Genomic DNA, 69,594 nt, shown 5'->3' on the forward strand with positions numbered 1-69,594 from the left:
TTTTATCCCTAGTGGCAACATCACATCCACAACCTTAGAGGTTGCTGTCACTCCCCCAGATTTAATGGAGACATGAACCCACTATCGAGCATAAGTACCCCCTCTTGGAGTTACAAGCAATGACTTGGCCAGAGCCTCTACTAGCAACGGAGAGCATGCAAGATCATAAACAACACATAGATAGATTGATAATCAACATAGCATAGTATTCATTATTCATCGGATCCCAACAAACGCACATGTAGCTTTACAGATAGATGATCTTGATCATGATAGGCAGCTCACAAGATCAGACAATGATAGCACAATGGGGAGAAGACAACCATCTAGCTACTGCTATGGACCCATAGTCCAGGGGTGAACTACTCACACATCAATCCGGAGGCGACCATGGCGGTGTAGAGTCCTCCGGGAGATGATTCCCCTCTCCGGCAGGGTGCCGGAGGCGATCTCCTGAATCCCCCAAGATGGTATTGGCGGCAGCGGCGTCTCTGTAAGGTTTTCCGTATCGTGGCTCTCGGTACTGGGGGTTTCGCGACGAAGGCTATAAGTAGGCGGAAGGGCGGAGTCGGGAGGCTCACGGGGGCCCCACACGCCAGGGCCGCGTGGACCCCCCCTGGGCCGCGCCACCCTAGTGTGGCGGCGCCCCGTGGCCCCACTTCGTCTCCCCCTAGGTCTTCTGGAAGCTTCGTGGAAAAATAGGCCCCTGGGCGTTGATTTCATCCAATTCCGAGAATATTTCCTTACTAGGATTTCTGAAACCAAAAACAACAGAAAACAGCAACTGGCTCTTCGGCATCTCGTTAATAGGTTAGTGCCGGAAAATGCATAAATATGACATATAATGTGTATAAAACATGTGAGTATCATCATAAAAGTAGCATGGAACATAAGAAATTATAGATACGTTTGAGACGTATCAGCTGCCAAGGACACCTGCACCCCGGGTCAGTGCAGGGTCGCCTGGAAGCTCGTCTACCGGCCAAGAGAGCTAGGCGGCCTTGGGGTGATGGACCTGCAGCGCTTTAACAATGCCCTGCACCTACGGTGGATTTGGCAAGCGAAGACTGGGTGATCAAACCTTGGAAGGGGCTGCTGGAGCAGGCATCCAATACTGACCAGGCGATGTTCGCCTCCATGACCGAAGTCACCATTGGGAATGGCATGGCGACAAGCTTCTGGTCCAATAGCTGGGCCGGGGAACCATTAAGGAAATAGTGTCCCTTGCTTTTCGAGGTCTGAAGGCGAAAGAATAGGACCGTGGCGGATGCAATAAATGACGACCACTGGCTCATGGACCTGCGTGGGAGGATCTCCCTCGACCTGTTGCAGGAGTTCGTCGCACTTCGTCAGGTGGTGCGAGGGTGCAGCATTGACCCACATATTGATGACACCTTCCGGTGGAAGTCCACATCGGGAGTTTACTCTGCGTCCTCCGCATATGCCCTGCAATTCGACGGGACCCTGCAGTCCTCACTCCGTCATATATGGTCGGCATGGGCACCTCCGAAGTGCAAGTTCTTCATGTGGCTATTGTTGCAGCGTCGGGTCTTCACAGCTGATAGGCTGCTACGCTTTGGGATGCCCAACCAGTACTTTTGCCCTCTTTGCCGGAGGAACCTGTCAACACCCGGATTTTTAAGTCCAGATGCCTATTATGCCGTACATCGCAATCCCAGGAATAATGTTTTTGCGAGACATAATAGTAAGTAGCATAGAGTCATCATTTATTACAACACATATTGTCTTACAACCATAGATCACATGATCCAATATTACACGAATATATTGTTCAACATCACAAATAGTAGCGGAAGCGAAGTAGTAGTGGACGATATATTCCACAGGCAACGCTTGACGTTAGAAGACGATCCTAGTTATCGTAGACGTCCTGTTGTCCGTCATCCTGATACTGGTGCTCTCCTTCATAGTCTGGCATTTGAATAGCCAGGGCAAAGCCATGAGTACTTTTAAAGTACTCGCAAACTAACTCAAAGATAACTACTCATTAAGTGTAAGAGGGTGCTAAGCTCTAGGTTTATTTGCATAAAGCCAAGTTTTAGTCTCATAAATCTTTGGTAAAAAGCCTAATTCATGTGCTAGACTAACTCAAGTGGGAACATTAGTGTCATTCCCACAACTCATTATGGTTCACCAATATATCACCTTTCAAATCACCATTCATTTCTAGGATCAAAACATTTTAATGATAACGGAGATAGTATGGCCTTTCCAATTGTCCGTAACCGTGGACACGGCTATTCGAATAGGTTTAACACTCTGCAGAGGTTGTACTCTTGTGCCACAACTTTTGATTACATCCGTCGAGGATAACCCCGAATCATCGTAACACAGTACGCGGATCATCAACCGTAACCTTTCACTTATATATGCTAGTATGAGCACCTCTCCCCATGAGCTTGGCCTCCCGGTGGAAACCGCAGTCAACCCGGGAACTGCACAGGGCTTGGGCCGTACATTCACCTCATTTCAACATCAATCCACACTTGACGGAGGCAGCCGCAGCGTAACCCCTATGATGTTTGTTCAGAGGGAACCCATACTAAAATACACAAGTTTCTAGTTAAGCCCTACCCATAATCAGGTATTGTGGGGGTACTTGTATAATTGGAAGGGTATCGCATTCAAACCCAATTATCCATTTTATCAAAAATCACCATCTTCTCTTGTTCAAATCCACCTCCACTTTACTTTCTTTCAAAGTCATTTCACTTCACCATGTTCCCATCTAGAGTAGTCAATTTTAATTGATTAGCACTAGCAACTATATGAGGGGTGCTATCTAGCTTTGAGTTGTGCTAATCTATTCCAAGTATTGTTCTACTCTAGACCAAGTGAATCATAAATCAAAAAGTACTTTGAAATAAATAAGCAAAAGTAAATGTAAGTAAAAACATGGGATAGGTAATACATAAAAGTAAAGTGTGATGGTGCCTTTGCTCTTGTAGAGCTAAGCACTTGTGTTTAGCAAGGGTTAGCTTGCCTTGAGCTGGGTAGTTATCGAAGTTCTCTTCTTCTTCCTGAGAGTAGCCCTCCTCCTCTTGGTATTCCTCGTTACTAGCGTCTATATACGAATACGAGGTATAAATACTAAACCAAGCTCACATACTAAACTAGAAGCACTCAAAGGGTTCACACACTAGTCTTAGTAGCAATCAAACATGGCATGGTGGATTATTAGATTTGTCTTTATTTGAAAGAAAATAATTTCCTCTCATTATTCTTATTTCTTAAATTTGGTAAGTAGATCCTTAGAGGAAATCATTTCTTTTCAATACCTCTTATTAAGATTTAATCTCTGCATATAATAATAAGGTATGAAATATAGGTTGACCCAAAGTCAACATTTCATATCTATTATATGTGAGTACAATTTAATTGAAGTGCTATACTTCACAAGGTTTTAATACTTAACATTTAAATGAATTAAAATCTCTAAGTAATAAATCTCAAGGGTTCATTAGCCTAAGTCATTCCCCCTGGTTATTAGTACTTAGGATCAAAATTTAAATGAGAGGTAGCTCTCATATTAGGGTTGAGTTTGAATTCCTCTTTAAAAAATGTTCTAGAAATGACTACATAGCCATTTTATTTGATCTAGTCCATGATCATACAAACAACAGGGCTATGTTATTGCATAATCAATTAGAGGACATCATTTGTGATTTATTAGAATTGGAATTACTTCAAAATCTATTCTGGTTGAATTTTAAATAAAGTTTGAATGTTCAAAAGTCCCTGCCTTGTCTTTTTTGTCAAATTAAATCTACAATGAAATTGGAGATGGGGCCAGTGGCATTGGATAGATAAATTCATGGGCTTTCCAACGGTATAAAGTTTGCTAAATTTGGTTTGGCAGAATTCAAACTATTCAAAATTTACTAAACCTTCAGCAGAGCAAATTTGAATAAAGATTAAATCCAGATTTGAATTCATGGGCTAGGCGGGAAAAGGTATTGGGCCGAAACGAAATTCCGCAGCACTTCGCAGCCCAACACGCGGCTGGCGCGCTCGGGCCGCGCTGACAGGGTGGGGGCCACCTGTCGGCGCCTCTTAACTCAGCGAAGCGGTACGCGAAAGAATAGCCGTAGGATTAGAACAGAGATCTACGGCTGGGGAGCGTCGTCGTCCCCGGCGGGATTCCGACGAGGTCACGGCGGCAGTAGGGGGTCGGAGAGCCTACCAGGCCGATGCAGGACTCAGGCAGTATGCGCGGTGAAGGTGTAGTAGATGGGGAAGAGCTTGGGAGCAGCGGCGGGGCTCGGGGTGGCGCCAATCGTCGACGGTGAGCTGCGTCCCCCGGCGGCTCCGATCTTGAAATTGCTCCTCCTCCGGCGGCAATCGATCAAGCTATGGTGGTGAGGAAGATCAGTGGTGAGAGGGGAGTCGATTGGTGTGTGGAGAGCTTGCTGGGAGGGCCTCTATTTATAGTGGCGAGGGGTGCCGCGGGGTGCTGCAAGGGCGCGGCCATGGCGTGGCGTTTCCGGCGAGCGAAAGGGCAAGCGAAGGACGGCTATGGCTAGCCGGTGTACTGGAGATGCTCAACCTGTATCGAGACAGAGAAAAGAGTGATGGGAGAGCTCGAGCGCGTGCAATGTCTGTCACTGGGCGCGCGGCATCATTTCGTCTCGGGCGACGGCGACGGTGCAGGGCGGGCACGGGCGTTCGTCTAGCTTGTAGAGGGTGCAGAGGCGATGCTCGACGCGGTGATAGGGATGCAGGGCGAGGAGGGTAGCGGTCGAGTGCGTGGCGTCCTTGCGCGTCCAGGGCGTGATCACCACGCCGGCTGGCACGTCCTGGCACGTTTTGGACGCGGGCATTCTGGGCAGTGCTGTGCAATGGCGATCGATCCAGTGGTACGGGCGTGATCCTTATGCATCAGGGATGCTCGCAGACATGGAGAAACGACGAGGGAGTGGCCAGGGAGATGGGTGCCAAAGGTGGCCGGCATGGCATTGTTTAGCATGTTTTAGGGTATCTCCTCCACTTTAATCAGTCATGCAAGTACTGGGCTAGAGGCAGGGGGTGTAGGGGAGGCTGATGATCACTTTGCAAAAGTGGTTTAGGGTCAAAACTGCTGGATAATAGCATGTAACCACAATTCTAGAAGCTGCCTGCCACCTGTTCGACCAAATGGCCGCAAGAAACTTTCTTTCGAATTTTGAAAATCTTTTTGGTGATTCTCATTTATATAATTATTGTGATGTATTGGTGGTGGTGGCACTCAATTTGGAATTGATTTGCAACATTTCAAAATTTGGGGTGATCTTCTTCTCTCTCTCGGGTTCCCTCTTTGCCCTCCTATTCTGGTCAACCTAGTCAACTTTAGGTAGGGTGGTCAACATCAAAGTTACTCCCCTTGACATGGTCTTTGATGACCTGGCTTTAGTTGACCTTGCTTAGTTTAAGATTTGAGAAATACAGAGGGGTAAAGTGGTGAAGAAAATAAATTTGGGTTATGTGACCATTATCACATGTATGATGAAATCTTGATTTCTTTTGATTTGATTCTTGATCCAAGGATGCAAAAGGGTTAGTTTATCACATTGAAGCATTTTAGAAGCAATGGGGCAAGCAAACTTGGCCTTGGTTGAGGATTGGTTATTTTACATAGAGTGTATGTGAGTGAGAGTTGGGTTTTTTTCCATTTTCTCAATTTCCCCTCAAATTAGGGTTTGGTGATCTTGCTTAGGGTTCACATAACAATACTTAGTCATACTAACACTCATCATGGCAATTGCACAAAAGAAAATCACTCAAATGCATATATCTATATGTGGCACTATATGCATAGAAAAAGTTTTTGTTAATTGCAAATTTTGACTTTGGGGAATTTCTCTTTCTTGTTTATTATTGTTGAAACTTGGGATGTTACAAACCCTTCCCCCTTACAAAAGATCTCGTCCCGAGATCTGAGAAAACTAGGTACTAAAGAGATCTGGGTACTCAGTCCTCATAAAGCCTTCTCTCTCCCAAGTGGCTTCTTCTTCGGTGTGGTTACTCCATTGGATCTTCAGGAACTTGATACTTCGAGTACGGGTAGTTCTGAAAGCTTCTTCCAGGATGCGAATAGGTACTTCGCGGTATGTCAGATCTGAGTTGATATCCACAGCTCGATGGTCGATGTTCTTGAAAACTTCGGTCTTCTCAGGTACCTCTAAACACTTCCGGAGTAGCGAGATGTGAAACACATTGTGCACCGCTGACATTTCTTCCGGTAACTCCAGCTGATAGGATACTTCTCCTCTGCGACTTAGGACCTTGAAAGGTCCGACATATCGGGGTGCGAGCTTTCCTCTAAGCTGGAATCTCTGCATTCCTTTAAGGGGGGACACTTTGAGATATACGAAATCTCCGATCTCGAAGGTCATCTCTCGGTGTCTCTTGTCGGCGTAGCTCTTCTGTCTTGATTGGGCTGTCCTGAGATACTCGCGGATCTTGTGAACCTTCTCTTCGGCTTCTCGGAGAATATCTGGTCCAAAGATTTGACTCTCTCCTACTTCCGACCAATTCAAAGGGGTACGGCACTTCCTTCCATACAGTGCTTCGAAGGGGGCCATCTGCAAGCTGGCTTGGTAGCTGTTGTTGTACGAGAATTCTGCGTACGGCAAGCAGTCTTCCCACTTAGATCCATACTCTAGCACACATGCTCTCAACATATCTTCTAATATTTGGTTGACTCTTTCTGTCTGTCCATCTGTCTGCGGGTGATAGGCTGTGCTGAAATTCAGGCGAGTTCCGAGTCCTTCATGTACTTTCTGCCAGAATCGGGAGGTGAATTGGGATCCTCTGTCGGATACTATCGACTTCGGGGTTCCGTGCAGGCTGACTATCCTTGAGATATATAGCTCTGCGAGTCTCGGTCCTTGATAGGTGGTCTTGACGGGGATGAAGTGGGCGACTTTGGTCAGTCTGTCGACCACTACCCAGATGGAATCATTTCCTTTACTAGACTTGGGCAGTCCGGTGATGAAGTCCATTCCTACGGAATCCCACTTCCATTCGGGAATCTGTAAGGGTTGCAACAGTCCTGCGGGGCGTTGGTGTTCTGCTTTGACTCTTTGACAGATGTCACACTTGGCGATGTAGCTTCCAATTTCTCTCTTCATTCCATGCCACCAGAATTGCTCCTTCAAATCCTGGTACATCTTGGTTCCTCCGGGGTGAATGGAGTATAGGGTGTCGTGAGCCTCTTTCAGGATAACTTGCTTTAATTCTGAGTCTGACGGTACGCAAAGGCGCTTGTTATACCATAGCACTCCTTCTTCATCTATGGTGAATCCTGGTGCTTTTCCGGCGGCAATTTGGTTCTTGATTCCGTCAATGCTAGCATTTCCTTTCTGAGCTTCTTTGATCTGACTAATCAGGGTGGGTTGGAGTTCAATGCTGGCGAGGTATCCTTCGCTAACCAGTTCAAGTCTAAACTGTTCAAACTCTTCAAACAGGCTGGGTTGCTCAATTGCTAACATGGAGTTTAACTGACATGGCAGTCTACTCAGAGCATCCGCTACCACATTGGCCTTGCCGGGGTGATAGTGGATTTCCATGTCGTAATCCTTGATTAACTCTATCCGTCTGCGCTGTCTCATATTCAGCTCCTTCTGCGTGAAGATATACTTCAGGCTCTTGTGATCCGAGTAAACCTCGCATCGATTACCCATGAGGTAATGACGCCATACTTTCAGCGCTAACACCACCGCTGCTAGCTCTAAGTCATGGGTTGGGTAGTTCTGTTCATGCGGCTTCAGCTGTCTTGATAGGTAAGATATCACTTTGCCTTCTTGCATCAGCACACATCCAAGACCAATCTTGGAGGCGTCACAGTACACATCGAAGGGCTTGGTAATATCCGGCATCACCAATATTGGGGCTGTTGTCAATCTTAACTTGAGCTGTTGAAAGCTCTCTTCACACTTGTCGGTCCATTCGAACTTCCGGTCCTTCTTCAACAATTGGGTCATCGGTCTTGCTATACTCGAGAATCCTTCAACGAATCGGCGGTAGTATCCCGCCAATCCGAGAAAAGCACGGACTTCGGTCTGAGTGGTTGGGGCTTTCCATTCTTCAACAGTCTTGATTTTTGCGGGGTCAACGACAATTCCTCCGGCTGACAAGATATGACCCAAGAATCCTACTTCTTTCAACCAGAACTCACACTTGCTGAACTTGGCATACAACTGATGTTCCCGAAGGGTATCTAGGACCACTTCCAAATGTTGCTCATGTTCTTCCTCGGACTTGGAGTATATGAGGATGTCGTCGATGAAAACAACGACGAACTTGTCCAGGAAGTTCATAAAGATCTTATTCATGAGATTCATGAAGTAAGCGGGGGCATTGGTCAATCCAAATGACATGACATTGTACTCATACAATCCATATCTGGTGGTAAAGGCAGTTTTGGGGATATCGGTGGCACGAATCTTCAACTGATGGTATCCTGTCCGCAGATCAATTTTCGAGAATACTCGGGCTCCGGTCAGCTGGTCAAACAGATCTTCTATCTTGGGCAATGGATACTTGTTCTTGATGGTGACATCGTTAAGCTTACGATAGTCCGTAACCAAACGAGTGGCACCGTCCTTTTTATCCACAAACAAAACTGGCGATCTCCAGGGTGACGCACTGGGTTGAATCAGACCTTTGAATAGCATATCATCCAGTTGCTTCTTCAGTTCCACTAACTCTGCCGGGTTCATGCTGTAGGCTCTCTGGGCTATAGGTCCAGTTCCGGGGATTAACTCGATGATAAACTCGATATCCCGATCTGGGGGCATACCGGGTAGATCATCCGGGAACACATCAGGATATCGACAAACGACCCTGATCTGATCCAAGGTGGGTTTGGCTAGGCTTTGGTTACAGGTAAATTTTCGGGGCATCTTTTCAGATATGTGTTCGACTATTATTCCGGTGCTACTAGTCATGGTGATGGCCTTCTTGGCACAATCAATCAGTCCATTATGTTTCGCCATCCAGTCCATTCCCAGGACTACTTCCATGCCTTTGGCTCCCAGAACAATCAAATTTGCATAGAAATCTATTTCATGTATTCTGATTGGCACATCTTTGCAAATTTTTCTAGCTTTAGTGGTTGATCCAGGTATTTGAACTATCATGACATGCTTCAAACTGATGGGTTGAATCTTACTAGTGCATGCAAAATCTTCGGTAATGAATGAATGCGATGCTCCAGAATCAAACAGCACTCTTGCGGGTATTGAGTTAACAGAGAACATACCCAGCACAACGTCTGGGGCTTCCTGAGCTTCTTCTGCATTCATGTGGTAGAGGCGGCCGTTGCGGTTGTTCGGGTTGTTGGGGGCGAACTTCTTGTTGGTGGTGACACGACGCTGCTGCTGCGCAGGGCCTGAGGTGTTGGCGGCAGTCTTGGCGAGCTTCTTGGGGCACTCATAGGAAAAGTGCCCAGCTACTCCGCACTCGTAGCAGTTGTAGGTGGACTTGTCCTTGGGGGTGATGGGAACCGCGTTGCTCCCAGTCCTTGGAGCAGTGTTGGAGTTATTGTTGGGGGCGCGAGGTGGAGCGCGGTGGAAGTTGCTGTTGTTGTTGTTGTAGTTGTTGTTGTTGTGTCCTCCTGACCTGGGGTTTCCTCCACTCTGGTTCTGATAACTCGGACGTGGATTCTGCATCGGGGGCTTGTTGTTTCTTGGGGCGAACCCTCCACCTGAGTTGGGGCGATACTTGTGATTGTTGCTGGGCCCACTCTGGTTCATCATACGGCGCTTGCGGTTCTCATTGGCTTGGTGTATTTTCCCCTCCATCTGAATGGCGGAGTCCACGAGTGCTTCTAAGTCAGCAAATGGGATGTTGATCAGTACAGTCTGTATCTCATCATGCAGTCCATTCAGAAACCTCTCCTTCCTCTTCTCGACGGTGTCCGTCTCATCCGGGGCGTACCTTGACAATGTGAGGAACTTGTCGCGGTATTCTACCACGGTCATTCTGCCTTGCTTCAGTTCCCTGAACTCATCCCTCATCTTCTTAATCAAACCCGGGGGCACATGATACTTGCTAAACTTGAGTTTGAAGTCTTCCCAAGTCATCAGGTTCCCCGCATGTAAGGCGCGGGTACTTGTCCACCAGGCACGTGCAGGTCCAGCCAGATAGTGGGTGGCGAACAACACCTTCTCGTTGTCCTCCACTCCGGCAACCTCGAGATTGTTCTCCATAGTCTGGAGCCAATCATCAGCGTCGAGGGGTTCCTCTGTCTTGTTGAACACAGGTGGGTTAGTGTTCTGGAAGTTTTTCAGCTTTGACCCTGGGTGGTCGTGGTTTCCGTGGCCTTGATTTCCCTGAGCAAGTTGTTGAAGTGCAGCTAGGTTGGCTTGCCGTTCAGCTCTCTCAACTTCTCTATCAGCCAACATCTGTTGCAGCATCTGCAGCATTGCCTCCTGAGTCATGTTGCGAGTTGGGGGTGCCATCTGAACAGTGATAGGGATCATGAGATAAGAGGGAAATGTCTATGGCTCATTTTGGGATAACATACAACTTAAACTTGATTCATAATAATAATAATATTACACACACAGAGACATAGTCATGGAGGTAGCACATATTACAAGCCAAATATTCAGGAGGGTTTTAAGAACCCTTTCAACAAACTACGATACATGGGGCGGGTACAAAGGACCGATACATAACACGGGGCGCAAGTGCTCAGACGGGACTACTCGCCATCGACGTTGATAGGATAGACATTGTCTACCCCGGCATCGAGGTGCTCGTGGCCATCCTCGTAAGGGTGGAACTCCAGGTCGTCGTCTTCCTCCTCCTCGTAGTCGTCGTCGTTGCTGACGTAGGAGTAGCCGTCCCCCTGGATGTTCTCCCCTTCACCTTCGCCTTCCAGCTCCTGGATCTGCTCGGCTTGTGCAGCGATGGTCGCCTTCAGGGTGGCGATCCTGGCCTTCAGGCGGTTGATGGCGTGATCCTTCTTCTGGTTGGCACGGCGGAGTGCCCTGCGTTCTCCGGCGATGACCTTGATGGTCTCCGCCTGCTGCGCCAACTGGATGTGAGTGTGGTTGGCGTATTCGCGGGAGTTGTCGAGGTCGATGCGGGTCTCACTCAGCATGAAGTCAAGATGATCAACATGGTGGCGAAGCTGCGGGTGTGACGGCAGGTTCATTGGCACTCCGAGTGAGTTGTGCCTTGCATAGTGCACAAAGCGACTGTCGGTGAAGTCCATGAAGTTTTGCCCGCACAGACGTGCGAGTCCTTCCTGAAGTCCCCTTGCGAGACCATCCGCCCAGTTGTTCTCCCTGAAGGAGAACTGGATCCTTGCGCTCATTGGGAGCGTGAACCTTCCACGAAGGTCCACCATGATCACCCACTGAGGTTGACCACCGGGTTGGTCATTCAGCATTCCGCCAAAGACTTCCGGTGGTGGGCGCCCGAGGAACTCGGAGAGGGAGAAGAGGTCCCTCTCGAAGATGATCTCTCCACCGTTCCCCAGCTGATAGAACTCAGTCTGGAGAAAGGGCTGCGCGTCCACGACGTGATCCATCTGTAGAGAGATGAGATGATTAAGTTAGATAAGTGCAAGTGTTCCAAATTTTTAATTCTCTTAGAAGAAGGGCATGAATTTAAAGTTTGTAAAAGACTCTTCAAGGTAAGGAGGTGAATAAGATTTTCATAACTAGTCAACTCATGAAATTGAAACTAAGTTTTTGAGCGTCCATTCTAACTAGGGTCTCCTAAGGTCAAACAATGGCTCTGATACCAACTTGTCAACACCCGGATTTTTAAGTCCAGATGCCTATTATGCCGTACATCGCAATCCCAGGAATAATGTTTTTGCGAGACATAATAGTAAGTAGCATAGAGTCATCATTTATTACAACACATATTGTCTTACAACCATAGATCACATGATCCAATATTACACGAATATATTGTTCAACATCACAAATAGTAGCGGAAGCGAAGTAGTAGTGGACGATATATTCCACAGGCAACGCTTGACGTTAGAAGACGATCCTAGTTATCGTAGACGTCCTGTTGTCCGTCATCCTGATACTGGTGCTCTCCTTCATAGTCTGGCATTTGAATAGCCAGGGCAAAGCCATGAGTACTTTTAAAGTACTCGCAAACTAACTCAAAGATAACTACTCATTAAGTGTAAGAGGGTGCTAAGCTCTAGGTTTATTTGCATAAAGCCAAGTTTTAGTCTCATAAATCTTTGGTAAAAAGCCTAATTCATGTGCTAGACTAACTCAAGTGGGAACATTAGTGTCATTCCCACAACTCATTATGGTTCACCAATATATCACCTTTCAAATCACCATTCATTTCTAGGATCAAAACATTTTAATGATAACGGAGATAGTATGGCCTTTCCAATTGTCCGTAACCGTGGACACGGCTATTCGAATAGGTTTAACACTCTGCAGAGGTTGTACTCTTGTGCCACAACTTTTGATTACATCCGTCGAGGATAACCCCGAATCATCGTAACACAGTACGCGGATCATCAACCGTAACCTTTCACTTATATATGCTAGTATGAGCACCTCTCCCCATGAGCTTGGCCTCCCGGTGGAAACCGCAGTCAACCCGGGAACTGCACAGGGCTTGGGCCGTACATTCACCTCATTTCAACATCAATCCACACTTGACGGAGGCAGCCGCAGCGTAACCCCTATGATGTTTGTTCAGAGGGAACCCATACTAAAATACACAAGTTTCTAGTTAAGCCCTACCCATAATCAGGTATTGTGGGGGTACTTGTATAATTGGAAGGGTATCGCATTCAAACCCAATTATCCATTTTATCAAAAATCACCATCTTCTCTTGTTCAAATCCACCTCCACTTTACTTTCTTTCAAAGTCATTTCACTTCACCATGTTCCCATCTAGAGTAGTCAATTTTAATTGATTAGCACTAGCAACTATATGAGGGGTGCTATCTAGCTTTGAGTTGTGCTAATCTATTCCAAGTATTGTTCTACTCTAGACCAAGTGAATCATAAATCAAAAAGTACTTTGAAATAAATAAGCAAAAGTAAATGTAAGTAAAAACATGGGATAGGTAATACATAAAAGTAAAGTGTGATGGTGCCTTTGCTCTTGTAGAGCTAAGCACTTGTGTTTAGCAAGGGTTAGCTTGCCTTGAGCTGGGTAGTTATCGAAGTTCTCTTCTTCTTCCTGAGAGTAGCCCTCCTCCTCTTGGTATTCCTCGTTACTAGCGTCTATATACGAATACGAGGTATAAATACTAAACCAAGCTCACATACTAAACTAGAAGCACTCAAAGGGTTCACACACTAGTCTTAGTAGCAATCAAACATGGCATGGTGGATTATTAGATTTGTCTTTATTTGAAAGAAAATAATTTCCTCTCATTATTCTTATTTCTTAAATTTGGTAAGTAGATCCTTAGAGGAAATCATTTCTTTTCAATACCTCTTATTAAGATTTAATCTCTGCATATAATAATAAGGTATGAAATATAGGTTGACCCAAAGTCAACATTTCATATCTATTATATGTGAGTACAATTTAATTGAAGTGCTATACTTCACAAGGTTTTAATACTTAACATTTAAATGAATTAAAATCTCTAAGTAATAAATCTCAAGGGTTCATTAGCCTAAGTCATTCCCCCTGGTTATTAGTACTTAGGATCAAAATTTAAATGAGAGGTAGCTCTCATATTAGGGTTGAGTTTGAATTCCTCTTTAAAAAATGTTCTAGAAATGACTACATAGCCATTTTATTTGATCTAGTCCATGATCATACAAACAACAGGGCTATGTTATTGCATAATCAATTAGAGGACATCATTTGTGATTTATTAGAATTGGAATTACTTCAAAATCTATTCTGGTTGAATTTTAAATAAAGTTTGAATGTTCAAAAGTCCCTGCCTTGTATTTTTTGTCAAATTAAATCTACAATGAAATTGGAGATGGGGCCAGTGGCATTGGATAGATAAATTCATGGGCTTTCCAACGGTATAAAGTTTGCTAAATTTGGTTTGGCAGAATTCAAACTATTCAAAATTTACTAAACCTTCAGCAGAGCAAATTTGAATAAAGATTAAATCCAGATTTGAATTCATGGGCTAGGCGGGAAAAGGTATTGGGCCGAAACGAAATTCCGCAGCACTTCGCAGCCCAACACGCGGCTGGCGCGCTCGGGCCGCGCTGACAGGGTGGGGGCCACCTGTCGGCGCCTCTTAACTCAGCGAAGCGGTACGCGAAAGAATAGCCGTAGGATTAGAACAGAGATCTACGGCTGGGGAGCGTCGTCGTCCCCGGCGGGATTCCGACGAGGTCACGGCGGCAGTAGGGGGTCGGAGAGCCTACCAGGCCGATGCAGGACTCAGGCAGTATGCGCGGTGAAGGTGTAGTAGATGGGGAAGAGCTTGGGAGCAGCGGCGGGGCTCGGGGTGGCGCCAATCGTCGACGGTGAGCTGCGTCCCCCGGCGGCTCCGATCTTGAAATTGCTCCTCCTCCGGCGGCAATCGATCAAGCTATGGTGGTGAGGAAGATCAGTGGTGAGAGGGGAGTCGATTGGTGTGTGGAGAGCTTGCTGGGAGGGCCTCTATTTATAGTGGCGAGGGGTGCCGCGGGGTGCTGCAAGGGCGCGGCCATGGCGTGGCGTTTCCGGCGAGCGAAAGGGCAAGCGAAGGACGGCTATGGCTAGCCGGTGTACTGGAGATGCTCAACCTGTATCGAGACAGAGAAAATAGTGATGGGAGAGCTCGAGCGCGTGCAATGTCTGTCACTGGGCGCGCGGCATCATTTCGTCTCGGGCGACGGCGACGGTGCAGGGCGGGCACGGGCGTTCGTCTAGCTTGTAGAGGGTGCAGAGGCGATGCTCGACGTGGTGATAGGGATGCAGGGCGAGGAGGGTAGCGATCGAGTGCGTGGCGTCCTTGCGCGTCCAGGGCGTGATCACCACGCCGGCTGGCACGTCCTGGCACGTTTTGGACGCGGGCGTTCTGGGCAGTGCTGTGCAATGGCGATCGATCCAGTGGTACGGGCGTGATCCTTATGCATCAGGGATGCTCGCAGACATGGAGAAACGACGAGGGAGTGGCCAGGGAGATGGGTACCAAAGGTGGCCGGCATGGCATTGTTTAGCATGTTTTAGGGTTTCTCCTCCACTTTAATCAGTCATGCAAGTACTGGGCTAGAGGCAGGGGGTGTAGGGGAGGCTGATGATCACTTTGCAAAAGTGGTTTAGGGTCAAAACTGCTGGATAATAGCATGTAACCACAATTCTAGAAGTCGTCACACCTGTTCGACCAAATGGCCGCAAGAAACTTTCTTTCGAATTTTGAAAATCTTTTTGGTGATTCTCATTTATATAATTATTGTGATGTATTGGTGGTGGTGGCACTCAATTTGGAATTGATTTGCAACATTTCAAAATTTGGGGTGATCTTCTTCTCTCTCTCGGGTTCCCTCTTTGCCCTCCTATTCTGGTCAACCTAGTCAACTTTAGGTAGGGTGGTCAACATCAAAGTTACTCCCCTTGACATGGTCTTTGATGACCTGGCTTTAGTTGACCTTGCTTAGTTTAAGATTTGAGAAATACAGAGGGGTAAAGTGGTGAAGAAAATAAATTTGGGTTATGTGACCATTATCACATGTATGATGAAATCTTGATTTCTTTTGATTTGATTCTTGATCCAAGGATGCAAAAGGGTTAGTTTATCACATTGAAGCATTTTAGAAGCAATGGGGCAAGCAAACTTGGCCTTGGTTGAGGATTGGTTATTTTACATAGAGTGTATGTGAGTGAGAGTTGGGTTTTTTTCCATTTTCTCAATTTCCCCTCAAATTAGGGTTTGGTGATCTTGCTTAGGGTTCACATAACAATACTTAGTCATACTAACACTCATCATGGCAATTGCACAAAAGAAAATCACTCAAATGCATATATCTATATGTGGCACTATATGCATAGAAAAAGTTTTTGTTAATTGCAAATTTTGACTTTGGGGAATTTCTCTTTCTTGTTTATTATTGTTGAAACTTGGGATGTTACAGAACCTCGAGATCCCGGCGCCCCTCTTCGCAGAGTGCCCTTGGTCTAGGGAAGTTTGGGAGCGCACCGCCGCTTCGCTCTCCTGCCCGGCCATTCGAGCCCCGGATGGTGACGACCTAGCCCTCTCCTGGGCGGTGTCCAAGCTAGCGGGAACCGACCGCCATGTTGCCTCGCTGACCATTCTAGTGGCGTGGGAGCTATGGCGCGAAAGGAACAGGCGTGTTTTCTGTAATAAGGAGTTGAGTGTGTCTAGCCTTGTCCTTCTCATTTCGGACGAGGCTAATAGTTGGGTGCTAGCCGGTGCGAGGCACCTTGTAAGGTGAGAGTAGGCCTTGGACTTGTGGTGGGTCACCACCGTCTTGCTTTCTGTACAGTTTTTTCTCCTGCTATAAATGAAACCAGCAGCTCTCCTGCTGAGATTTAAAAAGAAAGTTGTAATTTCTCGCGAGGTGTGGGCCCGATGTACTTGCTTCCCAATCCTCGCGTGAGGTCAGCGGGATCGATGTATGTATTTCCCAAATCATCAAAAGCCTCTGATGCTTCATCATCTTGACGACTTGAGTCACCAATTGCAGACTTGATGATATGTTGTCATTGTATTTTCATCTTCGGGGTTGGTGACACCGTCGTAACGATCGGCGAAGACCTCCCGAATAGAAGTAGATCTGTCGATGAAATTGAAGTTGTCGATGAAATTGAAGCTGTCGATGCTTTTCGAATCGCTGTCCAGGTCCGAATCTGTGAAAGACCCGAAAGACATCCCGCCGAACAGATCGGCGAGATCTCCGCCGGCGGCGGGCTTGGCGTAGCTTGCCGACGAAGTTTCCTCGTCGCTTGACTTGATTGACGACGATGATCCCGAGAAATCGGAACCAACCGCTAATGGTCCCGAAATAATCGGTGCCGCTAGGCGATGTGATCCTTCTCTCCCGACGCAGAATTGGAAACTTCCGAACGTCATCTCCATTGGCTCCTCCAGATAGGCATATGCATCCACACGGGTGGGAGGGTGAGGAACAAAATCAACGAGACCAGTTTTGATCTGTTTACCTCCATCTATCGCGTTGCTTGCCACCGAAGATGTCGACGATGTTGAACGTGCCATCGAGATCAGCTCCTTGTCACCTCTAATTCCCACAGACGGCGCCAATTGACAAGGTATTAACTTGTCAATGCCTACAAGTTGTAGACTAGGGTTTCGTGGAAAGTAGAGGGCAAATAGATCTCGAAGGTTTCAGCCGAAAAGGTTCTCGACTGCTAAAAACTAGGGTTGTCTTGACAATGAATCGATCATTTCTTTCTCCCTCGACTCCCCCTTATACAGGAGACGGAGCCGAGAGTTTAGTAATGTACAAGTTACAAACAGCAGGAGATACTTTGAGTTCGTCCCTTATAGTTACAAGTCTCTATTCCTAATATATCTCTATCTTCCGTATCGATGCTTTATTGGGCTTCAGTCTTCGTAATCTTGGGGTCATGGGCCTTCAGTAAAACCTGGGTACCTTCTTCGGCAGGCCTATTAGGGATGCCTATGTCAGCGGGTGGGCGCCGTCTGTGCCGATGGAGCTGGACCGACGGCTAGACCGTCGGCACAGCAACTTGGGGATGGGGTCGTCGGCACAGCAGCTGGAATATGGACGCGTGGCACTCGCTGGCCGTCCGAGCGTAGCGAATGTGCCAACGGCTATGCCATCGGCACAACAACTGGGCTGGGCTAACGGCCACTAGGCGCGCTGCGGGGACCTCGACGATTGTACCGACGGCGTCGTCCCACCGTCGGGCTGGAGGCTGTGCTGACGGCTAGACCTGTGCCGACGGCTGCCGTCAGCACAGGCGTGGGCCGACGGCTGCCGTCAGCACAGGCGTGGGCCGACGGCAGCTCAGGTTGTGCCGACGCCTGCCGGCCGTCAGCCCCTTGACTGGTTCCCGTAGTCTCTCTTCCTCATCACCGGCGGTCCGGCGCGCGCCTTCCACCTCCATATATCCCTCGAGACGACATACAGTTCCTCATCACCGGCGCTCGCAGGCACACCTCGAGACCTAACCAGTATACAGGGATCGACGATCCGTGCCATGGACACCGACGACTGGCTGCCCATGCAGGGGTCCAACCTCCCCGCCGTTGTCGACCCCAACTCCCCCGACTGGCGCGCCCACCTTCAGCCCGAGACGCGCAGCAGGATCGTCAGTAGGATGTATGGGCTCTAAACTGATTTGATTTGCTTCCATGCCCCTCGGATCATATTGATTCGATCGACACTCCGTCTCCGTCAGTAGGAAATAAACGATGAATTATTTCCTGCATGCGTGTTTTCGGACCAATTTTGTCACACGATCGATCTGATCGATACAGCTTTGATCTAACCCATGTTAATACGGAAGCAACCTGTTCGTTGTCGATTCTTTGCCTGCTGAGGATTCACTAATCAGCTTGTACATGTATATCCAACCTAATACTGATAAATTTCGGCACAAGTTCCTGCATACTTTACTGCACACATACCGCTAGAAGCAATGCATCCCCAATCTTTACTGTATTAGCGACTGAAACCCATGTTGCTGAGGTTTATATATCTCCTGTCTCCGTCCATGTGAGATAACTTTAACGCAAATCCTTTATTCCTCCTCATCAACCGGCTCCAAATCTGTCCCAACGCAGTGCTCCCTCGCAAACGGTCTTATTAATTCTAGTTGAGACAAGTCTTGGCCAAGAGTTTTTATATGTTGATGGTATGTACGTCATGGAACACAACAACAATGGTCTGACGATGTGCATCCGTAGCAACGCATGTCAGCACGTGCATTTAGCAAGTTTATTTACATTGTGTGTTGTACATGCAGAGTGGAAACTCTAAAGAAGCATCCGCCAGTATCAGGGCCAGTGGGGTTGACCGAACTTCAAAGAGACGCTGTGCGATTCGAAGAGGAGATCTATACCGCAGCTACCAACCAGGTAACTTGGAGCACGTACATCTGTTGCAACGTGACTTGAACTAGGGCCATGGGTGTGCCAACGCGCGCCCAACCCAAACCATTGTGAGCACATCCCAGATGTTTTAGCATTTTTCACACTTAGTTTACATACGAATACTCCCTCGCAAAACCACGGCACTTATTATGGATCAGAGGGAGCAGTAAGTTAATAAGCTAGTATGTTTTAGTATTTTTTGGTATTGTTACATGAATGATAGACCGAAACGCTACTGTGATCTTGAATGTTATAGTGGCGCACATTGAGTTGCTTCAGCCTGTTAACTCTTCCAATTCATGTTTGTATGCCACCCAAGTCCATGAGATTATGTACTATATCACTATCTCTATTTGGAATTTCTGGCCGTCTGGCTTATTTATGGCAAAACACGTTTTTTTTGTTTCCCGACTCACTGTCAATAACTTGATTTGGATTTTCCGTTCATATCGCTTACTCGAGGCACATGTTATTCTGCTTAGATGACCCTTTGTATGGTTATGTTTCCAAGGTTAAAAGCTGAAGCACCTTCAAGTTTGCTAAACTGCTAATCACACCAGAACTGTAGATTGCAAGCAACTAGTACTCTATTAGTAATTTGGTATAAACTTTACATTGTTGTCTTTGTATCACTCAGTCTTATTATTGGCGGGAGATCTCTCTGAAAATGCTCTCTATGGAGACAAAGACAGCACAGGCTCCTGGAAATGCTCATATGATTCTAAATCAAAACAACCCTGGTCAAGGTATATTGTACAGTAAACTGAGTGCTGCACATTTTATCATCTTAGCTTTGATGACAATTTTTTATTGCATCAAGTGCTGAGATTATGTGCTATAATGCCATCCTACAATGTACTTGTAGCTTGTTATTTATTGGCTTATCATTGCATCATGTATTCTTTGACAAACTTGTTTTTTTATGCAGCATCTGAGAACAATATTGCTCAAACAGGCCATGCAGGTGTAGGTGATTGGCAAGAGGAGATATATCAAATGGTAAGACATGATATTGGTATCACCCTTTTTGTCACTTCCTTTCTTAGAACCTCGTAAATTTCATAGACATGGTCCCTAGAAGGAAGAGGTTCAGATTGCCATGATCTACATTCATGTTGGTAGATTGTTAGAAGATGAAACAACATGCCATGTTGGATGTTGGGGCCTTTTACTTTTGCGCTTCGTGTTGCCCATGCTTTCTTCTTTTGGTCTGTGTACCAACAAACTCAATCTGGAATTGAACCAGAATTTCATACAGAAACACAAGAGTCTGGGTTGTAGATGCACTACAGCTATGAATGTGGGCTATGGAGCATACATCTATACATTGTATTATTATCTGGATGTAGTAAATCCACAAGGTATTTAGCAGTCTTTATATTAAAGTAATTTATTTAATGGGCATCATAGGTTCTAATTTTGTTTCAGATTTGTATGCTTCCAGTAGGTACTTGAAATATCTTGCCAGTGCCATATTTGCTGACTTAATGACAAACCATGGTCTATTAATTGTTCTGTTTTCATTTATATAGTTTCTGCACCGAATTTATGTGTGTGTGGTGCTGGTTGTCGACAGATTAAGGGCTTGAAGGGAATATACTTCGCAGAACTCAGTGAATTGTTCAATAAGATCTCTCTGAAGCTACAATATGTTGAAAGCACGATACCACCCCAAGAGCCATCTGAGCAGTATGAAAGAATGAAGAGATTTAAAATAATATTGGAGCGTATATTACAAATTTTGCATATTAGCAAGAGTGCTGTCCAACCTGCTCTGAGGGACAATCTTCCACAATACGAGAAACAGATCATTCATATCTTGAATTCAGTAAGAAGGAAGCCAGTGCAACCACAAGTATAGCAACAGTTCCAGCCACCTGCATCAGGACAACAAGCTCCTAATTCTGTCATTTTGCAGCAACAACAGGCTTCCCAGAGTTTGCAGCAGCGTTATAATCATACTAATCCTCAAGCAAGTTCGCAGCAGAGTTTGCATTCGTGCCTTGCACGTGTATATCTCCCAAATCGCCAATATGAGTTGGACGCCACGTTGCGTAGCTTAGGAACCGGGAGACTTTCAATCGCTTCTAATAACAGAGCAATCTACTATGACCAATGGGGCAGTCGCAATACCAGGGCCACCCCAGTCACCGCACCCAATGCCGTAAGTGAAAACAGCGAGCAAATCCATCAGTAGGGTCGCCAGCTCGACCAGCCTTACGGGCCACAGCGATCGACATATGCTACACCTTACAGCATTCAACCCTTTGGATCGACAACCCGTAAAGCTAAGTACTACGATCGGGCACTCCACAAAACTGATCCATGGCTCATCAAGGAAAAACGCTGAGATGGGAGTATCCTCTAGGGTCACCCAGAAACTGACACGAAAGCCTCATTTGAGGTCGCCCAACGACTAGCCCCTCGGGCCACGACAATTTTAGAATAAATTGCGAAAACAAGGACTCGAACTTAAGAACCTAGCCTCTAATACCATGTAAAGCTTCATGCACTAGCCAACGCAACTAAAATTCCAAAATTATACACGTCTCAACACCTCTCACACGTGTGACGGAAGAGAAAGTCAACACGTGAATAGAAAAACGAACACACACGAAAAAGACCGCAATATATGGACAAACAGCTATACCACCGATCAAGAGACATAAAAAAACAGGGAGGGCAACATCATTTTTAGGATAAATTACGAAAACTAGAATTCAAACTCGAGATTCCGAGCTCTAAATATCATGTCGCTAACGCAAACAAAAGTCCCAAGCAAACTAAAGTCCAAACTAATAGCAATGACGCGATGCAGGGAAGGTGGCGGCCACCACGGGCGCGAGGTAAGTCACGCCACCCCGACAGGCGTATGCCAGCAAGGGGGGAGGGACATACAGTTGCCTGGACGCCAACGTCGCCTCGTGAGTTGCAAAAAGCTAAAAGAAATTATCATGGTCCTTGGATCACTATCATTAAGTTAAAATTATTGCATGCAACACACACATATTTGCCAGTTCTACTGAAAACAGAGGCAAAGCGAAAGTAATCATATTAGCTTTGAAAGTCTGTACATTTGAGAGTGGTTTGAGTTTGGCAAAGGTTACAGGTACTTCATCAGAAGCCAGACAATGACCACAAGCATCACTATAGCGACCACAGAAAGCAGCAGGGACATGCAGGAGCAGCCACCCTTGGCGCGCTTGTTCAGAACCGCAAGCCTCTTTTGCACACGCTGTACGAGAAAGGTTTTGCATCAAAATTCAGTTCGTGTAAAGCTTGAAACTATTAATAAAAAACAGCAATAAAACTTTATTTGAGATCTAAGGATAAGGCATGGAACAGATTGTTTGAAATGCCAACCTGGAGGCGCGAGTTTGTACCATCAACATGATCATCTAAGTCTTCCTGCATCATGAAGATAGGGCAGTGATTATCCAGTCTAAAGAACAAATACAGATGTGGTTTCGTAGTAAGAGACTAACAATCAGTCTTGTCTGCAGGGTAAGTTCTTCGTTGACTGCTAATGCAATATGTTTTGTGCTCAGCACCGTCTCCTCCAGCCTCTCAAGTCCTTCATCTTGTTCTGCAAAATTGTCAGGGCAGACAGGGTCACTGAATTAGGCAATTGTCAATTGGTCATCGCTTTGTAAAATGCTAGTTTGTAGCCAGCGGTAGATATATACAGACAAATAACAAGCTCAAATAAACAACCACATTAAATATGTACTGTGCTATTCCACACGAATAGCCAATCGCACAATTTCAGTAAAACTAGAATGTTAAAAAGGTTCAACATTTTATTTCAAAAACCAAAGCAACTGCATGAATACTATAGAGAGCCTGGGATGCATGCAAAGACTACTGGTGATTTCTGAGTTCTGAATTTCTGTATGCTTGCCACCTTAAACAGGCTAACTGTGTTCTCATGCCACTGAAATGGTGAGGACTGCATTTGGCATGCCTACTGTAAGGCGCAGGAGGAATGGAAATGTATAGTTTAACTGTTTGATTAGTTTGATTCCCATCCTAGGGCGATGAAAAAGTAAGTAAAACTTTCTCTTTTATTAGTTTGACAAACTCAACACCACCACTACAACACCTCTCAACATGCCACAATCACATTTGCATATTGTCGAGGGCGATGGAAATGGAAGGCATCAGACCAGCCATGACATCCAGCAACCCGTTTGATATCATCAGAGCACTTAAGGGCATGCCCAATGCACTGCTCTAGAGCTACTGCCTCACACCTTTAACTAGGTTCGGGTGGTCCAAAGTAGGTTCGGATGAGGAGGCAGTCTCCTCTTCAGGAAGTGGGATCTTAAATCTTAAAAGCATACTTTTTGGAGGGAGAAAGAGATACATAGTGTCATATTTGTGGGGTCTCTTCTCTCTTTTTTCTAACTAAACTTGTAGCTTCCATTGGAGATATAAAATTGACCATATTGTTTCTGACAACTTTTTTACATGGAGCAACTAGTTGTGTATGCCACCATTGCTCATGCCCTAATTGTCGCAATGGCGTGAATAATAACAGGCCATACATCAGTACCTTTTATGATTTGCCTCTGAAGGCCAACGATCCCTTGGTTATCCAACCCTGCCACTCTGTTTATGTCATCAGCAGTTTTCTTAGTCTGACCAAGCAAATCCTCCCTAGATTTTGAAAGCACATATGTGAAACATTAATTATTATTCTGAAATCCATTAACATGCATCTGAACAGACTAACAAACTTTAACAAGATAAAGCATTTACAACGCTTCTTTATAAAAAGATCAATCACGGTGATGGTGGATCCCAAAATGCAGAACCCACCTGTTGGCAAATGTCGACATGTTGAAACTTTGGCCCATCTGTTTTGCTCTAGATTTCAAAGTTGAAAGCATGTCCTGGCGCTTACGCAACTCCTTGTCAGTGCTGCACAACATGGTAAGGATCACTTATGCAATACAACCACAGTCACAGATACACATTTCAAAAGGTATCCAGAGAAGTTACTGTACAGAAACATGTGTACAATTATGATAAGTGGCGAACTTTGTACTGGTGTCATCACAAGAGCAACCAGGGTAAACTAGTCTGAATGTCATCTCCTAAGAAACGAATCACTAAACATGCAAATATGTATTTACTACCGCAAATAAGAGATACCATGATCTCCTTTCCCACTTCCGCAGCTCTAATTTATTTCCTCTTCCATACTAGTTGCGTATAATATATTTGCTACTAATAATAATTGGTAGAGGAATTTGCAGGAGGTGACCTAAACCAGGAACAGCAGACACAGAACATCCAATCCTAAACAATTTAATCCGGAGACGACCTAGTTGCGTATACCTCGAAACATAAGTAATGCTACGAGCAAACACATACACGGATTTGGGAGGAGCCCTGGCGAGCAGCCCGTCGAGGCTCTCGAGCCTGGTCCCGAGGATGGTGATCTTCCTCCGGATGGCCGACGCGTGCCGCGTGGCCTCCGGGCCGGACTGCGGGAGCGCCCCTCGCTCGGCGACCATGGACCCCACGTCGTCGGCCAGCCGCGCCGCCTCGCCGTACTCCCGCGCCCAGGGATCCGCCATCGGCGGCAGGGAAATGGACCCTATCGTCGGGCGGCCGGAGCGGGGACTCGGCGAGGATCGGTGGACCTGGTCGGATTCGATTCCGCTGCGTCGCCGGCGCCGGCTGGTTGCTTCGCGACGCTTCCTCTTGCGGAGCGGGGAATGGCGTGTGAATTGGTTGGTGGTGGTTTCTTCTCGGTGGGTTGGGTTTGGTTTGACGAAGCGTAGCTGCGGGGAAGAAGAGATTAGACCCACCGGATTATTAGCAGCTTAATTATGGATCAGTTGAAGATCAGATTAAAAGGATTTTTTCATGGAGATCAGATTAAAAAGATTTTTTTTTTTTGAGGGAGATCAGATTGAAAACATGACGATGCCAAACCCTTCTGGGCCAATTCATGCTTCCGGCTGGGCCTGAACAACTACTTTCGGCCTGTACAGCTTAATGGAGAGAAAAATAATTTGCCCTCTTTGTCTGAAAAGAAAAAAAAATTACCCCTCTCTCTTCCATAAAAATGAATGATTTGCCCTCTCCAGTATCGCCTCAGGAATACATTACCTCCTTAGCCTTCAAGTTTTTTTTAGACACATCTGATGGGATTCGTAGCATAGAAAACAAAAAATTTCCTACCGCAAGAACGAAAACCAAGCCAAGATGCAATCTAGAAGACGGTAGCAACGAGGGGATAACGAGACTAACCCTTGAATATTTCCAAAACCTACGAGATTAGATCTCGTTGTTGCAGAAGATGATCACTTGCCGCTTTCAAAAGCGCGTAGAAGATCTTGACGGTGCCACAATCGGGCAGCACCTCCGTACTCGGTCACACATACGGTGTTGATGAAGACGACGTCTTCCTCCCTGTTCCAGCGGGCAGCGGAAGTAGTAGATCCTCCTCGGAATCCCGGCAGCATGACGGCGTGGTGACGGTGGTGGTGGAGAACTCCGGCAGGGCTTTGCCTATGCGCTGCGGGAGTATTATGTGGAGGAGGGGCGCTAGGGTTTGGGGAGAGAGGGGGTGTAGGGCGCCGGCCACTTGGGGCTGCGGCCTAGATGGCTTTTTTTGGGGTGGCCAGCCCCTCCCCTTGGCTCCTCATTATATAGGTGGAAGCCCCAAGTGTTGGACTACAAGTCTTCGAATAAGATCCCAACCCAAAACTTCCCATATGGTGGGAAACCTACTCAAGGAGGGAGTCCTACACAAGGTGGGACTCCCACCTTTCCTTGAGCGGGGGTGGCCGGCCACCTTAGGTGGAGTCCACCTGGGACTCCTCACCCTTAGGGTTGGCCGGCCATGCTAGTGGAGTCCCTTCCATAGTGATTTCTTCCGGACTTTTCTAGAACCTTCTAGAACTTTCCATAAATGCACCGGATCATTTTCAAACTTATAAAATGACTTCCTATATATGAATCTTATTCTCCGGACCATTCCAGAACTCCTCGTGATGTCCTGGATCCCATCCGAGACTCCGAAACTCCATTCCATATTCCATATCTACTCAAACGACATCAAACCTTAAGTGTGTCACCCTACGGTTCGCGAACTATGCAGACATGGGTGAGACTTCTCTCCGACCAATAACCAATAGCGGGATCTGAAGATTCATAATGGCTCCCACATATTCAACGATGACTTAGTGATCGAATGAACCATTTACATACGATACCGATTCCCTTTGTCACGCGATATTTTACTTGTCCGAGATTTGATCATCGGTATCTCTATACCTTGTTCAACCTCGTCTCCTGACAAGTACTCTTTACTCGTACCGTGGTATGTGGTCTCTTATGAACCATTCATATGCTTGCAAGCTAATTAGACGATATTCCACCGAGAGGGCCCAGAGTATATCTATCCGTCATCGGGATGGACAAATCCCACTGTTGATCCATATGCCTCAACTCATACTTTCTGAATACCTAATCCCACCTTTATAACCACCCATTTACGCAGTGGCGTTTATTGTAATCAAAGTATCCTTCCCGCATAAGTGATTTATATGATCTCATGGTCGAAAGGACTAGGTAACTATGTATCAAAAGCTTATAGCAAATGAAGTTAATGACGTGATCTTATGCTACGCTTAATTGGGTGTGTCCATTACATCATTCACATAATGACATAACCTTGTTTATTAATAACATCCAATGTTCATGATCACGAAACTATGATCATCTATTAATCAACAAGCTAGTTATACAAGAGGCTTACTAGGGACTCCTTGTTGTTTACATAACACACATGTATCAATGTTTCGGTTAATACAATTATAGCATGGTATATAAACATTTATCATAAACACAGAGATATATAATAACCACTTTATTATTGCCTCTTGGGCATATCTCCAACAACATCAACTAGATAATTTTTTGCTAAGGGTATCTCCATCGATGCCTCCAATAGATCCCCAATAAGGCCATTGGGGCTGCAACCACGAAATGGGCTCAACGCTTCCCCAATAGACTACCGTGGCAGGCACCGCCCAATACTATGCCCGTCACTCTCGCACCGACCTCGGGACCACGTGGGAGTGGCTACACACGTGCCACGTTGGATACCGGATACCAACAAGCGAATACCACACGGTATCGTCCTAGCCATTCCACGTGCCCTAGCTCATCGCTTATATAGTGCACTCGTCTCTTCTCCCACCCCGCGAATCGCCCGCCAAATCACCGTTGTCGTCCTCCTTTCGATGCGTCGATAGTTTGCCAGCGTCTACGGATCTTGCCTTCGGCAGCTTGTACCACTCCGCCATCGATGTCTCTGTGTTGCCGTGTCATCCAATAATTAAAGTTTTTAAATTATGATTGTTCTTGAAGAACAAAATTGTTTTTTAAAAACATAGTTAAAGATTTGACAATTTAAATATATTTCTGCCTATTTATTGAAATTATTCCAACTGTACAAGAAAATCCGTACATAAGTATATTGTAAGCACTTATGCAAAGTATATATTTGTGACTTTGATACTTTTCAACAATGAAATAAACGCCGCATGCGTAGCTGATCCCCGTTTCAAAGGAAAGAAAAATGCATAGTAGTATATTTAGGATCTTTTTCTTCTCTTCGATGGTTGCTTCGCTCTGATCTCTTGTGCGCAATATCCTGCAGAGATAGGAATTTGTGTCGCGGACTTGCCGCCAGGCACCAGTGTTGCCTATTCTGGCGAGGATGGACTAGACGGAGCATCGATCGGCAAACGTGCCGGAAGTGGCGGCGAGTGCGCGTGGGTACGTGCTGGAAGTGGCATCATGCGTGCGTGCTCATATGGGAAGAGCCAGCAAAATCCCGTCCCCATATCGTCAATCACCGAACGGTCGGATCCCGTTCCGTTCCGTTCCGTTTATATACTAGCGCTGCTGTTACCGCTGCTGTATACGTCCCCCTTCCACCTCCTCCGACTCCATCCCGTCCGTCCCACATCGCCAAACATCGGAGTTCCTGACTCCTGAGGAGTGCAGCCAGCAGCCATGGCGACCGACGAGCTCATAATCAAGGCAAGTTCCTTCTCTCTCTTTCTCTACCAACACCCAGCTAGCATGCTCGTCTGACATCTCCTTGCGTACTACACATTCGTGCAGTTCTTTTATTTTCCGATCAACGGAACGAGATGTCTTCGTTTTTTACTACTCCTAGAATACATTTCCGGTAGATTGTCCTTTTATCTCTAGTCGATTTATATATGCCAGTAGTAGTACGGAACAAGGTGATTCTTGCACATAGAAAAGGAAAACAATCCCCATTAATTGTTTTGACTCGTCTTGAACTATGATTCTCGGATCCGTTTAATCTGTTGTACAGTAGCGCGCGCGGCTACTTATTGCTGAACTAGATGAGATTTAGTACTAGTAAAATTACTGATCTATTAATATTTCTATGGCATTCCCCTAATTTTTTCTCTATGGCATTACTGTGACCACTCCAGATATTTCTATGTATATATGTGGACTGTTAAAGTTTAAAATGTTTCAACAAACGGATATCACAATGAATACATGTAGAGATTGAAGGAGTACTACTTTAACCATGTAGTATCTTAGATGTTGAAATTACTGGTCAATTAACTTTACTATTCTGCATGACAATTACTCTGCCTTGGCTGCTTATTTAATTTTCAGAGGAAAGGAGAGGTGCCGCCATCGCAGTCTGCCAAGACCAAGATGGGGCGGAAGACGGCATTGGTGCATCAAGGAATCTCCTTGCTTGACAACAGCAGTCGACACGTACAAGACGATGATGATTTCAACCCCATGGTGAGAACCTGCATATATATGGAACCATCTGATCTCACATTGCTGCTCCTGCTTTCCAGAGCTATTACAGAGCATCAGATGCATGTATATACTCCTATAGAAACACACAACGAGTATGTGCATGCTTTTCTTCACTCTTGTTAATGTATGTTAGTATATACTACACTTGTATATAGTACCTCTCTTTTGTATATACTCCCTCCGTTACATGAAAGATGTCTTAGATTTGTGTAAATTTGAATGTAGGTAGATTTAAATTTTGACAAATCTATGATAACTTTCATGTGACGGAGAGAGTTACTAGACTTGTACATTCTATTCATCTCACGGTTGCTGCTTCTGCTTTCTAGAGCTACTACAGACTATAAAATGCATGCTTTCATATGACTATACCTACGAGACATTTTTTATCTATAGTTTGTGGGATAGGTAGATTTTTGTCGTGTGTTGTAGTTTTTATTGCAAGTCCTGTCTGAGACTGTTATTTTGCCACATCAGTAGTCATCAGCGTTTCATTAGGCTTTATTTTTCTCCTTTGAATGTCTGAATCTTCAATCAAGGTGTACCATGTGGAACTGCCCGACAAAGTGAATACTAGGTGCTTTATGTTTTTTATTGTAGTGCTCATTAGTAATGAATGAACTACTTCCTCCAATCAATATTAATCGACTTAACTTTATCTAGATTCGTATGTATCTAGTTAAGTATTTAAACTAGATTCATACGTATCTAGACAAAGTTGAATCCACCAACATGGACCGAGGGAGTAGTAGAAATACACAATGACTCGTGCTGGACTTTGATTATATCCGTTTATTTATGCTCGACAATGACTCCTGGTAGAGGGAGCATCTGCGACACGATCAGTGTGTCCGTTCTTTTGGTCACTGGTGATTCGTCTCCGATGAACTGACTAGTGTGACTGCTGCTTATTGTTATACTAGATGAGATTTAGAAATACAATTACTGGTTGATTAATATCTACTACTATGCATTATCCATGATATTAGGATATACTTATTATTTTTATAAAATGAGGCTATATATTGGCTTCTTTTTGGTCTTTTACTCAATTCAAATTTCTCCTGATGCAATTTCTTTTGGTTATGGCAGGATGAGGACCTCGCCAACGTTGCTGGTGAACAGTTTGTAGCACTGGATGACTGCGATAATCCACATCGTGATGTCAGCTATGGTCCTACAAGAGTAAGTGTTCTGCTGATTTATTTCCCATGTATATACATTAATCAGAGCACGAGTTGTTCCATTCAGATCATCACTTCTTATGAAAGAAGTAAATTCTTCAACCTGTCTCAGTTGTTCTTTGTTATTTTCCTTTCCATGTTGATTATAATTTTGTATAAAGTACAAGCATAGAACTGATCAGTGGCGGAGCCAGACCAAACACATAGCCTGGGCAAAGCATTAAGGGACATGGTCGATTGACTTTTGCCCATGAAAACTCTTGATTAACTCTTCATTAACTGTTATGACCCCAATGAGCAATCATGGGCAAAGCCCGGGCAGGTGCCCAGGCTCGCCGGGCTGGAGCTCTGCCACTGCAACTGATATATCTAATCTCCTATGGCAGACCGTGAAGCCAGACAGTGTGCAGAATGGACAAGGAAAGCTTCCAGGCTTTCGTATTAGACCTGGAGCAAAGAAAAATAGCTCAGGCCTCACTAAAACTTATAAAGTAAGTCACACTCCTAATTCAGTATTTGTATTCGTGGTTGATATGAACATGTCTTAGTTATTTGGAAAGTTTGAACAAATAAACAGAGCTTCCAATTTTAGTTATGTCGTACTCATCATGCTTCCAGTGGTTGGATACTAGCTTTTCTTCCGTGTTCTGGATTTCTTTTCTTTTTATCTGCAATTTTGTAAAGGTTTTCTTATGTGTTTGTAGCTTTATTTTGTTTTCAGTCATGTAAGTTGTGCACCTTCTTGGTTTCTGCTTCTAATATTAAAGATATGTGTTTTGACGCATGTTCAAGGGGAAAAATTAACTCATAGTTGTTCAAAGATTTTGGCTCATCAAAAGAAATCATTATTCAGATTATTTGTTATCATCAGAGGAATACACACAAAAAAATGTTGAATTCCTTGCTCGGCTTTCGTTGGTTCTTTATTTTCAGAGGAAAAGAGGGGGGCCCGGTTCCAAGTTTGCAAAGAGCAAGACAGAGCAGAAGCCGGCGTTATTTGACAGCAGCTGCCGTAGCGATAACTATAGTGACGGTGACAATGATAATGATTTTGAGCCACCGACACCAATGGTAAGATCTTAATTGCAATAATTTAAAATTTCTTTGATTAAAACATTTTTTGATATTCAAAGCTTGATCTATGTCACACTTTGCATTGTGAATGGCTGAGTCGAATTATTTCTATTGGTTAAATGGACAATGGACTAACAGAAAGTTGCTCTCCTTTAATTGGTTATGTTACAGAGGAAGATAAGGAGGCCAGCACGTTCGAAATCTGTAAAGAGAAAGATGGAATACGAACTGCTCTTGGTTGACAGCAGCAGTAGTAGTGAGGGCAAGGAAGATAATGATGATAATTTTCAGCCAGAGGTAAGGTTCAAAGTGGAATCATAAAATCATTTCAAATTGATTCATTCTAGACAAATTTTATATATCAAAACTTGTTCATATATGGCACCAATGTTTCTGTTAAAAACTACACGATACTGTAATCGAGTGTAAAAATATGAAGGTACCCTCTGCAATGTGGATGGCTGAATCATTATCTCTCACATTAGAGAAATAGACTAACTATGAACAAGCTGTGTTTCACAGGTAGCTGGTGATGGCAGTTTCCCTAAGAAATATGCACGGTACTTCAATTTTTTTTGTTGTTTTTTCAAGTATTGCATTTAAAACTGCCAATTTGATGTACCTGAATGATTGCCAGCAGAAGAAATTGTAGTATTAATGGTGCTGCTTTGGAAAGAGCTCTTGAGCTAGAGAAGAAATTGCCAGCAGAAGGTCCAACCTTTGTCAAGGGTATGATGCACTCACAAGTTGTTAAGGGGTTTTGGCTGGTAAGTCTAGATTTATTGGGCGTTTTAATGTTTGTCCAGTGCCAAAGAATCCGTTTTTTTATGCTTATGAGGTTTAGTTTCCCTTTTTCTAATAGAAGATTGACTTCTGTGTTCCTCTCGCAGGGCATCCCAGCTACTTTTTGCAGAGACCATCTGCCAAAGCATGATGATATAATTAAATTAGAAGATGATAAAGGGAAGACTTATGAAACAAATTACATAGCTTACAAGACGGGACTGAGTGGTGGATGGCAGGGATTTGTGAAAAAGCAACATCTTAAGGTCGGTGACGCCGTGGTCTTCCAACTAGTGGGAGAGACAACATTTAAGGTGAGTTCTTCAATCGTCGATTCATTTAAAAAAATGGAATGCACGGTAGGGTCACTAACCTTTCATTCATAATATTTTATAGTGATTTGATTAACTATTAACTCCTGTTTTCAGGTGTACATACTGAGGGAGAATGAGTTCACCGCTACTGATGGAGCCCTCGGTCTCCTGAGTCTGGACAAATCTATGGAGAATAGCACATCAAGTGAGTCGAACGCATTATCATGCATGTTCATTTTGCAACGCTACCAAATCTTTTGAATCACGCATCGTGTTCCGTGATGCAGAGAAAGAAAAAGAAAGTTCCAACGAACATGCCAAGTCTAAGGAGGCAGTAGATGGTGGCATCCGATTTCCATGTTCAGACATTGATGATTTCGCCGCCGTGAAAAGCATTGTGGATTTCAAGATCGTCATTGGAAATGGTTTGCTAGTACTCCCAGATCACATGCGCACGACGTACTACCATCTCTGCCAGGCCCGGAAGGCTTTCCTCCACAGGAATCTGCTGAAGACAATAAGCCCCGAGATCACCACACGTATGATTGTGGAGACGGCCAACATTGCCGAGGGCATCAGAGCCTCCTCCCCTGCTTCCCTCGGGGACCTTGCAGGGTGGAAGAAGACCCTAGAGTCATTTGAGGCCATGGGCATGGACGTCACCTTGATGCGCAAGCGCGTCGACGACCTCCTTGGCCTCCTCGGCACTCCCTCACAGATATCAGTGGTGCCCAAGGGGTACGAGGTGGTGAGGCTAGAGCGGGCTCGCGCAGCGAAGGAGTTGAGAGGCATCGAGTCGAGGGTGTCGACCCTCAAGCATTCTCTGAAGGTAATAGATGTGAAGATGGAAGAGATAGTGGAGGAAAGTACGAGGAAGAAGGAACAAGCCATGCGAAAGCTAGCGACCACGCTATGGTGATCGACGACGATGTTCTGCGTGCATCTTCAGTAGTAACTAGCTCCACGCACCTCAGACTTTTTGTCCTACCTTTCTAGTTATGGTTTTGTCTATCTGGTTGGGTTTATTGCTACATCAAACGTACCAAGATGATGTTTCAGGGTTTATTATGAGTGTTCTTGGTTTATTTCTAAAGCTACCGATTTTGTTTTACTGCCAGCAGCCTTGCTCCAGTTAGGTTACTACTGAACATACGTGTATTGGAAGGAGATAAGTCATCTCTATTAATCTCACTTCTCCCTTTCAGACTGGTGCTCTTTTTTCTTTCTTAGCCAATGAGATGCAGTAACAAATCTATAAGAACCTGATAATTCGTGTCGGCCTTGTTTTCTTGTGTGTTGTTTCCACTTCCACGCTGGGTGAACCTGGTTGGTGTCATGAGCCACTTTACTGCAAGTTGAGTAATGCGTATCGCTTTGTTGGGGGAAAGGCACAACCGGACGACAGGTGCTGTGGCATCTTATTTCTTTCCAAAAGCAAACGAATAATGGAGGTCAGTGGTAGTTTTGCTTCCCTAGTTTTCTTAGTCACTGATCTCATCCACTCACGCCTATTTCTAAGTTGCTGGCGCGATTTCTTCTTGCTCACTAGTCAGTATCATAATCTCCTTCTTCTTTGTGTAGCCTCCATTGCAAACCATGTCGACCTCCGCCTCCTCCTCAACCATTGTGGTCGGAACGGTGAACAGATGCCATCTGCTCAAGATCGACTCCTACTCGCGCACCAGGGATCTGCTCCCCTGTGGCACCTGCGCCACATCGCGCGACTTCCGTGTGGGAAACTATACCGCGCACATCCAGTGCTACCCCAGCAACTACTACGTATCCCTCAAACTCATTCTGGATATTGGTACGTCTGTTCTCCACCACAAGAGGGGGCAGGTTCAGTTCAGTGTGCTTGATCAGGCCTGTAAGCCAGTTTCTGAGTACACCAAAACAACCACGATTGACTTTACGCTGAACCAGGATAGCTTCACCTTCTTTCGGCGAAGAAACCCCCGTTTCACCTTCTCAGCTGATTTAACAAGGGTTGAAAAATTTGAGAAATGGGTGCTCCTCAACGGCGATTGCTTCACGATCAGGTGCGATATAACCCTCATGGAGGCACCCAGCGCTACAACTCCAGTCGAACCAGATGCTGTCGCACCACCGTCGGACCTGCACCGCCACCTGGGCGGTCTGCTCCTAGGCGGAGAGGGCGCAGATGTGAAGTTCCAAGTGGGGGAAGAGTCGTTCCACGCGCACAGATGTGTGCTTGCTGCCCGGTCGTCGGTGTTCAAGGCGGAGTTCTTCGGTCCTATGGCTATGGAGGAGCACACCGTCAAAGGTGTTGTGCATGTGGATGGCGTGGAAGCTCAGGTATTCAAGGCTTTTCTACATTTCGTGTATACGGACTCGCTGCCGGACATTAGCAAAGAAGAGGAGATATGGATGGCTCAGCATTTGCTCGTAGTGGCAGATCGGTATGACACGGAGAGGTTGAAGCGTGTGTGCGAAGACAAGCTGCTCAAGAGTATTGATGTGAACTCGGCCACCACTACGTTGGCTCTAGCTGAGCAGCATCACTACTACGGGCTCAAGGAGGCTTGCTTGGATTTTCTCGAGCTCCCTGGGAACCTTAAAGCAGTGGTGGCGAGTGATGGCTTCGACCATCTAGCCACAAGCTGCCCCGCCGTTCTAAGGGAGATAATCGCAAAACTTGCTGAGCTTTGACTTCCAGGGCAAACTCTTCAATGCGGCAACTTAATCGCCTTTAATCTGGAACATCCATTGGACAAGGGTTCAGCACTAGGGTTAGGGTTGCAGGAGGCGCCCGCTTCCCGTCCCGCATAAGAAAATTTAGAGCAAAATGAGGTACGGAATAGATCAGAATTAGAGAAACATCTGTTCACAGCCCGTGCCGCTTGCCACTCTAATCGGGTTATTTCTTCTTGTAATCAGTTGCCTATGAAGAAAGCTTGATAAACCCATTTCCCCCCTATTTCTGTCACTTCAGTTTTATCGCTGCATGGTTCTACTGTATGTCTGTATCTCTTCCGCTTGCCTTTTCTTCTTTCCTGTAGCCCCCATAATCACCTCTAAGAGGATCTTCAACAGGTGATGTATAGAGTACCTTGGGCAAAAAAAAGGAGCTCCAGTAGGTGATGATGCACTCGAACAAATAGCAATTTCAGTTGTCAGAATGATTCTAGATCATGTAACCTGATAGAATACTTTGCTGCTAACGGAACTTGTGAAACTCCTTAAAGAGAAGAATAAAGTTTTGAATATTTCAAGGAACAAGTGATGACCAATTTGTGGAGCTTGTGATGACAGGGAGAGCAAGGAAAATCTGAAATGAAAGAGTTGAAAGAATAATTCTTTACCAGGTTCAGAGAGACAAAAGAGTGGGGGAGCAGCAGGCACCTGTTCTGGTGTTGGTGGTGAAGGGTGGCGTCAACCCACCAGGGTTCGAGTTATCTATCCACCCTGCAAAGATATTTCGAATAGATCAAATGTTTCAATCCTCTTTGATCAGCAATAACAAGAGTATCAATATAGTGGCATGGACTCATAGTATCAAAGAAACTTGTGCAGGCAAGCAGTGAAGAAATGAGTGGGTCAGAACTGGAAACATGCCGTTGGGCAGTCCAGATACTCAGGATGACACAGCTTCAATAAGAGAGGCAACTTCCAACCAACAATGCAAAAATCATGCTTCTGATTTCTTCTGAACACGTTCCACGTTTTGGTCGATGCAGCTCACTTTCCACAGCGGTGACAGAAGAAGCAGCAACAACTAGAAAAACAAGAGAAGCGGGCGAAGATGTTAAAAATTCAACCGAACACTTGCTCTGCATTGATAAGTACACACATAATGCCTTCTGAATCCAACAGACTACATCGCACTATCAGCAAACAAAACATACACAGATACTTCTCTCATAGAAGCTTTTCAATATATTGTTCGAATGACAGAACATGGTGTCCGATTCATACATTAGGTTTCCTCTATCTAGAAAAAAAACATACAGAAATAGTACACACAACCACCAGCGCAATATATACGACGAGCGCTCGGGTGAAATCCTACTCCGTCTCTCTGTCCTGACTTCCTGAGCGACAAACAACAAATTCAACAAACCCGTGTCCTGAGCATTCTGGTGAGTGGTAACAAACACAAGATGCCTCTTCTCCCAGAGTAATGGGGTTCAGACGCCTACATGATCATGATGAGGCTGGCTTCAGATCCATTTCAACCTGATGGATCGTCCACTGCATGCCCTCCAGTTTCTGCAGTTCAAATCAGGTTACCAAAAGATACATCAAGAAATGACATATAGTTGTCAAAGGAGTAAGTGTTACCTTCACAATCTCATGGTACTGCCTTGCGATTACATCAAAGTGTGGATCCACACCTTGATACTCACGGAGTCGTGAAACCTGACACGGAGATCACAAATCAAACCTAACTGTTAGACGGTTGGAGGTGGATACCATAGTTTCTTCTTCTGAGATTAAGTGGGTACTACAAGATAGCATTCTTTATTTACCTAAACATGCAGATTTTTCGATAAGGGGAGAGCCCCAGACTCTGCATCAATCGATGCATACGGCTTTTTATTGCTTTATTAACAAGTATAGTAAGAAACTTATTACAAATCACGGATCACTCAAGGCCTTTGACATCTCTGCTTCTTAGACCTAAACTTGTCAGACTCTCAACACACCTCCAGAAACTCAACATCAATTAATTGTCTGGTACTACTACAGGACGCATAAGTCTTGATGAATTTACCTGATCCTAGATAAGAACCATTCCATTCACAGCAGGATAGACACTGTTCAATATTACATGATTACTCACACCTCTGACATATTTTTCACGCAAAAGCAGCTGCTAATATTGCCTGTGATTTCATACCGATTGTGACTTTATGAGCTTACATGCAAAATTACTGAAGGTGAGTGAATAGGGAACAGCATGCACGGCGATCAAGGTCTCAGCCATATAACTAAGCAAGCTATTTATATACTGGAAGGCACACGAGACTTTCTTGATTTTAACCAGGTGGTATATTAGTGCCAACGACAGCCCTAGACCGCTATAGCAAGGTGCTATGAGCTAACCGTCCCATTTCACTAACCTTTCAAATAATATTGGATTAAGAAGGATTTCATTGACAAATGATGTTTGCTAGCAAGTACAAAGAGTTGAAAGATAACAAAGCCAGAAAGATGTTGAATCATACCGCTTCATTGTAGGAATTGGATGCTTCTTTGGTTGCCTCCACAAGATATTTCCTGCCACAAAGAGCAAATTATGTAAGCTGCTTGCTTACTTAAAAAGAAGTTTAAGGAATCATGTTTGCTACCTTCAATGGTAAGATCAATGTTAGGATATGCTAAGTTCGATTTACCTGATCCTATGCAATGCAGGCACTGTCTCCTTCGTGTAGGTGTCACGTAAGAGATGGTGCTCCAGATAGCTAGAACAGAAAGACAAACATGCAGTTCATTCAGTATTCTGATCCTATCAGTGATTATAGAAAATAATAGTGCATGCAGGGCAGAAAGCTTCAAAGTTTGAAATGATTGTTCTAGCAAGAGAATATGATAATTTGTTAATGTTTAAAGGAGTACACATTAGAATTAGATTAATGAAAACAGAAAAGTTATACGGATGTTTTTGTTCAAACCCAAGTTCACCCTATTTGGCTAGCAAAAATTTTGGATAAGGTTTTGCTTGGCCGTAATTCGGCCAATGTTGGCAAAAAAAAAAAAAATGCATGGACATGCTTAAACTTGGCAACCATCCGAAGAAGAACCAAAAAGTTGTCTATGACGATAAATTGGTAGCGCTGGTTTTGGACGCCAACAAACATACCCCTACAATAGAGTCAAAGATTCAGGTACCGGTAAGTCAAGTACCAACCTTAGTTTAGCATTCATTGTACGACATCTTTTAATAAGCCAGGTCTTCTTCACATCATCCTGTCAAGTGACAAGAGAAAGTTAACACATGTCAGTAAATAATATTATTCCCATGAAGAACACTGTTAAAGGAGTACCAAAAGCCTTTACATATTGGTGCTGGTGTTCCAACTTCTTGTCTTTGACAAACTGTATAAGTACAGCAAGAATTTGCTCCAGGACCTTCAAAATTTGAGCAGATATAAGTATTTTAACAGATTTCAGAGAACAAATTTGGATTAAAATAAAATGGACTAGCTGCCCAAGTTAAGTTTAGAAAATTTTCAGCATAACAGACGCACATTGTAGTGTTCAGCAAATTTCCTGTCCATTGAAGCAAGATCCTCCAGTAAAAGGGATTCCTCCTTTTCTATCTCTTCGATGATTAATTTCACCCTGTAAAAGAAGAAAAGGAAAATTATGAGAAGTGTCTATCCTGAAACTCACCATTAATCATTAATATTTCAAAACAAGGAAGGTGGACAATTGGAGTGACATTGCCACCAAGGTGATAACAGATGAGCATGCCCCAGAGAAGTGATGATACCAGTGTAAAACTGCTAAAGAAAACTATGGGCATATAAAGAAAACTCTGATAATTGATGCAAAATGTTTAAAAGAAAATAACGATAGTTACTTCAGAAACTACACTTAGCTGAAGAAAACTATGGGCATATAAAGGCCTTCTGCTTGCTAAATAGCAACCGTAAAATGACCACTTCGAAACATACTAAGATTGGGGTGGGGGGTGATCACCTCTCTGGAAGCCTGGCACTTGAAATCTGATTCATGGATGATAAATCTGCAGCATATCTCAAACGTTATGATGAGGCAAGGGTGAACACTCATATATCATAAAAAAGATCTCTACATGTCATTCAGATTCAGTGTTTCAGTAGCTTACCCCTTTCATCCATTGCAAAAAGATCAGTTAAAGCGTCACACTTGGCTTCTAACCGAGCCTCAATCTCTCTGGCCACAGTTCTCTGATAATCGACCATGTCCTGAAATGCCAGATCAAAAGTAGATGGTTTCAAAGTACAAACTACCAAACCTTTCTGAGTAAATCATGTGTTTTTTCCATATTAACTAAAAGAGTGACAGTGCTACAATTAACAAGAAAGCACTAAACAGGGTTCACATTTCCATGAGGCCATACATACATGAAATACACAACCAGCTAAAATACATTCTGAAATCAATTGGTGCTAGTTCAGACAAAAACTTTAACTGCAAAGGCTGCGACCATTTTACATACCACAGTCATGGCCGGCTGCTGTTGCTGGACCTGATAGAGATAATCCGATGTTATTCCAAGAAAACGATCGGGCACGCCCCCAGCTCCAGGCTCAACCAACTCAGAACCGCCACCACCAGCAGCCAAGGCGCTACCGGTGCTGCTGTAGTTGTTGTAGCTAGTCGAGATCGAGGTTGAGCTGGGCGTGGCACTCGTTACGGTGCTGTCAAAAGAAGCCCTCGACAAGGTGCTCAGCTTTTCTATCTCCTCCTCATGCACCTCCCCGTCCTGCGAGAGCAGCGGGAGCCTCAGCCTCTGGGCCGCCTCTGCAACCGCTAAATGGTGCTCCAAAGACTCATACACCTGAATCATTCCCATCAAAGTAAGTAAGCTTAGCCGCCAGGTTTCATTTGTGTCAGGTAATTTCTGAATCACCGCCCAAATAGATACACGGACTAGCAATAAGTTTCAACCCTCGTTTTCTAGCCCTATCTGCACGAATCACCGGACAGGCGCGAACATTTCGTGAGACCAGGAGAAGTGGAACCTACCTGCGGGGAGCAATTGAGCTTCTTGCCGGCACCGGCGCTGCCCGCAGCGGTGGCGTGCTGGTACTCCTCCACCATGGCCATCGCCTCAGCGTAAACCGCCTGCCGCATCGCAGTTATCAGATCCGATCAGAACCCGCCGCAAAATTCTAGATCCGGGAGCGGGCGGGGGAGGCAAACTCACCAGGGCCTCGAGGTAGCGCGCGCGCTCCGCCGCGACCTCCTCGCGCGCCTGCGGGGACGGAACACGGGAACAGAGGTAAGAGCGAGGGGATGTGGGTGGCGGCGTGAATGGCGAGCGCGCGCGGCGTACCTGGAGGAGGTCGGAGTGGGCGGAGCTGGAGAGGAGGGAGGCGTCCGGGGCGAGGTGGTGGCGCTGGAGCTGCTCCACCAGGTGGGCCACCTCCGGCGGCGGTGGCGGGAGGGACGCCGCTGCAGCGGCGGCGGCGGCGGCCTTGGACATCGCGGACGGCGTCTCCGGCGGAAGGTTCGATGAGTCGAGCTGGTGAGCGTTTGAACTGCTGGTGGGTTCGTCAAGTCGAAGAAGGCAGCCTCGTCCGTTGGATCGGGAATTGGACGGCTGAGATCGCAAGTCCGACCGGCCGGCAAATTTGATGCGGCATAACAAAAAGACGGCAAATTTGAGATCATGTCCTACTTCAGTAGTTGGATGATACGAAGGGGAATGAGAATTTGAGCTCTAAAAACAAAACTATTGGTTTTCTCGGAAATTTGCAATGTGCATTCTATGGAGGCGGTTTTCATGCGGTTGTATTACCAAAACGACATCGGTAAGGATTTTTCCTTGAATTTTGGCTCTTAAATCCGTTTAGCCCGGGACAAAGTCTATATAGTATTCTATTGATTCATCATGTTTCACCTCGTAATATGACTTCTCCTCCACTAGTTGTGGTAATATTGGCTATGGGTGTTGCTACCTTCTTGAAGGCCCAATGCCCATATACTTTTTATGTTGTTTGATGTCTCAAATCCCTTTAGTCTTGGAGAAAGTCTAAATAGTATTCTATCGATTCATCATGTTTCACCTCGTAATATGACTTCTCCTCAACTAGTTAAGATAACATCAACTATGGGTGTTTCTACCTGGTTGTCACAAAATGATAACAATTGCCCAACTTAAGCAAACTTCATAGAGTATCTCTATAATTATTTTTCAATATTTTTATGACATGATGTCGTATCAGCTGGTTCTTGGTGTGGGGCCAAGCTTGTTGATGGTGAAGTTTTGTTAAATGAGATAAATTGACGAATAAGATAGCATGGTAGGAAAACAAAGTTCCAAAAAATAAAAATGTGCACCAAAAATTATACAATATATCCTAACTCTTCGATTGTTGGCACTTTGCACAAATAACATGGTGTATATCTCTCATTAATACGAATTATCTTGTTAGAGGAAAGCGGTACTCCCACGGCCGTCATGAGATTTTGACAATTTTAAAAGTTCTGAAGCAACCCTAAGTATGCACAGGTGAGAGCGTGTATGGGCCCATCGCTTTAAAAGAAGCCAATCTGAGCCGCCGCCCTCCAGAAAAAACCCTCCTCCATAGATCGCTTTCCCCTTCTCCGACCGGCTCCGCCGGCGTCGGTAGGAGTGGGGACCCGATATACGCGTGAAGTTTTCAATAAATTAGTGTTTTCAGCAGATTTTGTTAGGATTTTGGTAGCCTTCTTCTTGTCGGTTTCACTTCAATGGAGATGACAAGTGATCTTCGGTTTTTCGTTCGACGATGTTACCTCCTTCCCGACGTTAATGGTGGTATCGAAATATTACAATTCTCTAGGCATGTGTCTTTATATCTTGTTTCGCTAGATCGATTTTGGATATTTTCTCATGGTTGCCGCGAGGAGGATTATCCTCGTAGTTTTTGTCCTGGCTGCTACGTCCTCGATAATGGTGATTCGTACTCTCGGCTCTCAAGCGACGTCGATAAGGCTGATCGGTTGTTATTCCCTGATATACTCGTACTTGTACTCTTGTCCATGTTTGACTCCTTCAGTTGTTGCCCGCGTGCACATAGTCTTAGCATTATGGCTCAAATTAAAACTATAGAAGAACCTTCGTTGTTATTTACAAGTATATGGTTTGTTATCTGTTTTTGATTGCCTTCTAGAAAGTAAAAGATTACATCTTAAAAAAAAGTTTAAAAACCTCAAAAATTTGCTAGTAATTTTTAGAATTTATTTTGTAATCGTTGGAGACACCTTGTGTAAATATGCACTAGGTGAGAGTACACCTGGGCATTTCTCGGGCCGGGCCAGGTTTCGGGCTAGGCCCGAAAAAGCCCGAACCTAAATTCCCAGGCCCAAATCCGACTCGGCCCAACATTCGGGCTTACAAATCGGGCCCGAACCCGGCCCGAACACAGGAACAACCGGCCCGACAAGCCCGGCCCGAACTAGGCGTAAACCACGTTTTCTACAAGCCCGAACCCGGCCCGACGTTCGGGCTCAGAAATTAGGCCCGAATCCAGCCCGACATGCAAGCCCGGCTCGGGATTTTTTGGCCGGATCGGGCCGGGCCGTCCGGGCCGGGCTGCCCATGCCCAGATGTAGGTGAGAGTTGTACCTCGTGATAAAAAAGTCGTGGGCTCTAAAGGAAAAGAAAAAAAAAACTGAAATCCCCCAGTGTCTTCGACGCTGGGTGGCAGCGAGTCAATTCCCCATCACTTCGCCACAGTTCCCCGAACGAGCGACCCGGCCGGAGATGACGGCCAGCCCCTGCTGCCGCCCCGGCTCGCCGGCGGCGGCCCCGCTGGAGGACGAAGACTTGCTCACCGAGATCCTCCTCCGCCTCCCGCCACAGCCCTCCTCCCTTCCCCGAGCCTCCGCTGTCTGCAAGCGCTGGCTCAGCCTCGTCTCCGACCCCCGCTTCTCCCGCCGATTCCGCCTCCACCACCGCCGAAACCCTCCCCTGCTCGGCTTCTTCGACACCTACTCCGGCCTCACCTTCCACCCAGCCCTGGACGCCCCCAACCGCGTCCCGCCGGGCCGTTTCTCCTTGCAGCGCGACGACAGCGACGTAGTCATCACCCTGGGATGCCGGCACGGCCTCGTACTAATGTTGTACCGGAGCCAGAATCAGGTCCGGGTATGGGACCCCGTCACCCGCGACCACCGCCGCATCGACATTCCCGCGCCGTTCGACGCCAGGGACACCGTGATCAACGGCGCGGTGCTTCGTGCCACCGGAGACGCCCGCCACTTTCAGGTGGTCTTGGTAGTGGCAGGCGACGAAGACGAGCTACCTCGACGAGTGCTCGCCTGCGTTTACTCGTCAGAGACCGGCGTATGGGGTAATCTCATCTCGACGCCGGTTTCACCCTTCAGTCAGAACACATCGCTTACCATGGCTTATATGTCCATTTTGTCAGCACTTGTTGTGGCTTGCGCGCCTGCTGTGCTTGTTGGGGATTCCCTTTACTGGACTCTTGTTGGGGACTATGCTGGAATTCTCGAGTTTGATTTGGAGAGGCAGACCCTTGCTGTGATACCAGTGCCAGCTGGGATGATTGAAGAGGGCGATGAACTAACGGCTATGCGGGCAGAGGGTGGTGGGCTAGGTTTCCTCTTTGTATCAAAGTCAGACTGCACCGCCCAATTATGGAAGCTGAATAAAGATTGTAATGCTCTTCTTTCATGGGTGCTGGGAAGAACTATTGAACTGGACAAGCTGTTTTCTCTGAAATCAAGGGTGGAGAGAGATTCCCTGGGAATGCTAGGGTTTGCTGAGTACAGTAATGTGGTGTTACTCTCGACACGTGCTGGTCTATTCATGGTCCAGCTCGAGTCATTGCAGTTCAAGAAACTTCCCCAAGCAGAAGTCTTGTCTAGCCGACATCCATTTGAAAGTGTGTATACTGCGGGTAAAAGCATGCCATTACACAGTTACAATGCAGGTATAAGAAAACAAGTTTATTTTTTGATGATTGCTTGATGCTTCACATTATTTTCTGTTAACCTAACAATTTCAAGAAGTGTCACCAATTATTTATTCATGGCTTCTTCAGTGTATAGCAATATTATTCTATAGTGACCTTTTTCCGTTGATTATGTGGTGGCGTTTTATGTGATGTTTCTGATTTGGATTTGCATATGTTTCTGGTAGCTAGTGTTCTTTATGCGTGTTATGTCATCAGTCCTTTGAGTCATTGCAATGTGATGTCATCATTGTAGTTTTGTCAAAAAGAAATGCAACGAATTTGTGTATACCATTTATACTATTTGGTATTATCATTGAACTATGCGGTTCAAGTAACAGCTAGCAAACTTTATGTATCACCAATGTTGGCAAATTCTTCAGTAATAATTGAATTAATTTCCGCTCTTACCTGCGTATTGCTATGCTAGAATTGTATAATGGCAGTGTTTAGTGCATAGTTGTATAGCTGTAGAGCAGAGCTTTCTCAAGTTGAAAACAGCTACATGAAAAAACTGACCCATAAAAAAACATAGAAAGTGAGCTTGAGTCAAATTGAAATGTCAAATAGGTATCTCCATAGGTACATTTGGAAGCTTAAAGTTATTTATGCTTATTTCATTCAATATTGTTATCTTCGCTGACCTTGCTAACAGTATCCATAATGTTGATCTGGTTGGGCATATAAAAACAATTGTTCATTTTATCAATTGTAAGCAGCGGCGGATCTAGCCCAAAAATCATGGGCGGGCCAATACACTGAATCAGACTAAATTGTGATGTTTTTGGGCTGAATTTTATTGGTATTAAATATCTCTGGGCTGGGCGGGTCATGGCCCAGTTTTGCCCCAACATAGGTCCGCCACTGCTTGTAAGAGAGTCCTGCTGCAAGGGGCGAGTCCCTTTGTACAGCGAAAAACTAATAAATGGCGTTTATCTCATCTTTGAGGCCAAATTTATATAAAGGTAATTAAACCAAAATAGGCAATGATTCGGAAATGCATATGTAGGCATGTTCTCTTTTGTTGCTAGGATTTACTATACGGACTATATTTTTTCTAATATGGCATTGACGAGCTTAATTAATTATTCTTGATAACTTGTCTCTTCTGAGCAGATTATAGCGTAACTGTGCATGCTCTTCAGGTTTACGATATTAACCAATAAATACTGTTTTGGGAATATTGTATCAGTTTGATACTAGGTGTGCTTTTCTTTATATAACCCTAAAGTTGTATCAAAACGAAGTTGTTTTACTTAAATTACAGCTGTGAGCATCTTTTTATGGCGTTCTCCTTATGACGCGTAGGCGATAGAGCGCCCCCAGTGCCTCAGGTTTTTGCCTGCCTTAGGTCCGCTTTAGGTGCTTAGGCAGTAGAGCACCCCCCCCCCCCCCCCCCCTAGCGATTTTTTTTTTTGGAGCAACCGGCAGGAGCACTGCCTTTTCATTAAGCAGGAGGGAAAACTATACAACTGTACAAAGGATATGCATGTTTGTGTCTAGGTGTAAACATGCGAGAAACCACCCAAAAAGGCGAAAAAGCCCTAATCCGGCTCGGCTGGGATATTCTGCCTGAAGGCGGCAAAGGCAAGATCTCTTTGCGCGATGTCGTCCCTTGCGAGTGAAGCCACCTCAAGAAAGGTGAGGCGCCGACCCGTGAAAATGCGTCTGTTTCTTTCCTTCCAGGCATTCCAAAGGACATATAGGAGACGTCCGCTAAGCCGGCGTTTGTAGTCCATGGACTTCCCAGCAATGATCTCGTCCCACCAATCGGAGGTGGAACCGAAAGTTTGTCCATGCGTGACGGTGTCATCCGAGTAATCCTGCTGAATGCGAGTCCAGATGGCCGAGGTGAAGGGGCAGTCCTTGCAGAGGTGATCAGCGGTTTCCGGAGCCGACAAACAGAGGGGGCATGCCGGATCATGAGGCCATCCTCGAATGGCAAGCATGTCCGCAGTGAGGAGTTTCCGATGCAGGGCGAGCCAAGCGAAAAGCTTGCATTTGGGCTCCGCGTGCGCTGACCAAATCTTCTTGGCATCGAACTTGGGGTAGCAACCCGAGAACTGAATGTGATATGCGGAGCTGGTGGAGTAGACACCTTGAGTGTTGATCTTCCAAGAAATGGTATCCGCGATCGTCGGGGTGAGTTGCGTCCCCGCAATGACCTCCCAAACCTGCAGGTATTGATCCAGCTGTACCGGCGTAGACAAACTAGCGATGGAGCGAATCCAGTTGTTGTTGTGCATCTCCTTGGCCACCGTTCTGCCTTTTCTTGAGGCCACCTTATAAAGCTCGGGTGCCCAAAGCCGGATCGGCCCCCTCTCCGTCCAAGGGTCAGACCAGAACTTGGTGGATTCGCCATTCCCAATAGTAATTTGCGTGGCGGCCCTAAAGAGATCCATGTCAGCTTCATCGCAAGGGAGTTTAGACCCCGCCCAAGTGCGTTGTGGGTCGGTCCACTGAAGCCAGGGCCATCTAAGGCGCAGGGCGCGGCCCGAACGTTCGAGATCCGTCATGCCCAGACCTCCCAAGTCCTTAGGTCTGCAGACCGTCTTCCAATTCACCAGAGCGTGCCCGCCGGAGGCGTGTTCGGCGTCATCACCCGCCCAGATGAAATTACGGGCAAGTCACGGGCCCATTTTGAGAGAGGAATGACCGTGGCGTGGTATGTTGCCGTGGCCATGAGAACAGACTTTGCCAACGTGATCCTTCCGGGGCGTGCGAGGTTTTTGCCGAACCATCCCGGAAGTTTCCTAGCGATCTTGTCGATGAGTGGTTGCAGATCCACTTTCCCGGGTAACCTCCCTCTCCCCCTAGCGATTTAGGATGCCTTACCGCCTTAAAAACCATGGCTGTGAGTTTTTCTAAACATATCTCTCTTGCCTCTTAGTATTTATTTGGCTTCCTGTTGGAAAATATCACTAGTTCATTAACTTCTTATTCTTACAGAGACACGCATAGGTGATGGACATGATGAAGCTCAAATTTAGCACACTACATAAGACGATTGTCCTGTTGGATATTGGCTCAGCAGGTAAGCTTATGTTCTACATGTATGCTGAGGTATCTGAACTGTTCTTAAAAAATATTCCTTTTTTTTCTTTTTACTACCATTTGTTAAGTAGTGCATCAAATCGCAAGAGAGTACTGGTTTGCTTCAATGTTGCGCACCTGGCCACCTCTCGTCATGCTTTCATGGCATGGTGCCTCCCGGATCTTTTTCCAGATCCTGCTTCCTGAACGGGCCTCATCAGCTCACCATGCGCTTCTTAGTGCTTTCACTTACATACCTTCTCTTATTTACTGACTTCCTTAACCCTCTCTACTAGATGCATCCAGTTTCTGCCTTCCTTATTACTTCCCCAGTTCCTTTTGTTAGCGCAGACTCTTCTCACTCTATCTCCTGCGAACCTATGATTTAAGACCCTCCCATGTTTCCTTCTTGTGCATAACCTATGATTTAGGACCCTCCCATGTTTCCTTCTTGTGCATATGTTTGTGCCTACTCATAAATGAGAATGCTGGGTTAAGTAGTAGCATGATCAATACTTGCCTTTTTCTCTGCCTCATGGATATTTCCTTGTTTAGCTTTTACCGGTTTCGAATAGTGCCTTTGATTGATATTTTTGTGGCTATGGATATTTCAAGTCCTAGTGTTATTTGCTTCCACATAAATAGTTGATAATTACAACACATGAGCAGGTTCCAAGCATCCTTAATTTATATGTGCTTATAGCTATGCAATTCCACATTGCTGCTCATATTTATTGTTATGGTACCTAGTGAGCTAATGATTTTCGCAATTCTCAAAGAACATATCATTTTGCTTGCAGTTATTATAATTTATGGACGATTTTTCTAGAGCTAGATGGTCTGCTTTTTACATTTCTCAGCATATCCCTTGTTGGCTCGTTGCCAGTCTATCTTGGATTTGTACTTGACCAGTAGCCACTGCCCACTAGTAGTATAGTTCATCTGATCTAATTGTTCATTTTGGCCAACATAAGATGATTACTACTTTATACTGAAAATATTATCAAAGTGAGAAGATTAAATTCATCGCAAAAATGCATTCATCACAAATTAGAAATTTTATCTTGTTGAAGTACTAGCATTAGAAGGTAGTGGTCAAACTGTTGCTTTTAATGCCATGTTGTGTAAACAATATGGCATATTTTGGACTGAAGGAAGTGTTAATTTACAAGATGATATATGAACCCTTGCTCGAGGCTTCTATGTCATGAATTTGATTAAATTCAATTTGTTAGTGACCAGCTAGATTGTACATTTCTAAAAAAATATCACCGTGAGTTACAAACCAGGATTTTCTTCTTTCTACTCCATGAGCCCCTCATAGGCCCAGAATAACAAAGGACATTTTTAGTGATTTGATATGCTAGAAGATTCAGCATTTACCTCTAAGTAGGTATTCAAACCAGTCTCTTGCCTCTACTTAGACCAGATGTAGATAAAATACTCGAGATATGCTAACAGTAGAAGTTGAAGGTGTGCAACTACACTATAAATGACCTATTGCTGTTCTCTGTTTTAATTGCTGTTTTCCCCCCCACAGATGTTGAGATGATCCAACTAAGTTTTTGGTACATTTTGCTAAACTGTGAAGTCAATGTTTACTGGTTGAATCATGCACAAATTATGAGAATGTATAACTTCAATGGCTTTTATGTTCAAAAAAAAAAACTTCAATGGCTTTCCATCAGTGAATAGTACAAACTTGTTTGACTAATGACAGTGATTCCTCCACAAGTATCTGAAGTTGGGTTTTTGTTGCTGAAATGCAGGAATGGACTTGTTTGCTGATGGTTCTTCCATTTGGTAACTTCACATGGTTTGACCATCTACATAGCGTGCACTAGTCAACTGGGATAATGAAGATACATTGACTTGCTTCCATTAAGTAGCACTTACCTAGTTCCCTTGTGGTTTATTTGCTATGTGCTTTCCAAGCAAGCACGTTGATGCAAGCTTGGCTGCCTAATGATCTTTGCTTATACTTTTGTGTGTGTTCATCTTCTCTACTGTTTTCATTTGATTATGTTCTTCTATGTTGTATAATGTTGGGAGATTGAGACGTAGAATTTCTGCCCTCATCCTATATTGTGTGTGTTGAATTTTATCTGCTGGCTAAGGAATATTTAATGCAGAAGGAGTGTAATACTGGATGTATTGCAATAAACGACCGTCCATAAGTCTGAATAAAAAACAATCATTGTTAAACGTTCCAAATGATGTTGGGTTAAAAGCGAAGGTTTTCAGTTGCAAATGATGTTTGCTACTCCCTCCGATCCTAAAAAATTATCGGATGGAGCATTTTGCAAAAAAAAAAATCTTGAAATTCGGGCTGCTTTAGCGAGTATCATTCAAACTAAACTAGCAGTGATGAAATGGGGCAGACAGTTTCCGGTTTTTTTCACAGAAAAATGGAAATGAAAATATGGAAACGAAAATGGAATCATGCAAAACGGAAACGGATTTTTTTTTGCCAAAAACAAGGAATGAAGGCCATTACGTGAACTTGTGAGGACGGACTTCTAAAGCGTCTCATCTCAAAACTGGCGAACGTGTAATCCCTTCATTACTCGAGCATGCTTTTATGGTTCGACCTTTCACATATTCCCTATTAAATTGAGCACCGCCATAGAACTAGGGAGCAAGTTTGTTCACTTGAATGCTTGAGGTATTTTCGTATGATTCAAGGGTTCTCCTGGTTCTGGCGAACATCCACATCGCCTCTCGCTCGAACCGTATTACGTATGTATCTGTTTCCGACAATATCTACTTCCATTCTTATTTTTTAGGTTTTTGTATTTGTTTGTGTTTATGTAAAAAATATATAAATAAATATGGCACATCGTTTCTTGTTCCATCCGTTTAGGCTTCCTTTTTATCCTTGCAAACTTGCTTCGTTCAAGCAGATCTTCTCTAGAACGGGCCTAGCTTTACATCGAGAGCTGCCAGTTGTTGCGGGCTTTGCCTGGTGGGCTTCAATGCTTCTGGACCATGGGCTACTCAATGGCAGCGTGATATTTTCTCCTTTTGGCCACCTGCAAGTACCTGGCCAACGGGCCGGGCTTTAGCGTGCCGGCCCGCAGCACGTGAAAAAAGCACGCGACGGGCCCAGCCCGGCCCGTGACGTGCCGTGCCTGTGCCGGCCCGTGAAATTCAGGTGCCGTGCCTGGGCCGCAGGCTAAGGCCCGCGTGCCAGCCCGGCACGGCCCGTTTAGCGGAGGCCCGCGAGGGCACGTGAATAGTACAGAGCAAGTATGTTATATTACTCAAAAACCGAGTCAGAGGGGGTTCGAACCTGAGACCTCAACCTCCAGCGCAGCCTTCTCAACCACCCCACCAACCAATCATTGTTGTTGTAGTAGGATTTCAGCTTGTTTTATGGGGTATTGCTGGATGGGCCTAGGAAAACAACCACCAGAAAATAAAAAAGCACGTGGGCCAAGCGTGCCAAACGGGCCGCGTGCCGGCCCGGCAAAGCCTGGGGCCGTGCCCGGGCCTCGAGGCCAGGCCCCCGTGCCGGCCCGGCACGGCCCGCGACTGGACGGGCCATGGCGTGCCGGGCCGGGCCAGGCACGTGACGCACTGGGACGGGCCTGTGCCGTGCCGGGCCGGCCCGTTGGCCAGGTATGCCTGCAACTTCGCTTCTCAAAAAAAAAAAAAAAATCCATCCCCGTACGAGCAGCGAGGAGAGCGAGATGAGCATCCAGTCCCCCTGCTACACCTCGCCGGCGGCGGCGCCGCCGCTGGAATGCGACGACCTGCTCTCCGAGATCCTCCTCCGCCTCCCCCCACAGCCTTCCTCCCTCCCCCTCGCCTCTCTGGTCTGCAGGCGCTGGCGCAGCATCGCCTCCGACGCCGGCTTCTCCCGCCGCTTCCGCCGCCACCACCGCCGCAACGCTCCTCCCCTCCTAGGCATCTTCCGCCAAGGTACCGACTACATCGCCTTCCAATCCACCATGGAGCCCCCCAACTGCATCCCGCCTGGCCGCTCCTCCATGCGCGCTGCCGGACGCCCGCTTCTACTTCCTCGGATGCCGCCATGGCCTCGTGCTAATATTCCAGAAGACGCTGCATCAGGTCCTGGTTTGGGACCCGGTCGCCGGCGACCAGCGCAGCTTTCCCGCGCACCCGGGGATTGACTTTGACACAAACAATACCCCGGCCGGGGCGGTGCTGCGAGACGCCCAACACTTCCGGGTAGTATTGGCGAGCTTAGACAACAATCAGCAACACCATACACGAGCGTCCGCCTTCATTTACTCCTCGGAGACCAGCTTATGGAGTGATCGTGTCTCAGCACTGCTTCCATCCGACGATTCCATGCATTTTATGAGCTCGCCCGCTGTGCTTGCTGGGGATTCCCTTTACTGGATTCTTATTGGGAAAATTTCGCGTGTACTTCTCGAGTTTGATTTGGATAAGCAGAGCCTATCTGTGATGCATCTGCCACTGGATAGGTTTGGCTTTTGCCAACCATGGGACATCACGGTTATGCGGGCAGCGGGCGGCGGGCTCGGCTTACTCTTCATGTCAGGCTTGACTGCCCAGTTATGGAAGAGCAATACTGATTCTGATGGTGTTGCTTCATGGGTGTTGGGGAGAACTATTGAGCTGGACAAGCTACTTCCCCTCAACTTAAAGAGAGAGAAACGGTTCCTAATGATTACAGGTTTTTCTGAGTCCAATAATGTGGTGTTCCTGGGGTCAGTTGTCAGCCTTTTCACGGTCCAGCTTGACTCGTTGCAGTTCAAGAAAATTTCCGAAATCAGAGCGGGGTATTGGTATCATCCATTTGAAAGTATCTATGCTGCAGGTAATAGCATGCACTTTACACCGCGGGTATGACAAGAATCAGGTTATTTTTCGATACTTGGTTGATGGAATGTTGTTCAAATCCTTTTGTGTTGAGCCAATAATTTCTAGTATCGTATCAATTATACTTCTTTTGGTGCTAGAGATGTTACTCTTAAGTATTCTGTTTGTGTTACTATGTACTAGTTGAGTTTAATTTAATGGTTATGATCTGGAAAAGTAATTTTTACTGGTATCTAGTTCAATCTGTGTCACAATTTCTGCTTCTGTACCCAGTTTATTGGCTGTCATCATCCCATTGTATTGTGGCTTTTGTGTTTTAGCAGGGAAGGGGTACCTCATTTTTAAGTAAATATGTACCGAGGTTGTTTTCAATATACCCACGTTATTATTACAATTACCATCAGACAATAGGATTCAAGTCAGAGGCTGCTGAGCTCTCTATCGGTGTAGTGCACTAGTGCATTTTTCTCTCGACATGAGATACATAAAAGTTGGAAGTTGAAGACAACTAAATGAAAATTTTAGCTTGAACCAACTAAATTGTAGGAGTCCTGTTGCAAGTGGCAAGGTCCGGGGACAGACTAATGAATGGTCTTCATTTCATCTTTCTGGCCAAATATTTGAAGATAATCTAAATCTGAATAGTCACAGCGACTTTTGAGTAATGTGGGTATATATAATTTTTGCTGATACGGCGTGGAACAAAATTAGTAGTTCTGGTACCCAAATGATAGCTGTGATATTCATCACTGTATACTGTTCCGGGAATGTTTTTGCAATATTAACAGCAGATGATGTTTTGTCTATCTATTCCTAATGATGCATCAAAACTGAGCCACTTCTCTATTTTTTATGGAAGTATATTAGTTAATATGATGATTTATGGTCCCTTGGCTGATAGTGACCAGAAGCTCTTACATTTCTTAAAAATATACCTATGAGCTAGAAACCAGATTTGTCTCTTTTGATATATCTTGAGCCTGTCCATGATAATCAATAATATCTGCCTCTATGGAAGTTGTCTCTTAGCCTCTATTAATATCAGATGACAAAAATACCCACTATTGTGCTAGCAGTAGAAGCTGAAAATGTGGTCACTATACTGCATAATACCTATTGTTTTTCTGTGTTTCTATTAGTTGTTTTTTCTTGGTAGAATTTTCCAGCTTTGATCATAAAAAATGTGATTCTGTAACTTTAGTGGCATTTCCATGAATGAATAGTACAAATTTGTTTGACTAATGACTTTCATTGCTCCACAGGTATCTAGAACTGTATTCCGGTTGCTGAGATGCAGGAATGGGCTTGTTCGCTAAAGGTCCTTCAATTCTGCTTGGATAACTTAATGTGGACCATCTACATAGCTTGCACTGGTCAACTGGGAAGTGGATTTGTAGGACTTGGCCGTTTAGTTTGCCAGCTTCAATCTATTATCTAATTCTGAACACAGCTAGCCAGCAGAACGATGAAGATACATTGACTTTTCTTCGATTAAGTAGTACTACTTAACTGGTGGCTCATTTGCTTTAAGCTTTCCATACAAGCAGTTGTGTGTGTGTGTCTTCATCTTTCCACTTTCTGATATTTTTAAGTTGTATCAGATTGAGAGGTTTGAATATCGAAATTCTGCTTATGTCCCATTCGGTGTGTGTGTGTGTGCCTGAGTTTATCGAATTTTATCCGGTTCTGGTGATATTTGTCACCGCAAATTTGTCAATCCTGGCAGAGTGTGGGCGATGCTGTTTTGGAGTTGGGACACCATCTCCTTTTCTTTGATATGTGGTGAGTGAAGGGTTTAATGATTTTTCTGACATCTGAAATATTTTGTGAGTTTAGCTTCTCTAGAATAGATGGCCTCACTTATTCGTGGCAAGGAGAAGATGAATAATAGATGGCCTCACTTATTCGTGACATGGGGATATTTAACTGATTAATGGAAGTGTATGTAGCTGGGGCTGGGAGATGGAGGCTTGTGTGGATTCAATTGGTACTGCTCGGAGCTGGTGGCAATCTCCTGATTCAGCGCGAGTAGCTAGTAACAGTACGCAGGCTGTGGCTGATCGCAAGCGTCTCGTAGCAATGGCAGCTGCAAGCACTAATGGTTAAATCATAGGTTCTATTCTCTGCGCATCTGTCCGACACGCAAATTTGCTGGCGATCTGAGCTTACTTTTGGGATCTGTGGTAGCACAATGCCTGTTACAGCTTTTAAGAAGTTAACTCGTAAAAGACATCAAATTCAGATATCAACAAAATTGACCAAAAGCCTTCACCACATCCCAAAGAAAGAAGAAAAAGTGTGCCAGTAACATTGCTTTCAATGGGTGCAATTAATTCAACTCACAAAAGCATCCCAGCTGCAATCGTATCTTTTTTGAAATAGAAATTCAACATGCACATACACAAATAGGTTTTTTCATGGGCATAGGAAGAGATTCTGTGAGAAATAGGCAAACAATGCTGAGAAAATACACGCACATACGAAATACAAGCGATGATCAACGACAAGATACAAACTGCAATGGCATTAACGGATGCAAGTTAATTTTCTCTTCATTACAGTTTGAATACTACCTACAGAAATTAGATGATATACAGAAGTTTGATAGCATAGAATATTAGATCCCATTACACTTGACCAGAACATGTTAATTCCTAGGAGTTCACATCACATGTGTAGAGGGTCATTTCCCTTGTGCAACACATCTTCAGAGGCCTCATGCACAACATGCAGAATAGAAGGACCCGACAAACCAGTTCTGCATATCAGACACCGAAACCTAAATGTTGATACCTGCAGAGCAACCAATGCCGCCAGTCAAACTGATTTGCTGTATCATTCGTAGAAAAAGCCTTATCTCACAATTTAAGTATGATCATTCAACCAGTAAATATAAGCTTCAAACTGTGAACTTGTACCAGAATCTCAAAGGCTTCCCAGCGTTATTGGACAAAACCACCTTTAGAAAAGAGAACAACATGAAGGATTAATTTGTAGCGCCACACATCAACTCCTGCTGTATTTTTGAGTTCTTGGCTATATCTGGTTTCAGAAGAGGCTAAAAGAGGTGTTTCAAATAACTCCAATGGAACATCCTAGATTATAATTTTTTTTGTAACTTTTCATTCCTATCATGGGAGCACGAGGGGCTGGTGGCATCGGCGGAGCAGCTCCCGGCGACCCATAACCACAGAAAAAATGCAATGTAGCAACCAGCAAAGTAAAACAAAAATACCCACGAGGAAAGGAGAGGGAACATTTTATTTTGCTAGCACTAACAGATAGTTACCTGCTCAATCAATACATCTCGGTAGCATATCCATGTGGACAGATTATATCATGTATTTTGCAGAAGTTCAGCTCCATTGTGCTGGCCATCCATACCTTTGTCTACAAGAATAAAAAAAATGTCAAGTAACCAATGTGATTCCAACAGTCAAATAGATATTGGGGGGTTTTGGACCAACAATGAGAACAAAAAAACATAACTATATCTACTATCAAATACAAAGAACTTTCCAATAACAGTATATACTTTTTCCAGTTGAGGTATGTACTCGCTTATATCATAAAAATGATGAACATGCATGACTATTAGCAGATATGTAGAGAGAAGTTATCTAAAATTACCCTTAAGCCTGGTCCCCATATTTGATAAAATAAAATACAGTCATAGTATAACAATAAACGTGATGATGACAATTCATATTAAGCTTATTTTCTAGTATAAATTTAGCCTTGAATGCTCTGCCACAAATGGACATGAACTTATTTTAAATAAATCCATATCAGATAAATTGGTTTCGTTATACTCCCTCCATTCCTATTTAATCAACGCGAGGGAGACCAGACTAATAAACAAATAATGTTTTCATTGAAGTGAACTAAATCCGAACAGAGGGAGTACCTGCAGTGTAGACACCTTCGAATGGATAATATCTAAACCAGTATTCAGATTCGAAAAATTTCTGGAACCGCAACGATTCAAGCCAAACCATGAAGACGCCGATCGATGTCCACACGAAGACCGCATTATTGTCCTCAGCATACCCAAGGATGAATGGGATCTGTTCATCGTCTGAATCAATGGGAAGTAGCTTGTCCAGTGCGGTAGTTCTTCCCAGCACCCAGGAAGCTACACCATCACAATTCGTCTGTCTCTTCCATAACTGGAGGCTGAATCCAGACACTAGCAAAACACCGAGGCCACCACCCTCTGCCCTTATAAGCCACATATCGTGAATTTCCTCGGCGTTGATATCCTCTGGCATAGGTATTATGCATGGTCTCCCCACACCCAAATCAAACTCAAGGATTCCAAAGGGCCTTCCAATAACAACCCAGTAAAGTGAATCCCCAACCATCACAGCGGGCATGTCCGGATAAACACAGGTGGCCTCGTCGATTGAATCCCGGGGCGGAAGGGGTGTTGTGGTGAGATCGCCCCATGAGCCGGTCTCGGATGAGTAAACGGAAGCGCACGCCAGGTGCATGTCGTTGGTGCCTAGCAAGACCACCTGGAAGTAGCGGCCATCTCCGGCAGCGCGAATCACCGCCGCGCTGAACATGTCTCCGGACCCTGGAGGAATGTCCAGGCGGTACTGGTCGCCGGTAACGGGTTCCCACACCAGGAGCTGGTTCCGCGATAAGTGGAGGATGAGCACGAGGCCATGGCGGCATCCGAGGAGGCTGAAGTGGTCATCCTGGTCGATGGGTAAGGCGAAGCGGCATGGCGGGATGCGATTGGGGGCCTCCAGCGCGGGCTGGAAGAGGACGTTGCGGAAATCGTTGACGAAGCAGCCGAGGTGGGGCGGGTTGCGGCGGTGGTGTGCCCGGAAGCGGCGGGAGAAGCGGGGATCGGAGGCGAGGCTGCGCCAGCGCCTGGAGACGGCGGAGGCACGGGGAAGGGAGGACGGCAGCGGGGGAAGGCGGAGGAGGATCTCGGCGAGCAAGTTGTCGTCTTCCAGAGGCGGCGCCGCCGGCGAGCAAGAAAGGCGGCGGAGGGTCATACTGGAAGTGGTGGATCTCGACTGGAACTAGGGCATGTGCCTGCCACGATGTGGAGTGAGGTGCTGCCGTGCAACAAAAATGTTTTCAGTCCCGCGTTCTAAAAGCTATTTTCGTCCGGTATAGCTCAATGCAGTCTTCGGCGGTCCGAGTTCGTTCCAGCTACATAGGGGATATTCCGGGCACGCCGAACGCAACGAGAGTGAGCGACAGGGGCGAAGCCAGAAAAAAAGTTCATTGGTGTCATTCATTAGAAATTACCGGTGTCAATTCAAATTTCTAAGAGTATTACTTCATTTCCAAAGGGAAACAACAAAATTCCATTGGTGTCATTTGACACCAATCAATACATGCTAGCTCCGCCCCTGGTGAGCGAGGAGACGCGGGCTCGACGCGTCAGGACTCACGAACGGACGCTCAACCGCCACCTACCTAGCGACAGTACGGTTGCCGGGAGGAAAACCATCGTAGTGGCAACCGCTTCGATCGACGTGCGAACTCCGCGGAAGAGCAACCGCCGCTCTCTTCGATATCTGCACGCCATTCATCCACGCCCAATAAGATCCCTACGTATGCGCTTTCCAATCTACAACCGGCTGGCGCCATTCATCTCTTATCTCCTCTCTAACAATGAGCAACCTCTCTCAGCTGCCACCAGACACCGACAGCGAGGGGAAGCCACTGGGATGACGTCATTGGTGGGACAAAGTTGCAACGCCTAGCAGCGATGGTTCCCCGCCGCCGGACATCGAGGAGGAATGGGTGGCCGGCGAGGAGGAGGAGAGGCTGAGGAGGCGGAGGCGAAAGCGAAGGCGAAGGCGCAGTCGGCGAGCACCGTCGACGACGAGGAGGACACAAGTTCCCCCGACGCGTAGAACGACACCGGCTCTTCGAAAGAGATGACGAGAAGGAAGCGCCACCGTGAGGACGACGAGGCGGGCCCATCAAAGAAGAAGTAATATAAAAAATCAAAGTTTTTATATTTAATTTGTTTATGTTTTTTTGAAAATTTTATATGTAATTTGTTTATGTTGCACCGCTTTCAATATTAGTACAGCGTTACCTACACCGTACCTCAAAATTTCTTCTTTCTATTAGAATAAAAATACTTTAAAGTTTTGGGGACGCGTTTGAGGGACGCGGCTGGGGAGCGATGTCCACCAAATGCGGCACGAAGGAAACACGTCCCCCAAATAATAAATCCAGCGCCGTTTGGGGACGCTTTGGGAGACGTGGATGGAGATGCTCTCAGTGACTTATGCTTTCAAGTCTCACTGTGACTTGGTGCCATCCATCTCGGATCCAACGTACCCGGTTAACTCAGAATTTGAACCAAATAATTAAAATTGCTCCAAATTTTTTTAAAAACTTATAGTAAATCATGCATATTTCGATTTATATTTTGGTCAAGTTTCATTCCCTTTGAGTTAAAGATTTGTGAGCAAATATATATTTAGTGCTCGAATACGTAAAAAGTTATTTAACCACAAGCTAGTCGTCGTAATGGGTTGAAATATTCACAAATTTTAGAATGAGTCATCTACGTTTTACTGTAATTTTTTCAAAATTTTCTGAATAGTTTTAGTTTTTAGGTTCGAAGTCAAAAATAATTTAAAACGTTGAATCTAAAATGGATGGTTGATGAAGTCACAGTGAGACTTAGAAGCATCGGTCCGAGAATGCCGCATAGGGGGAGGGGTCAGGGGTGGAACCCGTCTGACTCAAGCCGGGACAACAAGAGAAGGCCTCACGGTCAATGGTAAGTAAAGAAGAGGCGTTTTTTTTCGAAAAAAAAAACTTTTTTCAACAATTTTACAACTAATACACGATTTCAAAATTTAACGAATATGTTACTCGGTCGGTCGGACAGCCGCCGATTGGCACACTGTCTCTGCCGACCTTTCCTTCTTTTCTCTCCAACCGGCCAACCATTCCAGCCGACCCCACCTTTTCCATTTTTTCTTCTTCTCCTGACGGGGGACACGATGCGATTAACATCAATCGAGCGCAGGGGAGCCGGCCGGACGCGATGCGGGCGGCCCAGGAGCCGGAGAAGGGAGCAGCGAAGCCGGCCACGACGCATGGGAAGCCGGAGGCGCGAGCGATCGAGTAAGAGCATCTCTAACAGAGCCCGTAAACCACGCCGTAACTGTATTTTTCTGGCCGATTTACGGGTTCGTCAACGACGCAAACCTCGAGCACGTCCTCGAGATATCGCGCCAGCGAGCGGCCACGGAGGAGGCGGGACGCCGCCTCATGGAGGCGGAGCGATAGAAGCTCGCAGAGCTCAACGCTCATCGCCACTACGACGCGTTCGCTCGCCAGCAGGCGAGGCGCGCAGAGATCGAAGCTTCTCGGGAAAGGCTGGAAGCGCGGGGACAGCGCCGCCGGCAAGCCCCTGCGACGCCGGCCGCCATGCTCCACCGCCAGATGCGCGAAGCAACGGAGGAGAAGCGGGCATGGACGCAGGCGGAAATGGCGAAGAACAACGACGAGGCCGGGCCGTCGAGCACCCCAACCGACAGCCAGTAGACCAGGATTAAGTTTATGTTTAGTTATGTTTAAATTCGAGCTACTTTGGTATAAATTTCGTATGAATTTGGACTTTTAGATGTCAATTTAAATTTTAAAATCTATCGGGGCTGCCGTTTTGGGGCCGCCGGTGTGGGAGCAGCGTCCCCAAATAGAGGATGTTGTGCCGGTGGAGATGCTCTTATAGATAGATCATGATTATGGTAACAGAAAAAATCGTCAACGTGATGATGATTTGATGTTGCACTCGACCTTTAACATTAGTACTAGTACGGTCTCACAATTTTTTTAATCATTATACTTTGCAACATTTAGCAGATGCGCCAAATTCAGACATAGATCATGATCATGGTAACAAATTTTCAACATGATGATGATTTGATATTGAACTCGGGCTTGAACAGAAGTACTAGTACGGTCACTCAAATTTTAGCATTATACTTTGCAATGGATGCACCAATTTCAGAGATAGATCATGATCATGGTAACAAATTTTCAACGTGATGATGTTTTGATGTTGCACTCGGCCTTGAACTGAAATACTAGTACGGTCTCACAATTTTTTATCATTATAATTTGCAAGATCTAGCGGATGAGCCAATTTCAGAGATAGATGATGATCATGGTAGTAACCGGTATTTAATGTGATGATGATTTGATTTTGCACTCGGCCTTGAACAGAGGTACTAGTACGGTCTCACAATTTTTTATCATTATAGTTGGACCTTAGCTAAATTCAAAATCTCATAGCGGCAAAACTTCCCACCCATAAAATACAAAATTTCACACGCTTCCAAATTCCCATTCTACCCCTGTGGAGATGACAGCAAGGTCGGTTGGTGGGGGGTATGCCCGTCATTTTTTCGATCACCACCTCCCTAGCCCGGAAACCCTCCCAAAAAAATTCATTTCCCTCAGACCACCCACCAGAACTTCCCAAGTTCCTCTCTCTCCCACCTCCACGAGCACCGCACCGGAACATCCCCGCCGGACTTCCCTGGCCTACCCGAGGCCTCGCGATCCTCGTCATCCGGCTGCCTGCCGGAGCCGCTTCATCGACACCATCATCAACCGGACCGGATCATCCCCGCCGAACCTCGAAACCATATGCTCATCCAGCAGTCTACCGCAGTCGCTTCAGCTGCGGTATCGTCCACCCCACCGGAGCCGCTTCGCCAGATCCGTCGTCCACCGCATCAGATCTTGCTCACCGAAACCGCTGTGCATGAACCGGATCTGCTTCACCGGCGCCGTGCATGATCTAAACTCTTCTACTTTCGCTTTTCTATTGCTTGCCTGCAAGTTCTTGTTTAATCTTGGGAGAACCTGTTTGTGCTAACGATGCGCCGTTACGTTTTTGCAGATGAGATGAGTAACCATGAAGTGTAATGGCCGTCTCTCCAACCCCAAGTAGCACATGTAGCGTACTTCATCACCGGATCTATCAACCCCGGGAAGATCTGTTGTGACTCCCACAGAGTGCTTCTCCTAATGTAAGTCCCTTGTTTTAGCGCCATATTCTGGGTTCAGATGTTTGTTTGTCTGAAGCTCTTTTAGTTCATTCCTAGATATGACCGTAACACCTTGCTATTTTCTAGTTCATTGCTAACTTTAAGCGATTGAACATTTTGGTTTGCATTCCCTGCTCTGTAGATGTAGTCATCATAACTTCTATCTTGCTTAGTCGTTATTACAAAAATTATAGGCTGCTATTATTTTGTTCATGCCAATCTTGTTCTCCCTGAACATGTTGGTTTGCATTCCCTGTACTACAGGTGATGCCATTGTTATTTCTATCTACTTCGTCGTAAGCTAACAAAGTAACTGCCTGCTATTAGTTCCTGCATGCTATCGCTCTGCCATCCTGATTCCTGCAGTACAAATTTATTTTAACTCGTCACAACAGCTACTTCCATCATAATTTTGTCTGCCATCTGATTCTTCAAAAGCTGCAATATTAACTAGTTTCTCTTAATTGGCATGGCGCTCACATATAGAATGGTGAACATATTGGTGTGCATTCCCTCTTCTACAAGTTCACAGGTGATCCCACTATATTCCATTTCTGGTCCATCCTAAGCCGTAGCATTAACTATCCTCTATGTGTTGCTTGTTGACGCGTAAAGCACACGCCCGTTGGGAACCCCAAGAGGAAGGTGTGATGCGTACAGCAGTAAGTTTTCCCTCAGTAAAAAACCAAGGTTTATCGAACCAGTAGGAGTCAAGGAGCACGTGAAGGTTGTTGGTGACGGAGTGTAGTGCGGGACAACACCAGGGATTCCGGCGCCAACGTGAAACCTGCACAACACAATCCAAATACTTTGCCCCAACTCAACAGTGAGTTTGTCAATCTCACCGGCTTGCTGTAACAAAGGATTAAATGTATGGTGTGGAAAATGATGTTTGTATGCGAAGAACAGTAAAGAACAATGTTTGCAGTAGATTGTATTCAGATGTAAAAGAATGGACCGGGGTCCACAGTTCACTAGTGGTGTCTCTCCAATAAGAAATAGCGTGTTGGGTGAACAAATTACAGTTGGGCAATTGACAAATAAAGAGGGCATAACAATACACATATATATCATGATGAGTAGTGTGAAATTCAATTGGGCATTACGACAAAGTACATAGACCGCTATCCAGCATGCATCTATGCCTAAAAAGTCCACCTTCAGGTTAGCATCCGCACCCCTTCCAGTATTAAGTTGCAAATAACAGACAATTGCATTAAGTATGGTGCGTAATGTAATCAACACAAATATCCTTAGACAAAGCATTGATGTTTTATCCCTAGTGGCACAAAGACATCCACAACCTTAGAACTTTCTCACATCGTCTGCATTAAATGGAGGCATGAACCCACTATCGAGCATAAATACTCCCTCTTGGAGTTACAAGTATCAACTTGGCCAGAGCCTCTACTAGCAACGGAGAGCATGCAAGATCATAAACAACACATATATGATAGATTGATAATCAACATGACATAGTATTCCATATTCATCGGGCCCCAACAAACACAACATGTAGCATTATAAATAGATGATCTTGATCATGTTAGGCATCTCACAAGATCGAACAATGATAGCACATGAGGAGAAGACAACCATCTAGCTACTGCTATGGACCCATAGTCCAGGGGTGAACTACTCACACATCAATCCGGAGGCGATCATGGTGATGAAGAGTCCTCCGGGAGATGATTCCCCTCTCCGGCAGGGTGCCGAAGGCAATCTCCTGAATCCCCCGAGATGGGATTGGCGGCGACGGCGTCTCTGGAAGGTTTTCCGTATCGTGGCTCTCGGTACTGGGGTTTTCGCAATGAAGGCTTTAAGTAGGCGGAAGGGTAGGGTTGGAGGCGGCGCGAGGGCCCCACACGCTAGGGCGGCGCGGCCCCACCCTTGGCCACGCGGCCCTGGCGTGGCGGCGCCTCATCGCCCCACTTCGTAATCCTTTCGGTCTTCTGTAAGCTTCGTGTAAAAATAAGACCCTGGGTGTTGATTTCTCTTCTCTAGCTTTTATGAGAGCATTTGTAATATGTTTTGTAAAGGCCAAATTTATAGCACTAGCATTAGGACTTCTAGCAAGTTTTTGTAAGAATTTATAACTTCAGAGATGTGACAATCATCAAAATCTAAACCATTATGATCTAAAGCAATGGGATCATTGTTCCTGAAAGATCGAGATGTCGCCTAGAGGGGGGGGTGAATAGGCAATTACAAACTCTTGCGGATTTGTCTTGTATGAATGCGGAATTAAACTATCGTTTAGTTTACAAGCACAAACCCTAAATATGCTAAGCTCAACTAAGTGTAACAATAGCAACTAGAGCTAAGCAAGATAGGCACAAGATATATGTAGCACAAGTGATAGCAAGATATATGTACTTCAAGCACGATGGCTATCACAAGGAAAGAGAGCTCGGGTATAGAAATAACCGAGGCACGCGGAGACGAGGATGTATTCCCGTGTTCCCTTGCTTTGCAACAAGGTACGTCACGTTTGGAGGAGTGGAGGTACCACGAAGGATTCCCCGCGCCACGAAGGCTCACCCTATTCTCCGAACCACACCCACGAAGGATAATGGCCCTTTCCTTATGGTTAGCTTTTCCTCCGCTCCGGAGATGGCAAGCTCCACAACCACTTCACAAGCTCCACGAAGGAGAAGCCCGGGCCTCTTCACAATCTTCTTGAAGAGATCACCGGAGCACAAATCACCAAGCCAACTAGGAGGTCACCCTCCAAGAGTAACAAGCTCACGGTCTCTCACTCGAACAAATCGTGGTGGAGAGCTCAACACTATGCAATGATGCAAAGCAAGAACACCGGAGGTGTTCAAGTCCTTCACACTCAAATCCCACCAAAGCAACGAATGCTAGGATGAGATTGGAGAGGAAGAACAAGGGGGAAAGTCAACCAAAGACTCCAAGATCTAGATCCCAAGAGATTCCCTCACTTAGAGAAGAAACGGTTTGGTGGAAGTGTAGATCTAGATCCCCTCTCTCAAATCCTCAAATATGAGCAAGAATGGTTGGAGGATTCAAGGGGAAGAGCAAGTTCTTCAAATAGTAGCAATGGAGGAGAGAGAATGGGAAGAACTAGTTGCTCAAGGTGGAAGAAGGGTCTATTTATAGCTAGGAGCAAATAAAACTGTTGGGGGGGAAAAGACAAGAAAACGGGCAAAAAAACAGCTAGAAAAACGTCCCAGGCCGGCCCAGCCGGCTGACCGGATGCTGGGCCGAGGAGGCCGGTCAGCCATCCGGCCCATCCGGGCCACCGACCGGAAGGGAGCTGGGCGCGCAGGGGCGGCAAACTGCCACAGGCCGCGCGGGGTGAGCAGGTGGGCCGCGTGGGCGGTGTGGCCCAGTCCGGCCAGGAGCCCGGTCCACGGGGTGGCACGGGCGGGCGGTTGATAACCGGGTGTCTGGGCCGGATGGGGCGGCCAGGCCCACGGGACTCCGCCCGGATGGCACCGGGTTCCCAGGCCGGTTTTCGACCGGATGGGCCGGCGCTGGCCCGGTCCGCCGGCTGGCTCCTTCCCCTTTTTTTTTTCTTCTTTTCTCCTTTTTCCTTTTCTTTAATAACTAATGCTCCCGAACTCCGAATCGCATGAAACCAATTTTGTTTGGAAGATAACAACAAATGCTATCTTATGGAAAGTGAAAACCCAAGAATCTGTAGGAGGGGATTTTATCATGAATATAAAAGGTAGAACCTTATATCATGAATAACCGGTAAAATCACCCAACCTCGAAAACGCAATAGAAGATGCATGTGAACTCCGTTTTCGATGAACTTGGGCTTGTTGTAAAGCTAGCAACAAGCTCAAGAACCTCACACCGAGAAATACCAAGAAGCAATAAGAATATGCAACGCATGCAAGGATTGAGCTCCCTAAGACGATGTGATCAAGTTAACCAACCGAAAGCCCCTCTTGATAGTGCGGCTATCTATCCTATAATCCGGTCTCCCATCAACCACCTCAAGACCGGCAAAAGGAAAACCTATCAAGGTCATACCTTTGCCTTGCGCATCCCATCACTTGATCATTGTCGCTTCGTGAATACTCACAAATGCTCCCCCATACACTATGATGGGAAAGGTTCATTGATGCACATCTTCACTATCACCAAATGGACGGCAAGCTTCAAGCATGTGATCCACACAAGATGCTCATCTTGAACTTGCCCAACTCAACCTTGTATCTTCTCATACTTAAGATAGAGCATGGCTAATATTGAGTTCCACATAAGAACTCCATCTTCATTTCTTCTTCTTGATCATATCACATATATATCTTCATACCGATGATCTTGATGCCAATACACAAGGTATATCTTTATCTTCATGGCATCCATACTTGAATCCAACACATGGAGAGCAAGTAGTACCTATGGAATATTCCTTCATATAAACTCAATGAAAACATTAGTCCATAGGGGTTGTCATTAATTACCAAAACCACACATAGGGGCAATGTACCCTTACAATCTCCCCCATTTTGGTAATTGATGACAACCACAATAAGAGGGTTTATATAATGAATATTAGTGACAAGTACGCAACTTATCCGAGAATAAGTTGTATACAAGAGGTTGTATTTGATATGGTCAAGTAACACAAAGCAACTAGTCCATATCAAAACCGACTCTACTCACACAACTACAACAAATGCAATGGATGTGAGTAGAACCAATATATACAGAGAAAACTCCCCCACAATGTATGCACGTGTGATGAACATGAATTCATTGCATACATTGTCAAGATTAACCTTTGGGATAGTTTTCACTATATATATACAACCATGCAAGACATATAAATATGGAATGCATGAGAGGCAAAGCACTTAAGCACAAACCAAACTTAAGTATAAAACCATTCCCTTAAACCCTCTAAACTTCTCCCCCATTGGCATCGATTGTCAAAATGGGTGAAAATTTTAGAAGGCCAATATAATGTGAGTTCCTCCCCAAAGTGTGAACTTCTCATAATTTGAGTGGAATCAAGTGCACATATCCAATGATGAATACTTGAAGGAAATCAAACTATATTGAGGATCAAAGATTGCATAAGAATAACATGATGGAGAAAGTTTTCACAAATAAAGCAAGCAATCAAAGATCCAGTTGGACAAACAAAGATATCATGATAAGAGAGATGTAGTGCTCTAAATAAGAAAGCTCCCCAAGGTTCGTGCACAATTTATAATGTTTGCATTTGAATACCATATGCACAAACATGGAATCCTCACTCCCTATATATCATTTAGAACACAACTAAGATAAAGTGAATATGCTTATCAAGAACAACTTGAGTCCAACAATTACGAGATATGAGTGCATGAAGAAAAACAAATAAACCAAGAACTCATAAAACTTCTTTACCAACAACACTAAAATCAAAAGGATAAGAAGATGGTTGGCAAAGAACAAGGATACCAAGGTGATGGATTAGCCCTCTTATGTATATGAGTTTCTAAAGTGGACAAAGTGATCCATAAAGAAACATGCACACATGAGAGGTTAATAAAGTAAATAAGACAAGATATCCAAGATGAAGTCATAGAATATACCAAAGGATGTTTGCTTAAAAAAGCACATATAGCCTATGGCTCCAATTTTCACTTATGGTATATGAATGAGCTTCAACCAAGTTAGATCTCAAAAACATTACAACTAACAATAAGGGAAGTAGAGCTAGTTGGAGTGTTTTGAGAAAGGCAACAAGTATCACAAATACGGATTTATTTCACAAATTCATCAATATTGCACGCAAGAGCTCTTTGAGGAATTGATATGCAATAAATTGCTAGAGGGCATATTTGTGATAGGTGAATCATAAAATATGATATATATATATATATATAACCTATCATATGCATCTTCTCAAATTACTCAAATGTTCAATAGGTTTTTCAAGAACCGCAATATTTTGAAATAAATAATTTCATGCCAAGATACAACCTACAAGAGGTTGGATGCTATATGAGAGTGCATGAATAAGATACTTGTTACCGAGATGGCAATGGCTTGATGTAGTAGATAAGAGTTCATCGATCATCCTAGCTTGACTCCAATCCTCATATGGTGACAACACCTTCCTTATAGATGAGACAAGCCTCCATTGCATCTCCAATGTACCTAAAACATCATTCAAGTACATCTTGGTCCCCAAACTTATTGGGTCCAACATGGTTAGACTAACCACAATATATAGGACACACTCCATATAAACATGTGCATATTTAGATGAAGTTTGAATTTCATGCACATCTTAGCCATTTAGGATTTGATGGAGTATATCCTACATAATGGATCAAAAGAAAGCAAGCATGCTACAAGTATAAACAAATTACATATAAGCATGCACCAAAACCTTTAAAGATCCAAGAAAGATATACTTTGGACAAAACACCAAAAGAATTAGATAAGGCATATAGGTGCCACAAAACAAATTTGTTGTCCAAGTTATATCTAAGAAGCAAATCACAAAAGATTTGTTCAACAAAGTTCAACAAATGAACTAAGAAGAAACCATTGAGCATAAAGGATGAAATAAAGCAAACATGCTCAAGGATTTATCTCATTCAAGCAAATAAATCATGTAAGAAAGAATGAGATAGCAAACTCCCCAAAAGAGCAAGGTTCGAACAAATAAACCAAACCCTCACTTTTCACAATGGCACAATGTACCGTAAAGAAAAGGTATGTATTCCAAAACAAACACTTGATATGAATCAAGAGGATTTATCAAAAGATTTTTCAAAGGGACAAGGAAGACATATGGGAGCTATAAAGATTTCTTGGAAATAAAATAAGGAAGTAAGAAGCAATCCAAGGTGACGGTGATCCATAAATTCAACCACATATAAGGTTATCAATTGTCAAAGACAATGAGTATATTGGAAATAATTTCCGGTGGTGAATTGACAAAGATAGTAAGGATCAATGATGTCTACTTCCCCCTCCTTTTCCTGTAGACAGTGTTGGGCCTCCAAGAGCAGAGGTTTGTAGAACAACAGCAAGTTTTCCCTTAAGTGGATCACCCAAGGTTTATCGAACTCAGGGAGGAAGAGGTCAAAGATATCCCTCTCATGCAACCCTGCAACCACAAAGCAAGAAGTCTCTTGTGTCCCCAACACACCTAATAGGTGCACTAGTTCGGCGAAGAGATAGTGAAATACAGGTGGTATGAATAAGTATGAGCAGTAGCAACGGTGCCAGAAAATAGCTTGCTGGCGTGTAGTTGATGGTGGTAGTATTGCACAGAGGTAACGCAAAGAAACAAGAACAAGCAGCGATAGCAGTATTTAGGAACAATGCCTAGGGATTACACTTTCACTAGTGGACACTCTCAACATTGATCACATAACAGAATAGATAAATGCATACTCTACACTTTTGTTGGATGATGAACACATTGCGTAGGATTACACGAACCCTCAATGCCGGAGTTAACAAGCTCCACAATAATGCTCATATTTTAGTAACCTTTAGTGTAAGATAGATCAAAAGACTAAACCAAGTACTAACATAGCATGCACACTGTCACCTTCATGCATATGTAGGAGGAATAGATCACATCAATATTATCATAGCAATAGTTAACTTCGCAATCTACAAGAGATCATGATCATAGCATAAACCAAGTACTAACACGGTGCACACACTGTCACCTTTACACACGTGCAGGAGGAATAAAACTACTTTAATAACATTGCTAGAGTAGCACATAGATAAATTGTGATACAAACTCATATGAATCTCAATCATGTAAGGCAGCTCATGAGATTATTGTATTGAGGTACATGGGAGAGATGAACCACATAGCTACCGGTACAGCCCCGAGCCTCGATGGAGAACTACTCCCTCCTCATGGGAGACAGTAGCGTTGATGGAGATGGCGGTGGTGTCGATGGAGGAGCCTTCCGGGGGCACTTCCCCGTCCTGGCGGCGTGCCGGAAGAGAGACTCCTGTCCCCCAGATCTTGGCTTCGCGATGGCGGCGGCTCTGGATGGTTTCTCGTACCGTGGCTTTTCCGTCGAACGTATCAGGGTTTTCGATCCAGGGGCTTTATATAGGCGAAGAGGTGGCGCAGGAGGGTCGAAGGGGTGATGACACCATAGGGCGGCGCGGCCAGGGCCTGGGCCGCGCCGGCCTATGGTCTGGGGCCCAGTGCCCCCCCCTCTGGTCCTTCCCGGGTGTTCTGGATGCTTCCGGTGAAAATAGGAACTTGGGCGTTGATTTCGTCCGATTCCGAGAATATTTCGTTACTAGGATTTCTGAAACCAAAAACAGCAGAAACAAAGAATCGGCACTTCGGCATCTTGTTAATAGGTTAGTTCCAGAAAATGCACGAATATGACATAAAGTGTGCATAAAACATGTAGATAACATCAATAATGTGGCATGGAACATAAGAAATTATCGATACGTTGGAGACGTATCAGCATCCCCAAGCTTAGTTCTGCTCGTCCCGAGCAGGTAAAACGATAACACAGATAATTTCTGGAGTGACATGCCATCATAATCTTGATCATACTATTTGTAAAGCATATGTAGTGAATGCAGCGATCAAAACAATGTATATGACATGAGTAAACAAGTGAATCATATAGCAAAGACTTTTCATGAATAGCACTTCAAGACAAGCATCAATAAGTCTTGCATAAGAGTTAACTCATAAAGCAATAATTCAAAGTAAAGGCATTGAAGCAACACAAAAGAAGATTAAGTTTCAGCGGTTGCTTTCAACTTGTAACATGTATATCTCATGGATATTGTCAACATAGAGTAATATAATAAGTGCAATAAGCAAGTATGTAGGAATCAATGCACAGTTCACACAAGTGTTTGCTTCTTGAGGT

The 69,594-nt window shown here is 45.1% G+C and overlaps 8 protein-coding genes across 8 annotated transcripts; 5 read left to right on the forward strand and 3 right to left on the reverse strand.

The window, feature by feature from the left end:
* Positions 1 to 18,045: 18,045 nt before the first annotated feature.
* LOC127308747 (uncharacterized) lies at positions 18,046 to 21,120 on the forward strand. The gene is made up of 5 exons (XM_051339650.1): positions 18,046 to 18,231; positions 18,878 to 18,989; positions 19,642 to 19,750; positions 19,933 to 20,003; positions 20,581 to 21,120. Exons 1-5 carry the CDS (start codon positions 18,110 to 18,112, stop codon positions 20,863 to 20,865), a joined length of 699 nt encoding a protein of 232 aa, XP_051195610.1. The 5' UTR covers positions 18,046 to 18,109; the 3' UTR covers positions 20,866 to 21,120.
* A 907-nt stretch (positions 21,121 to 22,027) lies between these two features.
* On the reverse strand, positions 22,028 to 24,722 carry LOC127308746 (syntaxin-52-like). The gene is made up of 6 exons (XM_051339649.2): positions 24,384 to 24,722; positions 23,826 to 23,927; positions 23,560 to 23,663; positions 22,490 to 22,590; positions 22,368 to 22,412; positions 22,028 to 22,239 (listed from the first exon to the last, which is right to left on the reverse strand). The coding sequence occupies exons 1-6, from the start codon at positions 24,587 to 24,589 to the stop codon at positions 22,108 to 22,110; spliced, it is 690 nt and encodes a 229-aa protein (XP_051195609.1). The 5' UTR covers positions 24,590 to 24,722; the 3' UTR covers positions 22,028 to 22,107.
* A 3,985-nt stretch (positions 24,723 to 28,707) lies between these two features.
* On the forward strand, positions 28,708 to 33,409 carry LOC127308742 (B3 domain-containing protein Os01g0234100-like). Its single transcript, XM_051339645.2, has 10 exons — positions 28,708 to 28,829; positions 29,943 to 30,035; positions 30,421 to 30,525; positions 30,968 to 31,105; positions 31,280 to 31,405; positions 31,631 to 31,668; positions 31,749 to 31,875; positions 31,999 to 32,205; positions 32,320 to 32,410; positions 32,493 to 33,409. The coding sequence occupies exons 1-10, from the start codon at positions 28,737 to 28,739 to the stop codon at positions 33,122 to 33,124; spliced, it is 1,650 nt and encodes a 549-aa protein (XP_051195605.1). The 5' UTR covers positions 28,708 to 28,736; the 3' UTR covers positions 33,125 to 33,409.
* Positions 33,410 to 33,665: 256 nt separating this feature from the next.
* Positions 33,666 to 35,405, forward strand: LOC127308745 (BTB/POZ and MATH domain-containing protein 2-like). Its single transcript, XM_051339648.2, has one exon. It carries the CDS (start codon positions 33,802 to 33,804, stop codon positions 34,873 to 34,875), a length of 1,074 nt encoding a protein of 357 aa, XP_051195608.1. The 5' UTR covers positions 33,666 to 33,801; the 3' UTR covers positions 34,876 to 35,405.
* Positions 35,406 to 36,068: 663 nt separating this feature from the next.
* LOC127308743 (AUGMIN subunit 4) lies at positions 36,069 to 40,431 on the reverse strand. The gene is given in 14 exon segments (XM_051339646.2): positions 36,069 to 36,380; positions 36,382 to 36,435; positions 36,508 to 36,585; positions 37,395 to 37,446; positions 37,563 to 37,631; positions 38,078 to 38,136; positions 38,227 to 38,298; positions 38,418 to 38,511; positions 38,872 to 38,917; positions 39,020 to 39,119; positions 39,374 to 39,715; positions 39,904 to 40,002; positions 40,085 to 40,132; positions 40,214 to 40,431. Coding segments are annotated over 14 exon segments (1,290 nt in total). The 5' UTR covers positions 40,364 to 40,431; the 3' UTR covers positions 36,069 to 36,353.
* Positions 40,432 to 42,550: 2,119 nt separating this feature from the next.
* LOC127308744 (F-box protein At5g03970) lies at positions 42,551 to 48,957 on the forward strand. The gene is made up of 3 exons (XM_051339647.1): positions 42,551 to 43,820; positions 46,791 to 46,875; positions 48,644 to 48,957. The coding sequence occupies exons 1-2, from the start codon at positions 42,629 to 42,631 to the stop codon at positions 46,829 to 46,831; spliced, it is 1,233 nt and encodes a 410-aa protein (XP_051195607.1). The 5' UTR covers positions 42,551 to 42,628; the 3' UTR covers positions 46,832 to 46,875; positions 48,644 to 48,957.
* Positions 48,958 to 50,566: 1,609 nt separating this feature from the next.
* LOC127308740 (uncharacterized) lies at positions 50,567 to 53,183 on the forward strand. The gene is made up of 3 exons (XM_051339643.2): positions 50,567 to 50,692; positions 50,784 to 51,684; positions 52,949 to 53,183. Exons 1-3 carry the CDS (start codon positions 50,567 to 50,569, stop codon positions 52,954 to 52,956), a joined length of 1,035 nt encoding a protein of 344 aa, XP_051195603.2. The 3' UTR covers positions 52,957 to 53,183.
* Positions 53,184 to 54,212: 1,029 nt separating this feature from the next.
* On the reverse strand, positions 54,213 to 56,774 carry LOC127308738 (uncharacterized). Its single transcript, XM_051339641.2, has 3 exons — positions 55,594 to 56,774; positions 54,976 to 55,076; positions 54,213 to 54,479 (listed from the first exon to the last, which is right to left on the reverse strand). The coding sequence occupies exons 1-2, from the start codon at positions 56,693 to 56,695 to the stop codon at positions 55,024 to 55,026; spliced, it is 1,155 nt and encodes a 384-aa protein (XP_051195601.2). The 5' UTR covers positions 56,696 to 56,774; the 3' UTR covers positions 54,213 to 54,479; positions 54,976 to 55,023.
* Positions 56,775 to 69,594: the final 12,820 nt, after the last annotated feature.

Source organism: Lolium perenne, chromosome 6, assembly GCF_019359855.2.
Source record: "Lolium perenne isolate Kyuss_39 chromosome 6, Kyuss_2.0, whole genome shotgun sequence".
In the NCBI taxonomy this organism is placed as follows: Eukaryota; Viridiplantae; Streptophyta; class Magnoliopsida; order Poales; family Poaceae; genus Lolium; species Lolium perenne.

Excerpts from the sequence above, each read along its gene's own strand:
- LOC127308742 (XM_051339645.2), top strand. The coding sequence starts at position 28,737 with ATGGGGCGGAAGACGGCATTGGTGCATCAAGGAATCTCCTTGCTTGAC. Across the intron at positions 31,106-31,279 it reads TTGAGCCACCGACACCAATG|AGGAAGATAAGGAGGCCAGC; the intron begins GTAAGATCTTAA and ends GTTATGTTACAG. Across the intron at positions 31,669-31,748 it reads TTCCCTAAGAAATATGCACG|AAGAAATTGTAGTATTAATG; the intron begins GTACTTCAATTT and ends GATTGCCAGCAG.
- LOC127308745 (XM_051339648.2), top strand. The coding sequence starts at position 33,802 with ATGTCGACCTCCGCCTCCTCCTCAACCATTGTGGTCGGAACGGTGAAC.
- LOC127308738 (XM_051339641.2), bottom strand. The coding sequence starts at position 56,695 with ATGACCCTCCGCCGCCTTTCTTGCTCGCCGGCGGCGCCGCCTCTGGAA. Across the intron at positions 55,077-55,593 it reads CGAAGGTGTCTACACTGCAG|ACAAAGGTATGGATGGCCAG; the intron begins GTACTCCCTCTG and ends TTATTCTTGTAG.
- LOC127308740 (XM_051339643.2), top strand. The coding sequence starts at position 50,567 with ATGAGCATCCAGTCCCCCTGCTACACCTCGCCGGCGGCGGCGCCGCCG. Across the intron at positions 50,693-50,783 it reads CCCTCCCCCTCGCCTCTCTG|GCATCTTCCGCCAAGGTACC; the intron begins GTCTGCAGGCGC and ends CTCCCCTCCTAG.
- LOC127308744 (XM_051339647.1), top strand. The coding sequence starts at position 42,629 with ATGACGGCCAGCCCCTGCTGCCGCCCCGGCTCGCCGGCGGCGGCCCCG. Across the intron at positions 43,821-46,790 it reads ATTACACAGTTACAATGCAG|AGACACGCATAGGTGATGGA; the intron begins GTATAAGAAAAC and ends TTATTCTTACAG.
- LOC127308747 (XM_051339650.1), top strand. The coding sequence starts at position 18,110 with ATGGACACCGACGACTGGCTGCCCATGCAGGGGTCCAACCTCCCCGCC. Across the intron at positions 18,990-19,641 it reads ATACCGCAGCTACCAACCAG|TCTTATTATTGGCGGGAGAT; the intron begins GTAACTTGGAGC and ends TGTATCACTCAG. Across the intron at positions 19,751-19,932 it reads TCAAAACAACCCTGGTCAAG|CATCTGAGAACAATATTGCT; the intron begins GTATATTGTACA and ends TTTTTTATGCAG.
- LOC127308746 (XM_051339649.2), bottom strand. The coding sequence starts at position 24,589 with ATGGCGGATCCCTGGGCGCGGGAGTACGGCGAGGCGGCGCGGCTGGCC. Across the intron at positions 22,591-23,559 it reads TCAGAGGCAAATCATAAAAG|AACAAGATGAAGGACTTGAG; the intron begins GTACTGATGTAT and ends ACAATTTTGCAG. Across the intron at positions 22,240-22,367 it reads GTACAAACTCGCGCCTCCAG|CGTGTGCAAAAGAGGCTTGC; the intron begins GTTGGCATTTCA and ends TTTCTCGTACAG.